A 70,208-nucleotide genomic window follows, 5' to 3' on the forward strand; every position below is an offset into this window, starting at 1 on the left:
TGATGGCTGCATTAGTTTTCATTTTCCTGGCTAAGAATAATTTTAGCTACTCCAGAAAATTCCTATGTGTGCATTCACAGTGTCGCTCAAGGTCAGTCTGCCTTTGCCTGCTGTAAATGAGTACCATATTTTCCGGCGTATAAGGCGACTGGGTGTATAAGACGACCCCCTAATTTTCCAGTTAAAACATAGGTTTTGGGCTATACTCGTCGTATAAGACTACCCCCCTTCTGAGGCAACACCATTTAACCCCTAGCCTACAGGGCACTTATACCCACTTCCCCCCCAGGCCAATTTTCAGCTTTCAGCACTGTCACACTTGGAATGACAATTGCGTGGTCATGCAACACTGTACCCATATGAAATAGGTGGCACTGATGGGCACTGATGAGGAGGCACTGGTAGGTGGCACTGATGGGCATTGACAGGCATCACTGATGGGCGCTGAAAGGCAGCACTGATACATGGCACTGATAGGCGGCACTGACTGGCACTGTTAGGTGGCACTGACTGGCACTATTAGGCGGCACTGACTGGCACTGATAGGTGGCACTAATTGGCAGCACTGATGGGCATTGACTGGCATCACTGATGGGCACTGAAAGGAAGCACTGATACATGGCACTGATAGGTGGCACTGACTGGCACTAATAGGTGGCACTGATTGGCAGCACTGATGGGTGACACTGAAAGGCAGCTCAGATGGGCACTGATATGTGGCATTGATGTGCACTGGTAGGCACTGATATGTGGCATTGATGTGGCACTGATGGACACTGACAGCTGGCACTGCTGGGGCTACACTGATCATCAGGGCACACTGATCATCAGTGCCCTGATGATCAGTGTACATGTCCCCTCCGCGGAAAGCCGATTACCGGCTCTCCTCTCCTCACGAGCTGTCAGTGTGACAGCTCGAGAGGAGAGAAATGCCGATAACCGGCATTTCCCTGTTTACATGTGATCAGCTGTGATTGGACACAGCTGATCACATGACCGAGCCAACATCTTCGGCTCTTTCAGTGATCGGTGATAGCTGTGTCCGAGGGACACAGCTCATCGCCGCGCATGTGTGGAGAATGAGAGGACGTCATATGAGCCAATCACGGCAAGTGATGTATTCTATTAATGAATACAGAGCCTGCTCGGATTGGCTGTGTCAGAGAGGCGGGCTGATGATGTCACAACTTCAGCCAATCCGAGAAGGCTCTGTATTCATTAATAGAATAAATCGCTCGCCATGATTGGCTCAGCGCGGTACACTGTATGTAACTGAAGCTACCATACAGTATTACCGCACATCCAGCATTCTATACCCGGCGTATAAGACGACCCCCAATTGTTGGGGTATGTTTTTAAGTAAAAAAAGTCATCTTATACCCCGGAAAATACGGTACTCATCATCATCATCATTGAGAGTCTATTCAAAGCCAAAATGGATGATTGCATGCCAGTAAAGTCTCTGCATGTAGTTTACAAGAAGCTATGTTGATTTCAGAGGGACTGCGAGTTCCTTGCCTGTAAGGGGCTGTTACTATTGATCCGCCAAGGCTGACAGCTTTCAAGGAAAAGAACAGTCCAAGATCTCTTTCTGTAAATAGGAAGGAAGTTGTCCCCGTGCTTTGATTCAGTTAAATTGGGCATCCTATAATGGACTGTTCACTGACTGTGGATGAAAGTATGGAAAATGTGTGTTGCCTGGCTATGCAGAGCTTAGGGGTACCAAGAAATACAGCAGCCCTCACAAGGGTAGTGCTATATAAAACATAAAAATAAAAAGATGGGGTAGAAAACATCAAAGAAACACACAGCTGGTGTCCTCTGCAGGGATTGATTCAGAAATTAAGTTTAAAGTCTTAAAATGGTGTTAAAGCCCAAAACAAAAATGTAATATATTGCAGCTTACCAATTCTTAGACATGGTGGCTGCATTAGTTTTCTATTTTTAGGTATTTTTTACCTTTGTATTTACCTGGTGATCAAGCCAGTAAGACACCAACTGTCGTGTCTCCACTCTGGACAGGTGGGTAATGGCGCCAACTCTTCAAAAGCTAACTCCAGCTAACACCTTTTAAGTAGTCACAATAACATTTTCTTTTTCCTTTAGAGATAAAGGTTTTACATAACTGAGTAAACACTGATTATTGTGGGCATCCCTGTCAGTGTTAAATTGTTTGTTTCAATCCTCTAACTGCCACTTTTGCTCAACAGCATGGTCTGTTAGAGGAGGTTAAAAAACCAGACTTACTGGCCGGATCACTAGGTGAAAATAAAGGAAAAAAAAAAACTAATGAAGTTACCACATCTAAGAATTGGTAAGTTGCAATATATTACATTTTTGTTGTTGGGTTTAATACTGCTTTAAATTTGTAAATTTTAAAATTGTTGGAAGATGAGATACATATCTGTCTACTGCAATATTATGATTTATTTTTATTATTAGTAGTAGTAGTAGTATTACATACATGATTTTTTATAATAATAAAAATGAAATAATAATAGTAATAATAATAATTATAATTTTTATGATACTTGTGAGTAGGGATAAGCCGGCAGTTCAGTCTGAATCTATTTTCAGACCAAACTTTGGCTGTTCAGGCATTTGGATAAATGCCCTAACTACTGCCCACCATGGATATATTTGGTCAAAATTGTCACCACCTCCCCTGACCCTTCCCTTACTGTATATAGCTGATGACAGCTTGGGGAGCTTCCTTTGGCTATGTGTACCACCAGAATTGGTTGTGTGTGCTAGGTAGTCAGGTTTTCTTTTCCAGCGAGTCTGAGAGTGATGGTCTGGTATGGATTTCCTGGGGAACCTTGTGCATTTTGTTTTACATGAGGTACCCCCTTAAAACTCATACCAGGCTCAAGGGGTCTGATTTGCATTTTGGGGGAAATAATGTGCAATTTTTTTAATTCTTGCTAGAGGATGTACTACAGTAACAGTGATATTTACAAAGAGAAAAAAAATGATTTCGTTTAAAAAGTAATTCCACTTTTGTCTCTTGGTGATCAATAGATATTGCAAGGATTTTAAGAAATGTTATAGCAATTGTATATCCTTTTATTTTTACTATTGCTACTTTGTGCAGAGTTACTGTACTCTTTAAATTGCTGGCAATGAAATTCATTGCCAGCTTCTTAAAAGAAATAAAACAGCACATAGACCAACTGCCCCCCAAAATTCATAGTAAACCCTTGGAAGGGTCTGTGTGCTTTTTTTTGCATTTTAGGGCTTCCCACCTAATCTGGGAAGCTGTGGGCATGGTCTTGAAGGACGTTAGAAATAGTATGCATTACAACCACCTGGTGGCAGGGGTGGACTGACCATTAGTGTTTAGTTCAACCTCCTCAAGGAGAAGAGCTTGGAAGTATTAGGTAATCATATGGAAAAGTATACTGGAATATGGTCTTGCCATAGTTGAGAAACTATGTAGGCTTTTGGATCCATTTCTTCATGGGTCCAGAGAAGTCAGTGAATAGAAGAATGATTATGTATAGATCATTTTTGAGTCTATATTCATCTATTCCACACAAACTGGGTGTTCAGGCAGCAATGTTTTATTTGTATTTATACAATATTCACTCAAAAATACATATTGTATAGTAGAAATTTTGGATTATTTATTAACATGCAACTACTGTATTTTCATTTATTAGTGTTTGCTACCTACAGAGATGCAGGGCTGTGATGAGATATACATTTTCTCCCTCTAATTCCAATCTTTATTTGGTTTGGTAGAAGCAGATATGTGACAATACAGTATATTTGAGTAAGAGATAGAAGTAATCTATGACAGATTTGATACTTGGAGATACACAAATTGTGCTTACACATTAGCCAAAGTCAAAAGAGAAGAATGATGGAATATATATATATATATATATATTTATAAAACAGAAAAAAATACTGTAAGTATAGAAGAAACTTTTCTGTACAGAGCATTTTGAATTTTAGAAGATTGTAAAGATTGTAGAAAGATATATCCCAGTTCTCTGTAGTGACGCGCTGCATGTTGACATTTTAAAAGAGGGCTTTAAAGTGGTGTCTAAATGAACACCCCCACTTTGGGAAGATATCTATTCCCTAGATATTTTTGGCTGGAAAAAAACCTGGTTGCATTTTAATGGGAATTATACATGAGGACCCATAGGATATCCTTGTTGCCATTACATTGTAAATTAAAGTAATGAAGTTAGGTCAATAAGTAATTCTAAAAGGTTCCCTGTTAGCTCATTCATGAGTTGCAAATACAGCTATGTAATTTATGTTATTACATGCAATCAGTGTCAAGTGCAGTACTTCATAGAATGGCATGTAGATTAAGAGATTGTTTTGGCAATTTCCTCTATATGGTATAATGAAAACAACCCTGCAAACTTTGAGAGACAATTCAATCAATGAATGCCATAATGGTGATACTTTTATGTTAAAAGTGAAGGGAATAGAAAAAATCATTTAAAAGAAGTACAGGTATGTTTTTGCATTTGTGCAAGAGGGAGGTGTACAGGATAATAATAATAATACTATATTAATAATAGACTTGATTTAGTTAATATACGTGATATATGCAATTATTTACACTATGTATTTATAAATTAATTGAAAATATTTTGAATGCCTACTAATAGCTTTGTGTAAGCATTGGTCTATAATATGCTATATTATATTGTGTTTATCAGTATAACAATTATTTTTTATGAACTGGCTTTCACCAAGAGATTGTATATAAGTAAAAAATATTTTAAAATAATGCTTCTAAAAAATAAACATTTTGTTAGGTCAGCCTTTGTTGATATACCAACATATGAGATTGTGGTTCTTTTATGTATAGTAGCTGAAATGAGAAGATCCTAATAAAAAAGGAGGGTCAGAGGGAATTGTTTAGTGTGTGAAGACTGGAAAGGATCACTCTATGATTAAGTTGCTATGAATGGAAAACACATAAGAGATATGTCCCTCTATGCATGTGATGTCAAGCTTTTAAATTAATAAAGTTTTCTGGTGTGCCAGCATCCATTGTTGCTTTGAATACAGAAAACACCTGTTGATCTTGTCAGAAACACAGTACTTGTCACTTTATGTAAGGAGAAATTTAAAAAAAAAACAGTCTTATCTTCCTTCTGTAAACTACTATTCCCCCCCACTCTCAATGTAATGGAGATGAACAGAGGAAGACATGTGTAAAGTCCAGCCTGAGTGACAGCCATGGGTTCCTCCACAATACAGTGGAGTAGTAAGCATAGTGACCTTTGGACAGGAAGTGTGTTATTCTCAGGATTGCCAGGTAAAAATAAAGGAAAATAGGCTGAAAAAAAAGAAAACAAATGCAGTTACCTAATCTAAGGACTGATGAGCTGCAAAGATATTATTTGTTTTTGGGTTTAGGTATGATTTAACACTATCCCCGTAGTGTTTTGTTTGCTTGTGCAGAAGTACACAGAAAATATATTCAGCTTTGCTCTTTCTGCATATTTCCTAAAGGTTTTTCAGTCTTTCATGGACAGCTTGGTTTCTTCAGAAGATTAGCATCATCCTCTACAAGCAATTAGCTGGGTGTCCTAAGCAGGCCTCACATGATAAGGAAGGATACAACCTCTGCTCATAGTGTAAGGTTTTGAAAGTTTGCTTGGAAGAGAAAAGTTACAAAGTAAAAGTAAAGATTAGAAAGAAGAGAAATTAGCACATGCAGAGATACAAATACTGGGCAAGTTTCAAGCTATGGACCTGACAACTTGATCAAATGGGAGACTTTAAAGTGCCAATCTTGGTTGTCATTATGGACCCCCCAAACATAAACAATTTCTATAATACCTCATTTGCTTAGGAATTTGCAAAAGAAGCACAAAACCAATTGCAAAAGACATTCATCAATGTTACTTTCAAACACCTTATTAGCTTGGCTGCAACCCAAACTTTCAAATACCTCACTGTAGAACACTGAGACGGTGCATTCCACATTGCACAACAAAACATTCCAAGAATCTTGTGAATAGCAATTTGTTCTAACAACATATTATTATTATTATACAGTATTTATATAGCGCCAAAAGGTATGCTCAGCGCTGTACAGTAGCAAGGGGGACAGAGCATGAGACAAGACAGTAACAATAAAATACACGAGGGGTTCGAGGGCCCTGCTCTTTCGAGCTTACAATCTAGGAGATATTTCTGCATAGTCATTCTAGCAAGCAAACCTGTCATTATATAAAGAACCACCTATCATTAGGATATAAGAACTTAATGTTGTAATTTGTTCCAGTGTTTCTCAACCTTTTTCCAGTCAAGTCACCCTTTAAAATTAAACGCAATCTTGAGGCACCCCATTCTAACATGTAAAAAACGAATCTAATAGTTTTACACAGAGCAAGCTCAACACACGTAGGGCACCCAACATTAGAGGTGATTTATGTTGGGTGTCTGACAGGTATTCCAGCTTTTTTTCTTCCTCATCTTCTTTCCCCGTGGCAGCTAACATGACCCGAGTGCTGAAAGAAAGGGGTAGGGGCTGGGGGGGGTCAAAAAAGATGCTTTACAGGTGCCTTATGTCCTACTTATCAACCAATTATGTCAGCTGTGGCCAGGATGCTGATAGCTGGCCTGCACAGCGTCCAAAGTTGTAATGTTGCACAATGAAACCCATAGCTGAAACCAAGCCTGATCCGCCCACTGGTTGGGCCACTTTTCAGCACTTTATCAAGGCACCCCTGAAAAACCCAGAAAGCACCCTGGTTAAAAAATGCTGAGTTAATCATTAAAAAAGCATATAGTAATTTTTTTTCTTTATCTCATATGATCATTCAGATCATTTAATGCCACTAAAATTATATAACTGAACATGAAACTTAAATCACAAACCCTTCATTGGATAAATTTGGTGAGCTCTTGACTGATTATGACTCTGGCAAGCTGAACAGCTGTTATGGAATTTTGTTGATTACTTCTAAATCATCGACCAAATATCTACATGTGTGTCCGCGAACTGATCAACTGATCATAATAATAATAAAAGAAAAAAAAAAAAATATACTATTTTGCCAACAGTATTGGGATGCCTGCCTTTACACACACATGAAGTTTAATGGCATTCCAGTCTTAGTCCGTAGGGTTCATTATTGAGATGGCCCACCCTTTGCAGCTATAACAGCTTCAACTCTTCTGGGAAGGTTGTCCACAAGGTTTAGGAGTGTGTCTATGGGAATGTTTGACCATTCTTCCAGAAGCGCATTTGTGAGGTCAGGCATTGATGTCCAATGAGAAGGCCTGGCTCACAGTCTCGGTTCTAATTCATCCCAAAGGTGTTCTATTGGGTTGAGATCAGAACTCTGTGCAGGCCAGTCAAGTTCCTCCACCCCAAACTCACATATCCATGTCTTTATGGACCTTGCTTTGTGCACTGGTACGCAGCCATGTTGGAACAGGAAGGGGCCATCCCCAAACTGTTCCCACAAAGTTGGGAGCATGAAATTGTCCAACGTGTTTTGGTATGCTGATGCCTTAAGAGTTCCCTTCACTGGAACTAAGGGGCCAAGCTCATCCCCTGAAAAACAACCCCACAAATATCCCCTCTCCACCAAACTTTACACTTGGCAAAATGCAGTCAGGCAAGTACCGTTCTCCTGGCAACTGCCAAACCCAGACATGTCCATCAGATTGCCAAATAGAGAAGTGTGATTCGTCACTCCAGAGAACACGTCTCCACTGGTCTAGAGTCCAGTGGTGGTGTGCTTTACACCACTGCATCCAACGCTTTGCTTTGCACTTGGTGATGTAAGGCTTGGATGCAGCTGCTTGGCCATGGAAACCCATTCCCTGAAGCTCTGTATGCACTGTTGTCATGCTAATCTAAAGGCCGCATAGAGCTTGGAGGTCTTCAGCTATTGACTCTGCAGACAGTTGGCGACTTCTGCGCACTGTGTGCTTCAGCATGCGCTGACCCCGCTCTGTCATTTTATGTGGCTTACCACTTCATGGCTGAGTTACTGTTGTTCTCATTTGCTTCCAATTTGTTACAATACTACTAATAGTTGACCGTTGAATATTTAATAGCAAAACATGACTTAGTACTTGGGAGAGAAACCCTTGTTGGCAATAAAAGGGATAAGATGCTTCTTGTAGTTACCAGGTTTGAACACATCTCAGGAGGCATTTTGGTCCACTCTCCTTTACATATTTTCTCTAAATCCTTAAGGTTTCTTGGTTGTTGCTTGGCAACTTGGTGTTTTAGCTCTCTCCATAAACTTTTATAGTATTAAGGTCTGGAGACTGGCTAGGCCACTTCAAGACCTTAAGGTGCATCTTCTTGAGCCATTCCTTTGTTGCCTTGGCTGTATGTTTTAGGTCCCCCCATCCACGACCCATTTTCAGTGTTCTGGATGAGGGGAGGAGGTTCTCATCCAAGATTTTACAATACATGGCCCCGTCCATTGGCCCCTCAATGCTGCAAAGTTGGCCTATACCTTTAGCAGAAAAATAGCACCAAAGCATAATGTTTCCACGTCCATGCTTGACTGTGGGGATGGTGTTCTTGGGGCCATAGTCAGCATTTGTCTTCCTCCAAACACAGCGAGTCGAGTTAATGCCAAACAGCTCAATTTTGGTCTCATCTGACCATAGCACTTTCTCCCAATATTTCTCTGAATCATTTACATGTTCATTGGCAAACTTCAGATGGGCCTGCACATGTGCCTTCTTGAGGAGGGGGACCTTGTGGGCGCTGCAGGATTTCAATCCATGGCAATGTATTGTGTTACCAATGGTTTGTTTGGTGACTGTGGTCCCAACTGCCACACATCAGCTGCAGACCATGGCCAGTGGACGGTTATTTTGTACTTTTTCCATTTGCAAAATAATCACTCCAACAGTTGTCTCCTTCTTGCCAAGCGTCTTGCTGATGGTCTTGTAGCCCATTCCAGCCTTCCAGCAGGTCTGCAATCTTGTCCTTGACTTCCTTTGACAGCTCTTTTATCATTTGTTCATGATGGTGAGGTTTGAGTGGAACACACCATCCCAACCGTGAAACATGTTGGTGGCATCATCATGTTATGGGGATGCTTTTCTGCAGCACGGACAGGGAAGCTAGTCAGAGTTGATGGGAAGATGGATGAAGCCAAATACAGGCCAATCTTAGAAGAAAACCTGTTAGAGTCTGCAAAAGACTTGAGACTGGGGCTGAGGTTCACCTTCCAGCCGGACAACGACCCTAAACATACAGCCAGAGCTACAGTGGAATGGTTTAGATCAAAACATATTCAGGTGTTAGAATGGCCCAGTCAAAGTCCAGACCTAAATTTAATTGAGAATCTGTGGCAAGACTTGAAAATTTCTGTTCACAGATGCTCTCCATCCAATCTGACAGAGCTTGAGCTATTTTGCAAATAAGAATGGGCAAAAATGTCACTCTCTAGATGTGCAAAGCTGGTAAAGACATCCCCAATAAGACTTGCAGCTGTAATTGCAGTGAAAGGTGGTTCTACAAAGTAGTGACTCAGGGGGCCTGAATATAAATGCACACCACACTTTTCAGATATTTATTTATAAAAAAATGTTGAAAACCATTTATCATTTTCCTTCCACTTTACAATTAATGGCCACTTTGTGTTGGTCTATCACATACAATCCCAATAAAATACATTTACATTTTTGGTTCTAACATGACAAATTGTGAAAAATTTCAAGGGGTATGAACTGCAGACACTTTTATGGGACTATGAAGTTGTTGATTTTATTTACTTATTATAATGTTATGGCAATTTAGGTTATTGCAATATATACACAATTTTTATTGTTAAATGGTGTATGGTGCTGTATATGTTGCAGAGTATATTGTTTTTGCACATTATCATTGTAGGGAGGCGCAACATCTCATTTATGGTATACAAGTTCTAGACAAGTACATGAATTTGGTGCATGCTGCACTACTTTTAGAACACGAGAGACACTTTTAAAAAATCTGTCTGTGCTAGTCTTTATTAATTCCAAGGGAATGTATTTTTCCTCAGACCATATACCGGCACAATTGAAAAAATTTGATGCAGAGTCCTTGAAGCCTTTTTGCTAGTCCTCTATTTCAAAGGGAGCGAGCAGGCAGGCTACTTGTAAAAAAAAGAACAGTTCAGAGATATGTAATACTGAAAGCGCACGACCCTAACCTGTCTTCCCCCTAAACAAATATCAGATGTCCCTCACTCATACCCACCAACTCACTGACAAAAAAAACCTGCTGAAAAAGCCTTTTGTAGTGTGTGGGCTGCAACTTTACTGTGAACCAACATTGGCAGAGGTCAGGAGCATGATCTTGGCCAAGGACAGCTCAAGCAATGTACTGTGGTTCGGATTTTGTCTGAACATCCAAACAGCGAATGCTTGCTCATACCTAATGACTATTAGATACAGCTGTATGTTCATTTTAACAGTCTGGCATCCGCAAAAAAAAAAAACCCTCAAAAGAAACACTAATAATATTTTGTATGCTATTACATATATTATGCAAGATCTTGTTGCATTTTTTTTGCCCCAGGGTTCTGACATTACTATATGATCTAGCTATGTCCCATTATGCATCCACTAGCTGCCAAACAAATCTCCAAATTTGTTATGACACTTATTCGCTGACTGAAAACTGAACGAGAAGGTGAAGTGTAGTACAGAGAAAGGGAGGGTGAGGATAACCCAGAATAGAAATGAGCAAAGTATAGAAAGATATTGATGAGGAAAGCGTAATTCAGTGATGATGCTGTAAGTGGAGAAAAGAGGAATTATGGTGGGGATGGGGGGTGTCAGAGGCAAATGGAGGCACTGGAGCAGGAACACAGTGGGGGAGGCCCTGGTGTAGAGGAACAGTACAAGGGGGAATCAGAGGCAGAAAAAAGCAGGACAGGATGGCTGAATGCTGTATGATGGATTGTCAGGTACCGACTGGCGGTGATTCTAGAGATCCACAGGCCGGGATTCCCCAGGGCGCAGAGTGTAAGCCTCAGTCTGCTTATTCACCAGAGCCCCTGATGGTGGGGATGGACTTGGAGCAGGCTGAGACCCGGTCGTGGCCCCCGAGTACACCCAGCTGTGGTGGAGGTAAATGCCAGTGGCACGTAGTGGATAAGAGCCTGCTGTCATCCGTGCAGGATGGATGGACGGACGGATGACACCATGGAGAGATAGCAAAGTCAGGCAGGCCAGGTCGGTAACAGTGGAGGCGAAAGGGTACAGAGCAGTAGGCAGAGAGTAATCGGGTCACGGGCCAGGTTCAGCAGCAGGAGGTCAGATAATCAGGAACAGGCAGAAGAGAAGTCAAGATGAGCCAGGGGTCAGGGCAGGAGACGGTCAACAGCAATCAGGGTCAGGCTAGGTTGGCAACAAGGCAATCTCAGGAACAGAACGAGCAGGAACAACAGGAACAAGACCTTACAGCAATTTGAGCATTACAAGGGGTCGATTTAAATAGTGCGCCCTGTCATTGGTGCCAGGCGCACGTCTGGATGCCCAACTGATTCCTCCTTTGTGGCTGGTTGTGGAAGAACTCTTGAATCAACCTAGGAGCATGGACATTTTGAGCTAGCTCCCACAAATTTGCTTGGGGCCAAAGCCTTTCCATTTAATGAGGTACTGCATCTGACATCTTCTCTTCCTGCAGTCTAAGATCGCCTCGACCTCAAATTCTTCTTCTCAGTCAATGTCTAGGGCCTCTGGGGGTCTTGAACTCCGGTCCGGGAAGAGATCCGGTACTGAAGGTTTTAACAGGGATACATGGAATACAGGATGTATCTTAAAAGATTCGTGAAGCGATAATTCATAAGCCACTTCATTAATCTGACTGTCAAGAGAACCAGAGAGCACACAGAGACAGATTGCACAGAACCCAACGTGCTTTTATTGGGGAGGTTTTTAGGGCACAGACAACAGTTCCTTTAGTCCATAGGTCCACACCAGACACAGCAACACAGTACAGTTCTCCGGAAGGCAATATGGAACCACAGGGGTATTGTAATCCACAGGGTTAATCCACACAGGAGGCTCCAGGCAGGGATGGGTTAAGTCCAGGCAGGTTCACGGAGAACAAAGGGTTAAGTCCAGGCAGGTTCACGGAGTACAAGGGGTTAGGTCCAGGCAGGGGATAGATCCAGGCAGATGCACGGGGACAGCAGAAGATTCCTCCACAGTGCAGGGATTCCAGGCAGCACAGACAGTCCGGGAGATGAGGAGGAGGACGGGGGATTTTCGGATGAGAGAAGCTGGCCCTCAGCGCAGCCTTCCCTCACACACACAGGCAGGAGAACACACAGAGGTTTTCCTGCTCACCCTTAAGTATAGAACTGGTAACCGGATACTTCCTATCGGGTTACCATGGCAACGGGGTCCTGTCTCCCAGGTCTCCAGACCTGTCCAGGGAGCCCAGGAATTTGTGCATGAGGGGGAAGGGAGGAGATGGCCTGTTGTTGGATTCCTTCAGCAGGAGGTCAGACTGCAAGCCAGGGGGGTGAGGGGCTGCTGAGGGCTGCCTGTGTCAGGGACAAAGAGGACTAGAAGTCCCAGCATGAATGGGACAGAAGGGTGAGGGGCTGCTGAGGGGTGGGAGGTGGCAGCCGGCAAACCTGGAGGATGGGGAAGGAAGGACCAGCTCCGTGACAACCCCTCCCCCCTCCATTCTACAAGTGCTGCCAGGGGAACCTCAACAGGTCCCGTAGAGGCACTTGTGGACTGCATTTACTGGGGATCTTGCTGATGAGACAGCCCATCTGCATTGTGGTGCTGGCTTCCCTGTTGGTATTGGATGGTGAAATTGTAGGGTTGTAATGCCAGGCTCCATCGTAAGAGGCGGCCATTATCCCCGGAGACCCGATTCAGCCAGGTGAGGGGGTTATGGTCCGTAAGGATGGTGAACTCCCGGCCATACAAATAGGGTTGAAGTTTCTTCAACGCCTACACTATGGCCAGGCACTCCTTCTCTATGGTGGCATAGGCCACCTCCCGGTCTAATAGTTTCCTGCTAAGGAAGGCCACAGGGTGCATTTACCTGGCTGAGGATGGCCCCCAGCTCATAAGTGGATGCATCTGTCTGTACGAGTAACATTCGCTGGTAGTTGGGCGCTGCTAGGTCGGGGTCATGGGAAAGGGCCTCCTTCAGCCAATCAAATGCGGTCTGGCAGGCCGGGGTCCAGGTTACTATCTGGGGCATGGTCTTCTTGGTGAGATCTGTGAAGGGCTTCACAATCGTGCTGAAATGAGGAACAAATTGCGGTAATAGTTAGCAGTACCCAGAAACGCCATAACCTGTTTCTTGGTCTGGGGTGTGGGCCATTCCTTAATGGCTTCTATTTTAGCCGGTTCTGGGCGCAGTTTACCCCATCCCACCCGGTGTTCTAAATATTGCACCTCTGCCATCCCCATCTGGCACTTGTCTGGTCGAATCGTGAGGTTGGCCCCTGCAATTCGGTCCAGGACAAAGCCCACATGCTGGAGGTGGTCTTCCCATGTTTCACTACAGATGGCAATGTCATCCAGGTAGGCGCAGGCAAAGTCATGACAGCCCCGCAACAGCTGGTCCACCGTGCGCTGGAAGGTGGCAGGAGCATTCTTCATGCCAAAAGGCATGTTGAGAAACTCGAACAGGCCAAAGGGGGTGATAAAGGCGGAGCACTCCCGATCCTCTGAAGATAAGGGGATTTGCCAGTAGCCCTTGCTCAAGTACAGAGTAGTGACATAGTGAGCTCCAGCCAGTCGGCCCAGCAGGTCATCGATATGGGGCATCGGGTAGGCGTCACTAACCGTGTGGTCATTGAGGCGTCGGTAGTCAACACAAAAGCGGATGCTGCCATCTTTCTTGGCGACAAGAACAACAGGAGAGGCCCAGGGGCTCTGGGAGGGCTGAATAATTCCCAGATCCAGCATTTCGTTCAGTTCCTGTCTCATAGTGTTCTTAACAGCTTCAGGGACATGATATGAGGCTTGTTGGAGGGGCTGGGTTCCACATGGTGAGTGGTGATAGTAGTTTTTCCAGGCCGTGCCGAAAAAGCGGAACTGCGCTGGCCCAGGACAGCATTCATGGCCCTCTGTTGCCCGGGGTTCAGCTGCAGACTCAGGGGCACCTGGTGCACATCAGTTGGATGGCGTGCTGCTTCCAGGAGGTCCGGTACGGCCTCTTCCTCCTCCTCAGAGGGTATTGGGCAGACGGCCATAACAAGGGGGTTTCGGTCATGGTACTCCTTGATCATATTGACATGTACCATTTTCTGCCGTCTCCCCCGATCATCAAGTCCAAGAATATAGTTAGTGTCATTCACTTTCCTAATGACACGGAAGGGTCCCTCCCATGTGGTTTGCAATTTGTTCTGGGGATTTGGGACAATCATGAGGACCTGTTGGTTTTCAGTAAACTCCCGGGTGCGTGCCTTGAGGTCATACCATGTCTTTTGCCGAACCTGGGCTGCTTGGAGATGGTCAGCTGCTAGGCCGGCTAGTTGTCCCATCTTTTCACGCAGTTCCAAGACATAGGGCACCACAGGGACCCCGGTATCTGGTAGTTGACCCTCCCAGTATTCCTTCAGTAGGATCAGGGGGCCGCGGATTTTCCGCCTATACAGCAGTTCAAAGGGGGAAAATCTGGTAGATTCCTGCGGCACCTCCCGGTAGGCAAAGAGGAGGTGGGGCAGGTATCTTTCCCAGTCTGGCTCTAGGTCTACAAAGGCCTGTAACATGGCCTTCAGGGTCCCGTTGAAGCGTTCACTCAGTCCATTGGTCTGGAGGTGATAAGGGCTTGTCCCGCACTCCACAGGTCTGCCAGAGGGACTGAACAAGGCCTGACATGAACTGAGTCCCCTGATCTGACAGGATTTCAGCAGGGAAGCCCACTCGGGTGAAAACGGTAACCATGGCTTCTGCAACTTTGGGAGCTGTGATGCTGGACAGGGCGACTGCTTCGGGATAACGAGTAGCATAGTCCACGATGGTCAGGATGTACCGCTTTCCAGATTTGCTGGGGCGAGCTAAGGGGCCCAGAATGTCAATAGCTACTCGTTGGAATGGCTCCTCAATAATGGGTAGGGGCTGTAGGGGGGCTCGCAGGCCACCTGTTCTTCCATGTCGCTGACAGGTATCGCAGGTACGGCAGTAGTGAGCTACCGATTGGGACATCCCAGGCCAATAGAAGGCCTGGGCCAACCTCCTTTCGGTCCGTAGCTTTCCCTGATGCCCAGCCATGGGAATATCGTGAGCAAGGTGTAGCAGTTGGGTCCAGAATTGTTGGGGAACTATCAGCTGTTTAGCCACGGTCTGGGGCCCCCCTTCGGCGTCGGTCTCCACCACTCGGTATAGCAACTGTGACAGGATGAACGGCGAGGTGATAGAGGGACGCTATGTGTCACCTCGCATATGCTCATACCTGACTGTTTAGGTGGAGTCCACTCCGGGTTTTCGGGGCCACAGTTAAGCAGGTGGGTCCGGACCAGAGTTTGGGCTCCACTAATGACCACCAACAGGTGGTATAAATAAGGCAGGGCTGGAGCAAGGAGTTGCTCGTGGCCTGGGACTCAGAGAGCTATTCTGAGAGAGCTGTGTGTGTGTATTATACCTACAAGAAAAGGTTTGCTTTTGTTTTATTGTGGTGACAGGGAGAAGCCCTTCACCTCTGAGAGAGGAAACGCCTTTTTTGTAGTTAGTGCCTGGATGGCAAGGGTTTATGTTCATGTTTTTGTTTATTTTCTGCAAACCTTTTAAATAAAGCTGACAACCAGTCAGATTTTGATGAAAGCCTGCTGTGCGGTCTACCTTTGTCCCAGGGAAGGAGATCCCCCCCCTGAGCTAACCCCCACATATGGTGGAGGATGCGGGCACTTCCTGAGCAAGTGGGAAGATGGAGGAAATAATAAGAGCCTTGCTGCAGGCCAATGCAGCACAACGGGAGACAAATCGCCAGTTTGCGGAGGCCCAAGAAGCAGACCGAGAGCTCCTTAAGCAGGTGGCCCAACACCTATTAGAATTAAAGAAGGAATCTGCAGATCCGCTGCCAGTGGAGCAGAAAATGGCACGGGCCAGCTATGTTTTGCAGAAGATGACACCTGCGGATGATGTGGAGGCCTACCTCACCACTTTTGAAAGAGTTGCTGTTCGGGAAGGATGGAAAAAGGAGCAATGGGCAGGACTGCTTGCACCATTTTTGACAGGTGAATCCCAAAAAGCCTATTATGACCTGGAACCAGGGGATGCCCAGGACTATGAAAAACTGAAGGCTGAGGTCCTTGCACGCCTGGGTGTCACCATTGCAGTCCGGGCTCAGCGGGTGCATCAGTGGCATTACAGGGCTGACAAACCACCCAGATCTCAGATGTTTGATTTGATACATCTCTCCAAAAAGTGGCTCCAGCCGGAGGTATTGTCAGGCCCTCAGATTGTGGAGCGTGTGGTCATGGACCAATATTTACATGTGCTCCCTGCCACTTTGAGGAAGTGGGTTGGCCGTGGAGACCCTAAATCTGCAAACGAGCTGGTGGACCTGGTGGAGAGATATGCAGCCGCTGAGGACTTTTTCCATTCACCTGGGCCGTACCCCAATGTCACTAGGGGTGGAAAACTATCCGGAAGATCCGGTAAGACTGTTCCATGGGCCAAAGGCTCAGGAAAAAATGATAAGACTATTGTGTCAGATAATGAGACTGTAGGCTTAGGACCTAGAGACTGGCCAAATAGGTCAGGAAGGTCCCCAAAGCCGTTTAGAGGTCTAAGTACTGAACATATAATATGTTATCGTTGCCATGCGTTAGGTCATATTGCTGCAAGCTGTCCTTTAAATGATGAACCTATGCAATGTGAAAATGCTTATTTAGGAAAACGCATGTCTCTTTTTGCACAGGTGGTATGTACTGCAGCATGTCAAAAACGCATGGAAAAGCAAATGTGTTTGATTGCCATTGATGAAAAGCCAGTAACTGCTCTGCTAGACTCGGGTAGTGTTGTGACCTTAGTTAAAGGTGATTTGGTAAACCCTGCCAGCTTACACCCTAGCACGATTGGGGTTATTTGTATTCATGGTGATACACATAATTACCAGACTGCTCTGGTGGAGATTGGTACTCCCTGGGGCCCTGTGACCCATTCAATGGGGGTGGTGCCCTCTCTGCTTCATGAAGCCATAGTGGGGAGAGATTTTCCCCATTTCTGGAAGTTATGGGATAAGGAGGGGAGTCAGGAGGACCGAGCTCCCCCTGCTGGGGAAACGCCGAAAACTCCTGAACTCACTCCTGACCCCTTTGACTGCCGAGTGGAAGTGGAAACTGTGGGTGTGTCCGAGGAAGGCGTAGATCTTTTCCCTTTTTCTGTAATGGCTGGGGAGCAGGAGGAGTTGGATCCAACCCCAGACATTGAGGATATAGAACAAGAGATGATCGCTGGCTCTAGTGAGAGTGGACAGAATGTGGTGCCTGACCTAGAGGTCAGAAAAGAGGATTTTTGTACGGAACAACTGAAAGATTCCACACTTAATAGAGCCCGTGAAAACATTAAAATGATTGATGGGGAACCAGTTGAAAATGATGTAGCGGTGTCTTTTCCCTACATGGCTCTTAACAATAACTTGCTCTATCAAGTGGTAAAGCAAGGGGAGGAGGTGGTAGAACAGTTAGTGGTCCCCAAACCCTTTCGCCGGATGGTACTAGATTTAGCCCATGGGCATATAATGGGTGGACACCTGGGTGTAGAGAAAACATAGGAGAGAATAACCCAGAGATTCTTTTGGCCAGGCTTACATGGAGACGTCAAAGCACATTGTGAGTCATGCCCGGAATGTCAATATTCTGCGCCCTCACCCCGTTTTCGCAGTCCGCTAGTACCTCTACCCATAATTGAAGTACCGTTTGAAAGAGTGGGCATGGACCTAGTGGGTCCAGTAGTAAAGTCTGCCCAGGGCCATCAGCACATACTGGTTATACTTGACTATGCCACCCGGTATCCTGAAGCCATCCCCTTGCGTAATACCTCCGCTAAAAATATCGCCAAAGAGCTTGTCCGGGTGTTTAGTCGTGTAGGTATTCCAAAGGAGGTGTTAACGGATCAGGGCACGCCATTTATGTCTAGAGTTATGAAAGAGTTATGCAAATTGTTCAAAATCTCCCATCTCCGTACCTCGGTCTACCACCCCCAAACCGATGGGCTTGTGGAGAGGTTTAACAAGACCCTTAAGAATATGTTAAAAAAGGTGGTGGACAAAGATGGGAGAAATTGGGATTTTTTGCTACCATATCTCATGTTTGCTATACGGGAAGTACCTCAGGCATCTACAGGATATTCACCTTTTGAACTACTGTATGGTAGACATCCCAGGGGATTGCTAGATGTTGCAAAAGAAACCTGGGAGACAGAGTCCACGCCCTATAGAAGTGTCATCGAGCATATCTCACAGATGCAGGATAGAATCGCAGCTGTCATGCCACTTGTTCGGGAACACATGGAGCAAGCCCAGGAGGTCCAGAGAAGGGTTTATAACCGGGGTGCCAGGATCCGTACCTTCAACCCTGGGGATAGAGTGCTGGTGCTAGTCCCCACCGTGGAAAGTAAATTCCTCGCAAAGTGGCAAGGTCCCTTTGAAATTAGGGAGAAAGTGGGGGAAGTAAATTATAAAGTTTACCAGCCAGGAAAAAGGAAACCCGAACAAATCTATCATGTTAATCTCTTAAAACCTTGGAAAGACAGGGAAAGTTTGTTGGCAGTACCAAGCCCCCAAAAGGACGTGGTTCCCGTGGCCCCTCAGGTACCTATAACGGAAACCTTGTCAGTAGCCCAACAAAATGACGTTCAGGAGTTTGTGAGGAAAAATGGAGATTTCTGCTCCCACCTACCTGGACTGACGACTGTCATCCAGCATGACATAGTTACCCGGGGTCCGCATAAATGTCAAGCCCTATAGAATACCCGAGGCCAGGCGGGAAGCGGTGGCAAAGGAAATAAAGGACATGTTAGAGTTGGGAGTGATTGAGGAATCTCACAGTGAGTGGTCGAGTCCCATAGTGTTGGTCCCAAAACCAGATGGAACAATTCGTTTCTGTAATGATTTCAGGAAACTGAACAGTGTGTCCAAGTTTGATGCGTACCCGATGCCTCGGGTGGATGAGCTCATTGACAGGTTGGGAACGGCTCGGTACATAACCACCTTAGATCTGACCAAAGGCTATTGGCAGATTCCGTTAACGGAAGCTGCAAAAGAAAAGACAGCATTCTCCACCCCCGAGGGGTCCTTTCAGTATAAGCGGATGCCGTTTGGTTTGCATGGGGCTCCTGCATCATTCCAAAGGATGATGGACAAGACGTTGAGACCACATCGCCAATATGCAGCTGCCTACTTGGACAATGTCGTCATCCACAGTCCCGACTGGGATTCTCATGTGTCCCTCTTGCAAGCGGTCGTAGATTCGCTGCGGGAAGCAGGTCTTACCGCCAACCCCAGAAAGTGTGCCATTGGCTTAGAGGAGGCCAAATATCTTGGCTACATCATTGGTCGAGGTCTCATTAGGCCTCAGATCAATAAAATTGAGGCAATTCAAAAGTGGCCCCAACCTGTAAATAAAAAACAAGTCCGGGCATTTCTTGGAATCACGGGGTACTACAGGCGGTTTATCCCCAATTTTGCCACCATTGCAGCCCCATTGACAGATCTGACGAAAGGTAGGGGGTCAGTCATGATTAAGTGGAATCCTGAGGCGGAGACCGCATTTCAAAGGCTGAAACAAGCTCTCTGTGCGCAACCTGTGCTTGTGACCCCAGAGTTCACAACAGAGTTTGTGGTACAGACTGATGCCTCTGATGTGGGACTAGGTGCTGTCCTGTCCCAGATCAGAGATGGGGAGGAGCACCCTGTGGTCTTCCTAAGTAGAAAGCTCAACAAACATGAGAGAAACTATGCCATTGTGGAGAAGGAATGTTTGGCCATCAAATGGGCCTTGGAGGCCCTGAAATATTACCTGTTAGGAAGACCGTTCAAGTTGGTTACTGATCATGCCCCGCTCAAATGGATGTGTGATAATAAGGAGAAAAACAGTCGAGTGACAAGGTGGTTTCTCGCGCTACAAGTGTTCAAATTCACAGTGGAACACAGAGCGGGGAAACTGCAAAATAATGTAGATGCCCTCTCCCAGGTCCATTGTCTGGTTGGGACAGTTGCTCAGCCGCAGGGGCTTGAGCAGAGGGGGGGGATATGTGACAGGATGAACGGCGAGGTGATAGAGGGACGCTATGTGTCACCTCGCATATGCTCATACCTGACTGTTTAGGTGGAGTCTACTCCGGGTTTTCGGGGCCACAGTTAAGCAGGTGGGTCCGGACCAGAGTTTGGGCTCCACTAATGACCACCAACAGGTGGTATAAATAAGGCAGGGCTGGAGCAAGGAGTTGCTCGTGGCCTGGGACTCAGAGAGCTATTCTGAGAGAGCTGTGTGTGTGTATTATACCTACAAGAAAAGGTTTGCTTTTGTTTTATTGTGGTGACAGGGAGAAGCCCTTCACCTCTGAGAGAGGAAACGCCTTTTGTGTAGTTAGTGCCTGGATGGCAAGGGTTTATGTTCATGTTTTTGTTTATTTTCTGCAAACCTTTTAAATAAAGCTGACAACCAGTCAGATTTTGATGAAAGCCTGCTGTGCAGTCTACCTTTGTCCCAGGGAAGGAGATCCCCCACCTGAGCTAACCCCCACACAACCCATTTTCCTGCACTATCCTTTCGCTGGTTCCCGGACCAGTCAGCCCTGCTCGGGCCCAGAAACTTGTCAGAGTAGGGTCGGTGGCTAAGTTCCCTCAAAACTTGTCCCAGTCCCATGTCACCCCAGCATTGTCAGCAGTCAGAGTTGAGTCACTCACCACGGGCAGCGGAGGTCCGTCCACATGATGGGGTGACTCCTTCCTCTCAGCGGTTTCCCGGCAGGCCTGACTTCGTGTGACGGCTCCCACAAAGTGGCATTGAAGATCGCCCACATCATTCCCAAGAAGCACATCTGCAGGCAGTCCTCCCATTACACCCACGTTGCAGCATTTAGGCCCCAAGCCATAGCCCAGATTGACGGTAGCAAGAGGGATGAAGCGTTTGGTGCCCCCTGCTAGCTGAATCACTATCCCAGGGCCAGGCTGTACAGCATCAGGGTGCACCACTCGGGGGTCCACAATGGTGAGGAAGGCCCCTGAGTCTCGGAAGCCCACCGCCTTTTGTCCATCCACAGTGACCTCTTGCAAGTGCTTTCCTTGGAGGCTCTGGGTAGGGGCCGCCACCGGCTGTAGGCCAAAGACTCCTGGGGGGGTGTCCTTGTCTGCAGGAGCAAGATCCCAGTCTGAAGGGGGTAGTGGCAAGTCCTCGGGAGCTTGGTACAGATCCACAGAATTCACTGGCCGGGGCAAGCTAGGCCCAAGAGTCTGTTTTTTGGCGGGGCAGCTGGCCTGGTAATGACCAATCTGTCCACAGCCAAAGCACCGCCTATCTAAGGCCGGTCTGGGGCCCCGTTTGTGAGGTGGCTGAACGAGGTGGTAGTAAGGGCCGAAGCGCTGGCACTATTTGTAGGGCCATCCGGCGATGGGGAGGCGTGTAGGGCACCGGTGTAGGATGGGGCATCCTTGACGCTTGGGGTGCCTCAGCCGCAGGCTTCTGCCATTGCGGGTTAATGAGGAGAGCCTCATCCGCTAAGGCTGCAGCTTCTTCCAGGGTGGCAGGTTTCCGCTCACGCACCCACTGTTGGAGCTCCGGGGGCACTTGAAAAGGAATTGTTCCTTCAGGATGGCCTGGATGATCTGCTCAGGGGAGGTTGCCTTCTCCCCTTCCAGCCACCGGCGGCAGGCTACCGACAACTTGTGTGCAAACATTTTGAAGGAGGCCTCTGAGAGGCGGGGGGTAGTCCGGAACTGGGCCCGATATGACTCCGATGAGACCACGTAGTAGTCCAGTACGGCCCTTTTTATCTACTCATAGTTCCGTCTCTTGAGGGGGTCCATCATTCGGTAGGCTTCAGCAGCCCCTCCGTCAAGCAGCCATACCACATGGCGAGTCCAGTCTGTGGGTGGGACCTCCAGTAGTTCGCACTGGTATTCAAAGTCCTGGAAGAACCCATCCACATCTCCAGTGTGCTCTTGGTAGGGCTTAAAGTCCTTCCTGGATATTCTCTGGGCCTCCCGTGCCACAGGGACAGCCACAGGAGCAGCTGCTTGGTGCTTTGCAGCTTCCCACTCTGTTTGTCTCTTTTGAGCCTTTTTTATGGCTGCCAGCTTTCTCTCTCTCTAGGGTGGCATCCTCCCCCAGAATGGCCATCTTTTCCTCATACCAGATGACCCAAGGGATCTTGCCACTTGTGCTTTGAAGCTCTGGTCCATCTCCTCTCAGGACCGCCTCTCAGGACCGCTTGGCTCCTGTCTGTGCCCACATCTTCCTGTTGCTGTTGGCTGGTTTCCTCCAGCATCCGGACCAGCTGATCTTTGGTAAGTCCCTTGTAGTTGAGGCCCAAAGTTCTAGCCTTTTCTTGTAAGCTGGTTACTGTCCAGTGTTGATATTCTGGGGCCACTGCTTCCATTGTATGCAGACTCTCATCTGCCATCTCGAGTGCTCTCGTCCCGCCGCTGCCAACCAGTTGTCAAGAGAACCAGAGAGCACACAGAGACAGATTGCACAGAACCCAACGTGCTTTTATTGGGGAGGTTTTTGGGGCACAGACAACAGTTCCTTTAGTCCATAGGTCCACACCAGACACAGCAACACAGTACAGTTTTCCGGAAGGCAATATGGAACCACAGGGGTATTGTAATCCACAGGGTTAATCCACACAGGAGGCTCCAGGCAGGGATGGGTTAAGTCCAGGCAGGTTCACGGAGAACAAGGGGTTAAGTCCAGGCAGGGGATAGATTCAGGCAGATGCACGGGGACAGCAGAAGATTCCTCCACAGTGCAGGGATTCCAGGCAGCACAGACAGTCTGGGAGATGAGGAGGAGGACGGGGGATTTTTGGATGAGAGAAGCTGGCCCTCAGCGCAGCCTTCCCTCACACACACAGCCAGGAGAACACACAGAGGTTTTCCTGCTCACCCTTAAGTATAGAGCTGGTAACCGGATACTTCCTATCGGGTTACCATGGCAACGGGGTCCTGTCTCCCAGGTCTCCAGACCTGTCCAGGGAGCCCAGGAATTTGTGCATGAGGGGGGAGGGAGGAGATGGCCTGTTTGTGGATTCCTTCAGCAGGAGGTCAGACTGCAAGCCAGGGGGGTGAGGGGCTGCTGAGGGCTGCCTGTGTCAGGGACAAAGAGGACTAGAAGTCCCAGCATGGATGGGACAGAAGGGTGAGGGGCTGCTGAGGGGTGGGAGGTGGCAGCTGGCAAACCTGGAGGATGGGGAAGGAAGGACCAGCTCCGTGACACTGACGTTTCACTCGGAATGGGCCCACGAATTTGGGTGCCAATTTCCTCGATGAGCACGCCAACTTCAGATTGGTTGTTGCCAACCAGACTTGATCTCCTGGGTGCAAGATCAACTCCCCTCTTCTTCCTCTATCAAAGGCTTTCTTATTATCCTCCTGAGCTTTTGCCACTGCCTCCTGTAATACCTTGTTATTGGATGCAAAGAAGTTCAGAGTATCTTGAGCAGCTGGAACCGAAATTTCTGGAATTAGAATAGGCAGGAAAGTAGGGTGGAACCCATAGTTGGCAAAAATCGGGGATTGCTTGGTGGCGGAGTCACTCGCATTGTTGTAAGCAAACTCTGCCAAAGGCAGGAGTGCCAGCCAGTCATTCTGGAGAAACGAGGTGTAGCACCTGAGGTATTGCTCCAGGGTTTGATTGGTTTGTTCGATCTGCCCATTCGTTTGCGGGTGATACGCGGAGGAAAAGGATAGCTTGATTTCCAGAATCTCACATAGAGCCTTCCAAAACTTAGAGGTAAATTGAACTCCTCGATCCGAGATGATATCTTTAGGCACTCCATGGAGCCTTACCACCTCCTTAATAAAAATCTGCGCAGTCTCTGGAGCGGAAGGTGTATTCTTCAGCGGAAGGAAATGGGCCATCTTGGACAGGAGATCTACCACCACGAAAATCGCAGTATGATCTTGTGAGGGTGGTAGTTCCACTATAAAATCTATGGATATCATACTCCATGGTCTATCGGGCACTGGTAAAGGACGCAGTAGGCCCCAAGCCTTGGTCCTGGAGGACTTATTCCTATTGCAGATGGTACAGGTCTTCACGTAAGCTTCGCAGTCCTTGGCCATACTCAGCCACCAAAACGTGCGCTGTACCAGTTCTAATGTTTTGAACACTCCAAAGTGGCTCACCAACGGATGATCGTGGCAGTAGCCCAGGATCAGAGTTTGAGCTTCCTCAAGTACCACGATCTGCTCCCCTTTCCATAAGAGTCAATCTCTGTTTTGTATTGAGACTCCAGGTGGATTGGGAATTCCCACAGATGCAGTTTGTCATTTGGACAGAAGTTCAGATTGCAAAAGTAGAAAGTTCCCTGCCGGCAGGATGGTGTCTGGTTTAGGAGCTTCTTTAGGGTCCTCGAACATGTGAGAAAGCGCATCGGGTTTCGTGTTCTTAGACCCCGGTCTGTGCGTTATATGGAGGACAAACCTTCGAAAAGAACATTGCCCATCTGGCCTGACGTGGTCAAAGGCACTTAGCTGGTGTGAGCTTCCTGGAGAAGAAGGCTACAGGGTGCATAAGCTCCTTAAGACCCTTCCTTTGAGACAGGACTGCTCCTACTGCGTTTTCAAATGCATCAACCTCCAGTATATAAGGCAAGGAAGAGTCGGGGTGACTCAAGATGGGTGCTGCTATAAACAATCTCTTCAGGGTCTCAAAGGCAGCCTGTGCTTCAGGAGTCCACTGGAAGCGAACCCCCAGCTTCGTAAGTTAAGTGATAGGAGACACAAGACCCGAAAAGTTCTTGATAAATTTTCGATAAAAATTGGTGAAGCCAATGAACCGCTGAATGCCCTTCTTATCAGCAGGCACTGGCCATTCCAAGATTGCAGAAATCTTCTGGGGATCCATGGCAATTCCTGTGGTGGAAATGAAATAATTAATCCCAGGAACGGGATGCTGTGCTGCTCAAAGCTGCATTTTCTGCCTTGACGTAGAGCCCGTGTTGGCGAAGTCGCTCCAGCACGCTCCTGACATGACCTCGATGCGCCTCCAAGGATGGGGAAAAAATCAAGATGTCATCTAAGTAGATAACGACAAAGACATCCAGATAGTCCTTGAATATATCATTTATAAAGTAGTGAAAAGTGGTGGGTGCGTTGCACAACCCAAAGGGCATGACTAGGTACTTGAAGTGGCCAAAACGGGTGTGGAACGCTGTCTTCCATTCATCCCCTTCTCGGATGCGGACCAAATTATAGGTACCCCTCAGGTCCAACTTGGTGAAGATAGACGCCGTCTTCAGTCTCTGGAACAGCTCAGGGACTAAGGGAAGGGGATAACGGTTCTTTAGGGTTATCTTGTTCAGTTCCGTATAGTCTACACAGGGCCTCAGGAACTTGTCCTTCTTCTCCACGAAGAAGATCCCGGCTCCAGCTGGTGATGTGGAAGAACGGATTAATCAATTTTGGAGTTTCTGATCTATATAGTCCTTGAGTGCCCCCAGCTCTCGCTCGGATAAGGGGAAAATTTGCCCGAAGGGGATTTCAGACCCTGGGAGAAGGTCGATCGGGCAGTCATATGCTTGGTGCGGAGGAATAATATCTGCTCCCCGTTGGCTGAATACATCAAGGTAACTGTGGTAAGCCGAAGGAATTGCTCGAGCTCGATCTGCATCAGTGCCCACACATAATAGTGCCTGTGTGACCAATGATGTCTTGGGACAACAATGTTCTTGACAGTAGGATGAGCGGAACTGGATTGACCCTGTCTTTCAGTTAATTTGGGGGTCATGCGCTTGTAACCAGGGGAGCCCCAAAATAACTGGGAATAACGGGGACGCAATGGCATTCAAGTGAAGGAGTTCCCGATGGTGGCCGGCCACCGTAGTGCAGATTGGTGGGGTCTCTCGATCTACCAGCCCAGATTTGATCCAGGACCCATCGGCCAGAAAGATGTTCAAACCGCGCTCCTTGGTTTGTAGGGGGATCTGCTGATGGGTAGCAAAGCTTAAGTCTATAAAACAGCTGCAGGCTCCTGAATCAATAATGGACGTCACCGACACGGTTCTTCCGGGGAGCTGGAAAGAGATAGGCATGGCTAGGTGAGTTGAGTTGTTAAGACAAGCTGGAGATATAGCAGAAGCAACAGAGGCAAACTTACTCAACTTTGCCGGAAAGGAGCGCACAAAATGACCAGCTTCTCCACAGTAGAGGCAGAGGTTGTTAAACCGGCGTCTTTGGCGTTCTTCAACTGTTAAAGAAGGCCGTATCAGTCCGAGTTGCATACGCTCGGGCCCGTCTGTAGGTTCAGGGTTCCGACTACTAACAAAGGAATTAGACTGGAGCGGTACCCGAGGTAGCACCCATGTCGGTCTCTGTCCTTGACTGGACCTTTCTAGCCTCCGTTCCTGCAGCCTGCGGTCAATCTGGATGGCCAAAGTTATAAGATCTTCCAGGGAGTCAGGTATGCCCACTCTAGCTAATTCATCCTTGAGTGGGTCAGATAGGCCCAAGCGGAATTGATGACGCAGGGCTGCGTTGTTCCATTGGGTGTCGCCACTCCAGCGTCTAAATTCGGAAGCGTAATCTTCTGCCGCTTGGCGCCCTTGTTGGAGGGAGTGCAGAGCCGCCTCAGCAGAAACGGCTCGTTGCGGTTCGTCATACAACTGCGCCATTGCCTTGAAGAATGCGGAAACCGAGTTCAGATGTGGATGGCGAGCTTCCAGCAGTCGGTGGGCCCAGCCCTGAGGTTCAACCTGCAGTAACGATATTTAGATCTCAGTGGTTCATGCTGGGACTTGTAGTTCTTCACTAGTTGGGGGGGACGTCCTCACCTCTGGGGGGTTCATGCTGGGACTTGTAGTTCTTCACTTATGGGGGTCACATCCCCCAAAAGTGAAGGACTTCAAGTCCCAGCATAAACCCCCGAGATCTAAGGATGTGATCTCCCCCCTCTCCTTTGCATCCCTCCAAGGGCACTCTGTTGTCCAGCACCAGCTCAGCTGCCATCATCTCTGTCCCTGCATCGGCAGCTCCCTCATGCCAGCCCAACTGGTTTTATCCCTGGCCTCACCTCACAGACTAAAATCCAGTTCCCTTTCTGAGCACTGAGCAGGGGGCAGCCGTTACAGGAGCTGGAGGAGATGGGTGAAACTGAGCACTAGTAGCTGGGGCCTCTCTCTGTATTAGTGAAGTCACTGGTTGTTAGTCCAAGCAACCACACAGTGGGCAGTAGTGGCCAGCAATGGAACTTGGTCTCGGCTGGGACAGTGGGAGTGGGACACAGACATTAGTACTGTGAGTGGAGCAGAGGCATAAAAGCAGCCTGGGCAGGACAATGGGACTAGCACTTTGAGTTAAGCGGCTGATTTTTTGGGGGGCATCGGAGCGGGGCAGGACTAATGTCTGCATCCTTCTAAATGTTGCCCCCCTGCCGCCAGTACCAGCTGCTCCCCCACGCTACACCACTGGGAGTGTTATATGTACAAATTAAAAACTGATGCCAAACCCCAGCTAGTTCTCTGGACATCTATTCTCACAGATATAACTGGCCCTTTGAGGGCAACCATAATGCTGACGTGGCCCACAATAATATTGAGCTTGACACCCCTGGTATGGGGGAGGGATACTGAAGGCCCTATAATATGCTCAGTAAGCAGGTAAATAACTGATTGTGTATCCCCATTCTCAGAAGATGTTTCTGTTTAAATACAGGGATGCTTTTTAATATAAACATGTTAAACAAAGCACCTCTAGCTAAATTAACAATCCACTGAGTTATGTCATTTTATTTTGCCACCATTCAATACATTTTGCAAAAAAAAACACATTTTATGACACACTTCAATACACAAACGATACAGTACATATTTTACGATTCTGGTGGTTAGATGGAGAGATAGACAGATAGATAGATAGACAGACAGAAATATAAGGGTCTTTTATTGATTTTTGAAGTTAACTGTTATATTTCAGTGCAAATACAAGAACAGAAATAATAGGGCAAAATATATATTTTTTTTCTAATTAATCCCCGTGCAACAATTATAATAATAGACTGTGTGATCCCACAAGACTAATGATGGAAAGGACATCTTTATAAATACAAAGTCACATACACGTATCTAGATACCAGTATACGTCTCCAGAAATGTTATTCTTTTTGCATTGTGTCTGCTTAACAACAACGTAAGTAAACAATACATGAAATGGGATGGGGATGAAATAGAAGTTAGCAATTTTAATATGTTTACATACCAGGAAAATATTTCTAAGCTGGTTATAAGAATGAGTTCTGTGCACTCTGTATAAAATAAATAAATACTATGTTAAAAAATACATAAATAAATATATATATTAATTATACCCTATATATATATATATATACTGTATATATATATATATTTATATATATATATATATATATACACACAGACATACATACAGTGCCTTGAAAAAGTATTCATACCCCTTGCAATTTTACACATTTTGCCATGTTACAACCAAAAACTTAAATGTATTTTATTGGGATTTTATGTGATAGACCAACACAAAGTGGCACGTAATTGTGAAGTGGAAGGAAAATGATAAATGGTTTTTAAAATATTTTACAAATAAATATCTGAAAAGTGTGGTGTGCATTTGTATTCAGGCTCCGGAGTCAATACTTTGTCAATATCTTTCACTGCAATTACACCTGCAAGTCTTTTTGGGGATGTCTCTACCAGCTTTGCACATCTAGAGAGTGAAATTTTTGCCCATTCTTCTTTGCAAAATAGCTCAAGCTCTGTCAGTTTGAATGGAGAGCGTCTGTGAACAGCAATTTACAAGTCTTGCCACAGAAACTCAATTGGATTTAGGTCTGGACTTTAACTGGGTCATTCTAACACATGAATATGTTTTGCTCTAAACCATTCCATTGTAGCTCTGACTGCATGCTTAGGGTCGTTGTCCTGCTGGAAGGTGAACCTCCACCCCAGTCTCAAGTCTTTTGCAGATTCTAACAGGTTTTCTTGTAATATTGACCTGTATTTGGCTCCATCCATCTTCCCATCAATTCTGACCAGCTTCCCCATTCCTGCTGAAGAAAAGCAGCCCCACAGCATGATGCTGACACAACCATGGTGTGTTCAGGGTGATATGCAGTGTTAGTTTTCTGCCACACATAGCATTTTGCTTTTAGGCCAAAAGGTTCAACTTTGGTCTTATCTGCCTAGAGCACCTTCTTCGACAGATTTGCTGCGTCCCCCACATGGTTTTTAGCAAACTGCAATTGGGACTTCCTATGGCTTTCTTTCAACAATGGCTTTCTTCTTGCCACTCTTCTATAAAGGCCAGATTTGTGGAGTGCACAACTAACAGTTGTTCTGTGGACAAATTATTCCACCTGAGCTGTGGATCTCTGCAGCTCCTCCAGAGTTACCGTGGGCCTCTTGGCTACTTCTCTGAGTAATGCTCTCTTTGTCCAACCTGTCAGTTTAGGTGGACGGCCATGTCTTGGTAGGTTTGCTGTTGTTCCATACTCTTTCCATTTTCGGATGATGAATTGAAGAGTGATCCATGAGATGTTCAAAGCTTGGGATATTTTTTATAACCTAACCCTTCTTTAAACTTCTCCTCAACTTTATCCCTGACCTGTCTGGTGTGTTCCTTAGCCTTCATGATGCTGTTCGTTCACTAATATTCTCTAACAAACCTCTGAGGGCTTCACAGGACAGCTGTATTTATACTGAGATTAAATTACACACAGGTGGACTCTACTTACTAATTAGGTGACTTCTGAAGGCAATTGGTTGAACCAGACTTTAGTTAGGGGTATCAGAATAAAGGGAGCTAAATACATCTATTTTCTTCTGACTACGGAGGTGTGTCTGTATATATCAGCCCTCATGACCACAAATTCCCATTTCACATATTTGGATATTTTATAAAGCATACATTTAAATAATGTATAAAGTATTTTATCAACATATCAAAAGACAGCCATAGATCTGAAATAGTGACCACGTGTGTAATCACATTCTAAACACTAAGGGATCCTATTTTGGCCAGATTCACAATCTTTTCTCCTACTTGTTCACGTTTATGCTAAAAAACAAACTACTTATGTCTTTTTTTGGATCAACAATAATGACCAGCCAAGAGAATATTGTCAACCTTTACCCAAAGTATGGCAACTGATGTCTGCCCTGCCCTGAAACTTAGGTGCTTACTGATGTAGAAACCAGATCAGACAGGTTGGGTTAAAACTATCTTTAAAATCTAAAGTTTAGCACCCTGAATATTTGAGCTGCAAGACTTAAAATGTTTCATATTTTGATATTTCCTTTCTTAGAATCCTGTGTATTCCACTATATATGGGCCTAAGAACAGATGTCTGGTTAGCTGCGAAAGATAGCAGAAGCAATCAGAAGTGCTCCTTTTGACATGAGGGCATACAAGCTTAGAAAAGTAAGAAATCCTGTACATGTTATTAATAATGGTACCCTTTCTTTCTCATCTAGTGTATTTATATTTGCGTATTAACCTCTTGGCACCGGCCGCATGCAAATGTTCAGCCTCCCCGCATCTGTGCCTTGACGCCGAGAGGCCGCACATTTGTGTGCAATTAAGATAAACATATGTGCTGAGAGCGCGCGCCCTGAGCACTTCCAGCACACATGTCCGGTACTCACGGAAAGGTTCCCTGTTTTGATCGGGACCTTTCCCGATCATGTGACCGCCGTGAGAGGCAGTTGGTGGCGTAAATTTGAGTTTCTAGGAGTTTATTTCAATCATTTAATTATGTTCACAAAAAAATCTTGATTTTTATGTTCAATTTCCGTTACACATGATTGGGCTTTATTGTCCCATAGCTTCAAGTCCAATTTATGTATGTGATCACCAAAACCTAAAAAGCTATTTAATTAATTTTCAAAGCAAACAGATTCATCTATTCACGTCTCCATACTTTATTTTGCTAAGAAATCACTTTGAAAAAAACCCTAGTATTAATAGACATGGCCATCTTAAATAAGCGCAGATGAATTGGATCGCATTTACTTCCTGGAATTCATCTGCCCTTAGTGCAGGCATGAAAGCAGGAGGGTGTGCTTAGCTGAGAAAGCTCTGCCTCGCAGCATAAGTGTTAAAAACAGTTACTATTGATTGAGGGACATTTTATAACACAATTACTGCACTCTGGATGCGTTTCTGCATATGCATTTTTGATGTAATTTTTATGCATTACAGTGTGTCTTTTTCCCCTCTTTTTTCTTTATCTCAATTCAGAACATTGTATATTCTGCTGCATTTTTTTTATATGTTTTGCCACATTCCAGATGTATTTCAATACCTAAAAAAATGCAAAGAACACTGCAAGCGTTTTTGATGCAAATTAAAAAGGCACTGAGATTAAAGTGGAAATTTACCCATAACAACTTGATAAAAAATAATGTTCTTTAGCAAGGAAAATACATCCCACAATAATAATTATGCTACCAAAATGAGTGTGCGTTGTAAAGTGCTTCAAACATTGCTCCTGTTCCTCTTACTGGAGGTTGCCATTTTGCTGAACCCCTGAACAGCAGTTAATTACACTGCTCAAAATAATTAAAGGAACACTTTGAAAACACATCAGATCTCATTGGGGAAAAATATCATGCTGGATATCTATACTGCCATGGACTTGGTAATGTGTTAGGAATGTAAGAATACCCCATCGTTTTATGGAAATGAAATTATCAACTTACAGAGGACTGAATTCAAAAACACCCCCAAAAATCAAAGTTAAAAAATTATGCAGCAGGCTAGTCCATTTTGCTTTTCCTCCAAGATCTGGACCAGGGCATCACTGAGCTCCTGAACAGTCTGTGGTGTAACCTATCGGCATCGGTTGGACCAAAACATGATTTCCCAGAGGTGTTCTATTGGATTTAGGTCAGGCCAGCATGGGGGCCATTCTGCCTGCATACTCTTGCCACATGAGGCCGGGCATTGTTGTGCACCAAGAGGAACCCAGGACCCACTGCACCACCGTAGGATCTGACAATGGGTCCAAGGATTTCATCCCGATACCTAATGACAGTAAGGGTGCCATTGTCTAGCCTGTAGAGGTCTGTGTGTCCCTCCACGGATTGTCTAGCCTGTAGAGGTCTGTGTGTCCCTCCACGGACATGCCTCCCCAGACCATCACTGACCCACCACCAAAACGGTCATGCTGAATGTTGTCACAGGCAGCATAACATTCTCCATGGCTTCTCCAGACCCTTTCACATCTGTCACATGTGCTCAGGGTGAACTTGCTCTCATCTGTGAAAATCAGAGGGCGCCAGTGGCGGACCTGCCAATTCTGGTGTTCAATACAAATGCCAATCGAGCTCTATGGTACTGGGTAGTGAGCACAGGGCCCACTAGAGGATGTTGGGCCTTCAGGCCACCCTCATGAAGTCTGTTTCTGATTGTTTGGTCAGAGACATTCACACCAGTGGTGGAGGTCATTTTGTATGGCTCTGGCAGTGCTTATCCTGTTCCTCCTTGCACAAAGGAGCAGATACCAGTCCTACTGATGGGCTAAGGACCTTCTACGGCCCTGTCCAGCTCTCATGGTGTAACTGCCTGTCTCCTGGAATATCCTCCATGCTCTTGAGACTGTGCTGGGAGACACAACAAACCTTCTGGCAATGGCATGTATTGATGTGCCATCCTGGAGGAGTTGGACTGCTTGTGCAACCTCTGTAGTGTCCAGGTATCACCTCATGCTACCACTAGTGACACTGACCCTAGCCAAATGCAAAACTAGTGAAAAACAGTCAGAAAACATGAGTAGGGAAGAAAATGTCAGTGGTCTCCACCTGTGAAACCATTCCTGTTTTGGGGCTGTCTCACTGTTGCCCATCTAGTGCACCTGCTGTTAATTTCATTAACACCAAAGCAGCTGAAACTGATTAACAACCCCCTCTGCTACTTAACTGACCAGATCAATATCCCAGGAGTTTAATTGACTTGATGCTATACTCTGATTAAAAAGTGTTCCTTTAATTTTTTTGAGCTGTGTATATTGTCTTTTGAGCATATTGTATTTATATGTTAATTAGACTGCAAAAATTAAAACTAAATGATTTCTTGCCATAGTTTTGCATGAATAATGTTACATATAAAGCATCACCTCTATAACGGTTTTCATTTTTATACAGATGGTACTCCTGGAAACATGGAAGCCAAGAAATAGTACTCTTGTGACAGAGTTTATCCTGTCTGGTCTCTCCTCTGATCCACGCCACCAACTGCCTCTCTTTATACTCTGCCTGTTAGTTTACCTTTTAACTCTTTTTGGGAACTTTATGATCATTCTGTTAATTAAAACAACTCCAGCACTGCAAACACCAATGTACTTTTTCCTTATGAATTTATCTTTTGTGGATATAATTTACTCATCAACTATTACCCCTAATGTTATGGCCAATATTGTCTCCGTAAACAAGACAATCTCTATCCCTGGATGTGCCACCCAGATGTTTTTCTTCATTGACCTGGCAAGCTCTGAAGCCATGCTACTGGCAGTGATGGCCTTTGATCGGTATGTAGCTATATGCAAACCTCTGCATTATACAACATTTATGAACCAAGCAGCCTGTTTGCAGCTTATCATCTCAGTATACACTGCAGGATTTCTCAATTCACTAACACATACATCTTGTGCATTTACATTATCATTCTGCCATTCTAATGTTATTAACCATTTCTTCTGTGATGTCAATCCTATTCTAAAACTTTCATGCAAAGATACTTTTCTCAATGAATTGTTATTATTTGTCATTGCTGGGTCCATTGAAGTGGGTTCCTTCTTATGTATAATGACATCATATAGTTATATTTTGTTTGCAGTATGCAGAAGTGTCTCTTCTCGAAGTAGGATCAAGTCGCTCTCTACCTGTGCGTCTCACTTTAGCTGTGTGGCTTTATTCTACTGCCCAGTGTTCTACATGTACTTACGTCCAACATCTTCCTATGTGATGGACCAGGACTGGGTGTTATCTGTGTTCTATACAGTAATCATACCAATGTTGAATCCCATCATCTACAGCATGAGGAACCAAGATGTAAAAAATGCTTGGGAAAAAATGAGTATCAATTCTGTCTTGATGTATATAGGTAATCTTATAAAATAAAATATCAGAATATAATTAAACACATTGAGCTACTATACATAGTACTAAAACTGGAGAGAGCAAAATCTGGTGCAGCTATACATGGTAGCCAATCGGCTCCTAACTTTAGCTTGTTCAGTTACCCACTTCAATACTGGGCACTTTGACTCCCTTCTAGCCTAGGCCAACTTTCAGCTTTCAGCGCTGTCTCACTTTGACAATAGCGCAGTTATGCAACACTTAACCTTAAATTTTTATAAATTTTTTTTCACAAAAATAGAGATTACTTTTGGTGGTATTTAATCACCATTGGGTTTTTTATTTGTAGTTAAAGAAATATATCGAACATTAAAAAAAAAAACATGTATTCTTAATTTCTGTTATAAAATTTTGCAAATAAATAATCATATGAAAATCGAACAATCCTGATATACTGACGCCCTTTTTCATTTCTTGAGAGAAACATCGTTAGCAATTTTTTTTTCAATAATTTTTTTCTTTTTATTACTTTTCTTTTTTTTTTTAACACAGTGACCAGAGCAATACGGTGTTATAGTAACATTGTACTACTCTGGGAAAGTGATCAGGATTTTTTTTTGCATATTATGATTGCTTATACCAATGAATTATAAGCAACCATTTTTACTGAATTAAATTGACTCATTCAGTGTTTACTACTGTGGTTAGCTGTGGTCGGCACAAATAGGCTGTGATTGGCTCCATCTATACCGTATGACCACTATGACCAATCACAGAGATCAACACAATAGTACACAATGGATGGCATGAATGAAAGCCATCCATTGTGTACAATTGCAATCACAGCAATCACATTGTACTGGCAGCAGCCGTTACACTGATCAGTCATCGACATTGAGTGACAGATGGTGCCACACTGCGGCCTGTGGGGAGCACGAGACTCGCATTCCGGAAGGATGTCATATGACGTCCACCCAGAACAATAAATCTGGTGCAGCTCTGCATTGTCAAAGCATAACTAGTTCCCACCTGGTCTGAAGACAAATGACAGCTGAGCCGAAATTAGTTAAGCTTTAACAAAAAAACTGGAAACTAATTGGTTTCTATGCAGAGATGCACCGGATTTTGCACTCTTCAGTTTTATTAAATCAACCCCATTGCATTCCAACATGCTCCATAGTGCATCTATAGGCCCTCTATCCTTCCAAATTAACCCTTGGAGAACTATTTTGTGGTATATGTCTTCAAACTGGTCCTTGTGTTCAATGCTGTGCTTATGTCGCTACTCTAATAACTGCACCTTGCCCCTTGTATCTCAGGATATTGTGTTTGAATATTACACATTTCTGCTCATGACTTTAATTTGCTTTTACATGCATATATGTATTCTGATTTAATGCAATATGACTACATCCAAAGCTAAGATTACTCTTGTGTGGCTTCGTCTATTTTTCAATAAAATCTTTTGGTTACAAAACGTGGTGTTTCTTTGTTTTGTTAATCATAAAAGCTGAGCATAGACAAATTAAACTTTGCCTGGTACAACAAGGACTGGCCAAATTTGATCTGTGTGTGGCCCTCCGAGTTCCCTGTTTGACAGGATTTGTTGGTAAACGTTTGTCGATCAGTGGCTACAGCCAAACAGATGCAGCTGCTGGTCAATGTATTCTGACAGCAGTTAGAGCCACTGTCAGAATACAATGTCCAGAGTGAGGGGCTCCTCCATCTACCTTTCTTGTGTGGATGGAGGAATCTGTTAGTTTTTTTTGTGCAGCCCGCTGGCTATTTTCAAAGCTAGTGCGGTTTTTTGAGCTGCGGCATGGCAGCCTATTTTGTTCCTGTACCTTTCCAGAAATCACATCCCACACTGTGAACCGCACTACAATTCTGTTCCTAGTGCTGGTGTGATTTCCAGTGCGGGCAGCATGCCGTTAAGATCAATGGCACCCGTCCGCAGGTCCCGTGTTTTGTGTGTTGATGTTTGCAGCTGCGGGATGAAGAGTGGGTCCCACAGCAGCTCCCAACTGCACTAGTGTGAATTGAGCCTTAAGAAGTAAATGGAAACACACACACACACACACAGTGGGGGGAAACCTAAAGAGCTACAGCAGGTACCCATGGAAACATCAAAGAAAACAAACAGAGACATAGTGCCCCTGGTTGAAGTGGAATCTTGACCCCTATACTATAAGTTCACAGCCCTAACTATTTACATTTACAGAGTTCCCCTTGTAGCATGATTGTATGGACATTATTATTACTATACAGGATTTATATAGCGCCAACAGTTTGCTCAGCGCTTTACAATATAAAGGCAGACAATACAACAACGATACAGTTCAATATAAGAGGGTTCGGAGGTCCCTGCTCCTTGGAGTTTACAATCTAAGAGGGAGGGGCCGGTGGTACAAAAGGTAATAACTGTGGGGGATGGACTGGTAGGAGAAATAGAAGATTCGGTTGGGCTGAAGGCAGGATAGGCTTCCCTGAAGAAATATGTTTTTAGAGATTGCCTAAACATGGGCAGAGTAGGCTATAGTCAGATACTTTGGGGTAGAGAGTTCCAGAGGATGAAGAAGGTTCTTGAGAAGTCCTGGAGATGAGCATGGGAGGAGACAAGGGAGCTAGAGAGCAGGAGGTTGTGGGAGGAGCGGAGAGGATGGTTTAGGTGATATTTGGAGATAAGATTGGTGATGTAATTTGAGGCAGAGTTATAAATGGCTTTATACGTTATTGTTAATGTTTTCAATTTTATCCGTTGGGCAATAGGAAGCCAGTTGTGGGCTTGGCAGAGAGGGGTGGCAGATGTGGAACAGTTGGTAAGGTGGATGAGTCTGGCAGCAGCATTCATGATGGACTGAAGAGGGGATAGCCTGCGATTAGGTAGGCCAATGAGGAGGAAGTTACAATAGTCGAGGCGAGATATAACAAGGGAGTGAATAAGTTGCTTAGTGGTTTCCGAGGATAGGAACGGGCAAATCTTGGAGATGTTGTGGAGGTGAAGTCTACAAGATTTGGACAGTGATTGGATTTGGGGCTGAAAGGACAGATGGGAGTCCAGGATTACACTTATGCACACATGGACATAATTAATAAGTCAAAAATAACGATAAATAGAAAGGATATCTCTTGTGTGCACAAATTCAATTATGTATCTTTTTTTGTTATTTCTACAAGCAAACACTTGAAATACGTAATACTCCCCCCTGTCTCTCCCCTCTCCCACCTATTATCCCTTAAACAAAAAACCCTCCTTCAGTATTGTTCCCATTCTAGCATCTGCCCTTATGTTCCTAGTGCTGCAGTCTCTGCCCACATCCACTGCTCCACTCGCAGGAACCTCATCATGCTGAGCCTAGGAAGACCATGCCACTGGACAGCCAAAATAAACTGTTCTCGTCACCAAGGAAGAGCTGTGAGCACCCAAAGAAGGAACTTCTTACTTTATTGTATGAAGAAGAGGAGATCTGGAACCTGCAAAGTAAAAAAAGGCTTTTAGGTATTTTTATATTTTTTTTATTTAGAGAGAGGTATGTTGGCAAGTGCAGCTAGCTAGTCTGCCGCTTGGTGGCTCTGTTCCAGAATAGTGTCTGGTTGCAGAAAACAGTGTCATTGTGTGCTAGGCCCCTTTTAGAGTCCTCCTGTAGTCATGTCATGGGTGAGTGAGCCAGTGCTCATATATAAGCCAGGTTGGAAGGAGCCCTAGTGCAGTCAGGGTATGGGAGCCATTCACCACACACCAGTACATTTATACAACTGTAGTCAGCACATGGAGGCCCTGGACAGGCCTGGAAGCCAGAGAGAAGTAGACCTGCACCCAGAAGAGCCATCTCTAGACTTCCTGACCCTTATGGAGGTGTGGGCTAGGGCAGGATGCAAACAGCCTTTTCGGCCAGGCTAAGAGATCGATGAGTAAAGCTATTCCCCTGGAGGGTCCAGGAGAGATGCACTTATGGAGGAGGGGACTACAGAGATCTCATTCCAGTGAGTACTAAAGTCGAGACCCAAGTCAAGAGAGCAACTGCCAGAGGGAAGATGGTTGCTTAAAGCCCTGCATGTGCTTTCACATGTAAAGGCTATGGACTGTCCCTTAAATACAGTATGCTTGACAATGTACTGTCAAGTAACTTCAGAATGTATTTCAATGTGATGTGACTATTTTGTGCCATTTCTAAGTACCACCAGTAAAGTGCAGCAACCTTATTTACAAGGGGCGTTCAAGTCAAAACGGGACTTTTGAGTTTATAACATAAAAGAACAAATTTCAAGGAGCAAAAACTGCATTTATTTTTCAACATACTCCCTTGCTACATTTATACCCTTATCCCTGCATTTAACTAATGCCTGGAAAGCTTTGGCATAGAAAGATTTGTCAGTACACCTGAACCATCCTAGGATATTCAGAAAGATTTGTCTCTTGTGCACAGTTAAAATACGAGGGACATTCAAGTCAAATTAGGATTTTTTAGTTTTTATAATAAAAGAACAAATTTCAAGAAGTAGAAACTGAATTTTTTACATACTCCTTTGCTACATTTACTATACACTCATCGCAGTGTTTAACTAATACCTGGAAAGCTTTGGCATAGAAAGATTTGTCAGTATGTCTGAACCATCCTAGGGCAGCCTGCTTCACATTGTCATCATTATGTTCACTGTTCCTACAGAAAAGATTTGTTTCTTGTGCAGTGTCATGACAGGTTGTGCATCGATCATCCAGGATCAGGCGTTCCACGCCTTGAATGTTCACGGGAATGACTTCTGTGGACTGGGAACCACAATGCCAGGATCTTCACTGATGGACGAGTGGCCATCTTTGAAAGGTTTACAGCATTCAAATGTCTTACTGTAGCTGAGTGTCTCATCACCGTACTGTTCTTGAAGTGTTCTGTAGATATTTGTGGGTTTTATGTCTTCGTTCACAAGAAACATCACCACATGCTGTTCCATGCACACACTAACACTGTTGTCTGCCATTTTGATTAATGGTCTCTGAACTGGCCCGAGACATGTGCGCCGCCTATCAGTAATTGAACACACTTGCTACACTTGGACACATACGAACTGACAAATCTTTCAATGTCGAAGCTTTCTGGTCATTAGTTAAACACTGGGATAAGTGTATAAATGTAGCAAGGGAGTGTGTCGAAAAATAAATGCAGTTTCCACTCCTTGAAATTTGTTCTTTTATTATAGAAACAATTGAGTACTGTCCGTGACACTTTTTTTATTCGCACTAACATACAATTTTGAGGACAGGCTTTCGGGGAGTGTCCCCTTCTTCAAGGTCCAAGCAGTACTGTTACAAAGTTGTAGCAGATATAAACTCAAAAGTCTGACTCGTATTTTAACTGTGCATTTTTCAAATTGTATACTATATTTCAAACCTGTTAACTTAGTTGGCATGGTTTCATACATTATACTGACAATACTATAGTCAGTCTATGGTGCATATACAGATGATTGGCACACCTATGCCCACTATCCTTATTGGACAAGCACTGAAGAAAACAGTCTGCGTCTATATAATTCTGTTACCTAAAATTAATAATTACATAATTAGGAATGCTGAAAAAAGGAAAAAATATTAAAAAGTAAAATAAAAACATCTTGCATCCCAAAAACCCTAATCATGCAGCTGGTCCGGGTATTTAGTTACTAATGTTTGTAAAGTGCTGATTTTAATACGTTTAAAACATTTTATCTTATTCACCCTGCAGTTTCCTGTTTGGCTGTAGTACAGATGTCACAGGAGGTTGCTTGGCACCTTCTCCATTCAGAAAAAGCTCTTTTCACTAGAATAGTAGGCATGGGATTAAGAAACAAATGGACTGGGCACTGCCCTGGGGAACATGTACCATTTTTTTAAATTCAGTTTGACTATCAATGTTAGTAATCATTTAAAGTGGCTATAAACCTCTGAAATGAAAAAATGAGTGTATCCCTCTATGCTGTGTAATAGCTTCAAACCAAAGAACCTAACATGATTTGTGTCAGCTTTGGGCAAAACACAATCCTGGGGGGATGCCCCCCCAACACACAGAAGCTGATTGACAGCCTCAGCTGTGCATGTGGGGTCTGTTCATTCCCTGCACTGAGGTCTCAGATTGCACTCAGCTCTCTGTTCAATGCTGTCCAATGTACAGTGTCAGATCCCTGTCCCATGCCTGCTGGAGCTGAGAAAAGTCTTTGATCTGTGTGTTTTAGAAGGCTGTAGAGAAGAGAGGGATGCAGATAAACAGATACAACTTATGTAGGAGGATTAGTCTCATCTTTGTCTATCACCTGAGGTTTGTCACTTCTGTGAGTATATGTAAGGGATTAAAACAAGGGGTTCACCGCTGACAGCTGAATGGACAAAAAATAATTGTCTGCAATTAGAATCAAGAAAAAAACAAGGTGAGGTCCCCCCTTAAATTAATACCAAGCCCTTCAGGTATGATATGGATTTTGGGGGGAACCCCCACGCCAAAAAAAAAAAGTGGCTCCATACCAGACCCTTATCCGAGTAAGCAGCCCGGCAGGTCTGGAAAGGGGGGGATGAGCCAGTGCCCCACCTCCTGAACCATACCAGGCCAAATGCCCTCAACATGGGGCATGCTTTGGGGCAGGGGGCTCTTCCACACAACCCTGGCCAGTGGTTGTTGGGGTCTGCGGGTTGGAGACTTATCAGAATATGGAAGCCCCCTTTAACAAGGGGGCCCCACAGATCCCAGTCTCCCCATATGAATGAGTATGGGGTACATGGTACTCCTACTCATTCACCAAAAAAAGTGTAGTGTAAAAATAGATGTAGATCTATTGTCAGTCATGATGCCCACTGCCACCCCCAAACCCCAAAAAAAAAGGCTCCACTACCATCGAAGGCTCCCGCCATCTGACAGCTCTTAACCATTTGCCCTCCTGAGGATTTACCCCCCTTAATGACCAGGCCTTTTTTTTCTGTTTGGCACTGCACTAATTCAACTGATAATTGCATGGTCATGCAATGCTGTACCCAAACAAAATTTACGTCCTTTTTTTCACACAAATAGAGCTTTCTTTTGGTGGTATTTTATCACGTGTGCTTTTTATTTTTTGCGCTATAAACAAAAAAAGCACGAAAATTTTGAAAAAAACGATATTTTCTATTTTCAGCTATAAAAAATATATTGTAAACTCAAAGTTAGTCATAAATTTAAGCCAAAATGTATTCTGCTACATGTTTTTGGTAAAAAAAATCCCAATAAGTGTATATTGATTGATTGCTTTGTGCGAAAGTTATAGTGTCTACAAACTATGGTATAGATACTGTAATTTATGCCATTTTTTGCTATACAGCCATTTTGGCCGCTAAATTTATAGGTACCTAGTGCAACTCACGGGAAAAAGAGCGCCTGGCTGTCAGGGACTGCTTGAACCGCTACAAAAAATTTACCGACAAGTGCTAACAGAGATAAGGCCTGATTCTGTGAACACTGCGGTTTTGTGTGTAATGTATCAAGTGACAGTTATCTACTGAAACTGCACTTGCTGGGGGAGAAGGGGGGGGGTGCGTAGGGGCTAAACGCAGGTGCTGGCAGGTGTCGGGGCTGATCCCGCTAACGCTGCATTTTTGGGGATACCATAGTAATGTGAACGCTGGTATAATGCTGATCTGATCAAAGATATTGATCCAATCAGACACTATACTAGCAATGGAGGTTTAGCGTGCAAGTGAGCGTGTTCCTGGCAATCAAGGGGTCAAATGTGATTACTGTGTACTAGCAGTAATCTGACGCTATCTGGGAGGGGCGCTAACTGACGCTAACACTATTGGAAGTCACTCTTCACTGTAATCAATGACAGGGCAGTGAAGGGGTTAACGGGGGGGGGGGGTGATCAAGGGGCTTACTGGTGTACAAGCGGACAAACTGGCGCTATCTGGGAAGGGCGCTAACACTACTGGAAGTCGCCAGCGACAATGATACAGTGATCAGTAAAAATCTGTTCACTGTGATCAATGACACTGGTAACAGGGCAGCGAAGGGGTTAACTGGGGGGGCGATCAGGGGGTTAAATGTGACCTAGGTGTGTTCTAACTGTAAATGTGTAATGTTTTACTCACTTTTACTGTGTCTTCTTCTCTCTCTGGAACGGAATGTGCCCAGGCAGAGAAGAATGACATCATATCCTGTCCTGTGTAACTGTCAACATAGGACAGGATAGGACAGGATAGGACAGGGACTGATCATCCGATTTTAGCTGGACATCACTGATTGAAACCGAATGATTGATCCCTTGGGGATCAAATGGTGACAGCCGCGGGTCAGCGGGGGGGCGCGCGCGAAAACCTCGGGAGAGCTGAGCGCGTATAAAAACGTGCTTTTGCGCATCCGTGCTGCCCTGCCACCGTTTTAATGCAGTGGCTGGGCGGCAAGGGGATAAATATAACTAAGGGGCGAGGCCACCCAGCGACAGATGTCATTGAACCAGCCTGCCCTGGTCTATGACATCACAAGGAAGCGGGGGCACCCAGTGAAGTCACTGGGTGGCCCTGCCCCTTAGTTATTTAAGAACTGTCAAGTGGCAGGAGTCTTTGTCGGGAGTGGAGCCTTTTTTTTTCAGCTCTACGGTGGTGGCAGGCATCATGATTGAAGATGGGTCTACACCGATGACTTTTCAAAAATAATTTTAATAAAGGAATTTTCAAAACCTGCCTCCTGTGTTGTGTGCCATGTACCCCATACTCATTCACATAGGGAAGGGTGGGATCTGGGGGCCCCCTCCAGATTTCGATAAGCCCCCCCTTCCGCAGACTCCCACAACCACTGGCAAGGGTTGTGGGAAAGAAGCCCTTGTTCCCATCATGATGGGGACAAGGTGGTTTAGGGACAGCAGAGCCCTCTTGCCCCAAAGCAGGTCCCGCATGTTTAGGACATGTGGCTTGGTATGATTCGGGGGGGGGGGCGTCCGCTCTCCCCCCCTTTCCTGACCTGCCAGGCTGCATGCTCAGATAAGGATCTGGTATGGATTGTAGGGGGACCCCCCCTTTTTTTTATTTTGGCATGGGAGTTTCCCTTAAAATCCATACCAGCCCCGGAGGGCTTGATATGGATTGGAGGGGACCTTGCGCCATTTTTAAAAAAAAAAAAATGTAATTGCTGGCAATTCTTTTCTTTTTACATTCAGCTGTCAGCAGGGAACCCTGCTGACAGCTGATGACTCGTTGGTTGTTAAGGACATGGCGGCTGCCCGTCCTTAACAACCATGACCGTTACTGGTTGTTAAGGATGCCAGCGGCCGCCCCCTCCTTGGCAATCAGTACATACCGCATGCCTTGACCACTACTTAATTACTGCATGCATTCAATTATTTATTTCCTTATTTGAATTGACTTTAACGCCTTTTTATGCAGTATTTACAAAGCGTTTTTGCTATTTGTCGTAAATACTGCATACTAGCAATAGTGAATTGACATTTTCAGTATCACATGCGATATGTGGTCACTAACTATTAGTGAATTGTCCCCAGTATGTTTGAATTGCTGGCAAATGATAGTTTTAGCCAGCTAGAGTGGCTGGGGATTCCCTTTATCTATACCAGACCCTTATTCTAGATGAGGGTCTAGTATGGATAACAGAGGACTCCACAAAAAAAGTATAGGTTTGTCTAAAAATATATACCAGACCATAATCATTGATGATTGTCTGGATGTCATAAGGGCTGCACACACCCAAAAAAAAAAACAAGCAAAAAAATGGTGTAAGGTTCCTCCAAATTCCATACCATTGACCAAATATGGTGCTGTCTATATTTAGTCAATTACATCATCCAGGAGACTCCACCCCTCTATTAATACTCAGGTGTCACATCCAGAGCTGGCATTCATGGGTGACTGGGTCACTGGGAGAGAATTATGTAGGCAGTTTGTTTTTTTTTTTGTTTTCTTGGGTCAGCGAGCATAATTTTTTATGATTGATATGAATCATTGGATGAGGTGATGGGTACTCATATTGCAGAGTAGTTTATGTGTTATTCTGCACAAATGCAGTTAATCCTTTCCAAAAGTAGGCACTAAATTAAGGCTGCAGGAATCGGAAGGTCTCATTTATAACCATGATATTTAGTAGCCCGAGATACAAATCTCTGGTCACTTGAAAATCTAAAACTAAATTACCAGCAACAAATCGAAAGGACTTTGCCCCTTGGGCAGTAATCTGACTGATTTGCTGTTGTAAAGCAAAAATAAATTAGAAGATCTTGGCAAGTTCATTTAAACTCTTTCCCTTGTCAAATGTATATTCATTTTTCTGAAGACAAAACTTAACCCTCTAATTTTGAATGTGAATGGTCTGGAATCTCATTAGAACTATAGGTTTAATCTGTCTCTTAGATTTACTCTATTACAGAAACATTACATATTTGAATGTTACATACATTGTAATATACATATTTAGCAATAAATCTTGCTATTTCCAAGAAATTTTATCTAAGACACCATTAAAGGCATTTTTCACATGAGCATTTCTAAGACTATAAATGATTGGATTTAACATTGGAATGACAACTGTATACACAAAAGAAATGATTTTGTCCTTCTGGATTGAGTAACTAGAAATCGGCCTTGCATACTCAAAGATGGCTGTGCCAAAAAATAAAGCAACTACTAGTAAGTGAGAGGAACAAGTGGAGAAAGTTTTTTGCCTTCCTTCTGGAGACTGCATCCTTAGGATTGTAGATATTATTTTAGTATAGGAAAACATGATTACTGTTGCAGATAAGCCTCCTAAGATACTAGATAAGAGAAACATAAAAAGCTCACTGATAAAAGTGTTATTGCAGGAGAGTTTTAGAAGTGGTGGGATGTCACAAAAGAAATGGTTAACTTTGCTTGAACCACAGAAAGTCATACTGAAAGTGCAGCTAGTGTGTATTATTGAGGTTAGTATTCCTCCTGAGTAAGCAGTCCCAACCAATTTAAGCTGGAGTGGCTTGCTCATGATAACTGTATATAATAAAGGATTGCAAATTGCCACATAACGATCATAGGACATCACAGTCACAAGAAAACACTCTGAACCTACAAACAATGCGAAAAAGAATAGTTGTGTTGCACACCCTTTAAAAGATATAACTTTCTGGTCGGAATACAAGTTGGTCATCAGCTTTGGAGTGATAACAGAAGAATAACACAAGTCTGAAAATGACAAATTGCCAAGGAAGAAGTACATAGGACTATGAAGTTTGGAGGAGCAACATATTAAAATGACCATACCCAAATTCCCAATTATAGTCACGAAATACATTAATAAAATGATCATGAAAAAAAGAAAATTCAGCTTGGGATGATCAGTAAGTCCTAACAACAGGAATTCTGAGACTGATGTTTGATTATCTCCACCTTTTTCCATATTGCCCATTTATATAATAAGCACCTGCAAGAAGGATTAACATGGTCCAGTTCTTTTAGTTTAATAGAAAAATGTTAAAATACTATTGTATGAGGAATATGTGGAGTACATTTATACAATTATGAGCTTTGATTAATGGTAAAGTAGAATATAGTAAAGTATAGTAACGTGTGCAACAAAAGACCTGCTTTCAGCGGATTGATGTAATCAGCTTACTAGAAACAATTGGTAGGTCACTATCGGTGATTTCACATTGCTCTGTGATTTAATTAAATAAAGGTTTCCATGTGAACATTCAAATACCATATAGTAATTTCTTTTTTAATCATAATACTCCTAACTTTAGCTGTGTGTATTGGGAAAAAATAATTCAGTACACCTCTCCAATACGTGCCATTTCTTCAAGTTTTGTCTCTTAAAATGCAAAATGAAAAGTACAGAAAAATACATGTTAATCCTTCAAGAAATCCAGTTTGCTTCTAACATCTAGGTTGTCCCTAAACAGCTCTAACAATTCTGTCTGGGGGCAACACTGTTCCCCCATAGATACAATACAATGTCTGACAGGATAACCAAAGCTGAAAATATGTCACCAGGCATCAAGCCAATGTTTCGGAGCTGCACACGTCCCACACTGCCTGATGAAGGGGCCCTGCACGGTTCCAAAACTATGTCTTTGTAAATATGCTGTGACTGTTGAATAAACCTTTGGACCCATTTGGAGGATCCTTGGTGTGCTGGCAACATATTTTCAGCTTTGAATGTCCATGGTTTCCAGCCGATCATCGCTGCAGCACCCACTGGCACCAAACAGCCAATTCCAAGAAAGTGTGAGTTGGGAAAATTACAATTATGAAAGGATATTCAGATAAAAATAAAAACTGAATATAAACAAATGCAGCCACCATATCTAAGAACTGGTAAGCTTCATTGTATTAAATTTGTTCATGGGTTTAGACAATAATTAGATAATATTTAATTGTTGTTTTTTTAGAGTACAAACAGGATTGCTGTTAATGTTTGGGAAAACACTAAATTCACCCTGGACATCATAGATTCAGTTTGGTATGGGGTTCCCCTTACTATTCCAACTGGAATCTTATCCAGGAATGCAGTCTAGGTGACCAGGTAAGGGAGGGCAGGAGTCTCCCCTTCCAGTACAATACCAGGGTGAAGCCCCCCCCCCCTCCTTGCAAAGCACTCTTGTCCCAATCTGTACCAAGGGTCTCTTCCCCACCTCTGTGTGCACCAAAGAGGGGATAGAGGTAATGGGTAATAGGTTGGTGCTTCTGGTGGTAATAGGATGGTACTTATGATGGCACTTATGGTGTCTCCCCCAAGGGGAATGAATGAATTTTGGGGTAAATTAGTAGTCCTTGCCCATTGCCACAAACAAAACATTAAAAGTAAAAAAAGAATTAAAAAAATGTATCAAATAGAACACAAACACTTACCTTTCAGCTTTTAAAGTAAAATTTATTAATGCACCCATATGTAAATCCAGCATCAGTTATGATATTCAGCAAAGTAATTCACATCAATCATGGGATGCAGCAAGGTAATTCACATCAATCACAATGACCTGTCACTTGCTGTGTATGTGCCACAGTCCTGCCAATAAAGGAAAGATTCCCAGCAGCAGCAATTTAAATTTACAGCTGGGAATCCCAGGTGACATCACTGACCATGTTTGGACAATTACATCACCTAGTATTCCCGGAGGTAAGTGACCAAGTTTGGACAATGACATCACCTAGTATTTCCAGCGGTATTTGACCATGTTTGGACAATGACATCACCTACTATTCCCAGCGGTATTTGACCAAGTTTGGACAATGACATCACCTAGTATTTCCAGTGGTATTTGACCAAGTTTGGACAATGACATCACCTAGTATTTCCAGTGGTATTTGACCAAGTTTGGACAATGACATCACCTAGTATTTCCAGTGGTATTTGACCATGTTTGGACAATGACATCACCTAGTATTCCCAGCGGTATTTGACCAAGTTTGGACAATGACATCACCTACTATTCCCAGCGGTATTTGACCATGTTTGGACAATGACATCACCTAGTATTTCCAGTGGTATTTGACCAAGTTTGGACAATGACATCACTTGGTATTTCCAGTGGTATTTGACCAAGTTTGGACAATGACATCACCTAGTATTTCCAGTGGTATTTGACCATGTTTGGACAATGACATCACCTACTATTCCCAGCGGTATTTGACCAAGTTTTGACAATGACATCACCTACTATTCCCAGCGGTATTTGACCAAGTTTGGACAATGACATCACCTAGTATTCCCAGCGGTATTTGACCAAGTTAGACAATGACATCATCTAGTATTCCTGGTGGTTAAATTACAGCTCAGAATCTGTAATTTAGTGGCAGAAGTGGGATGTGTACAGCCCACCTGAATTCTGGTCACTATTGATTTCAATTACATTTGGATATGGGGTTCTTAGCAATTTTCAGCCTGTTTGAATGAATTGATGACGAATCATGCACAGATGTGTTTGAGCAACACTACTTATAAAAGATAAGATCTAAGATCTTTGGTTGTTCCACGCAGTCAGGTACCCCCAACCTTTCTAGACATTTTCAATATGTAATAAAGAATGGTTACATTTAAAAAAAATCAGTTTGTGCTATGGCTAACATTACAAAATAAGCCTATTTACTGCGTAATTACAGTAATAACTTTAATCCCATTTATTTCATTTGTCTGCTCCCAAAGACTCTCTTGTTATAGTAGAACTTTTTAAAATGCCATTAAACCTAAGTTCTCAAAACATGCTATATAAAACTGTGCATTCTCACAAACCAATAAAGCATTTATTTTGTGTAGAGTGAAATATATCTGGTTGATCCTGCCTTCAGGTGTCCCTCCCATCATGTCTCCTCTACAGCCTGAGATTGTGTAGACCAGCTATTACCATCTATTGAGCATGCTCTAGTTTAGGTTCCCTTCTAAACTCCTCATTTCCTTCTTTTTATTATCTGTGCAGCACACATGATTATAGAGTGACACATGTGAGTAAATGCACAATGGTAAATGACACTCCCAGCCCTCCTCCTCCATGTCCTTTTATTGCTAAACACTATAGGGGAGGGATATATAATGCTGGTTTATTACATTCACTAAGAAACTCACAAAAATATGTTTTAATATAAATCAATATTAAATATACAGTATGAAATGTAATTGTTCATACCAGTAAAGTAAAAAAGCACCTTGGATGCAGATGCCATCTGAACAAAATGATAGCTGGTGTCAATCATCTTTGACTCCACCTACACTATATTAATGCACAAAAAATACACAATTGATGTTCAACAAAAATGTATAGGGAGCTGTAAAACAGTTATTTATTTCATTTGAATTGGGTTCTGAAACTTTTTTTTTTTGTCATATGATCGGCACAGCACCAATTAGGGCTGTGCAGACACAGACTCATACTGTAGAGCATACCCATATGGAAGAAAAATATATTTGAAATATATCTTTAAAATATTCTTGTCAAATATATTGCCATGCTACAATTTTCAGTTTTGGCCATATTCAATATATTTCAAAATATATTTTTATATATATATATATATATATATATATATATATATATATACTGCATGTTGAAATGCATTTTTATTACAAAATATATTAAAACTATTTTTAAAAATACATTTCAAATATACTGTATGTCTTTAAAATTACAAATCTACATTTTTGGAATGCATTTACAAATATATGTAAAAATATATGTTAAAATTACTTTTTTATATGTTAAAAAAAATCTGAAGAATATATTTAAAAAATATATATTTTTAAAAATAGCATCACTTTAAGTAAAACATATTCCATTCCATCAAGCAGGTAATGAGTTTTAGAATAATGTGCTACCTACAAAAAATATCCACCAATTAATGACTTACTAAGCTATTCATTTCTTTTTTTACTGTTCAACAGAGCATGATAGCAGTCAATTTAATTAACCGATAAGGGAAAAGTGGCCTAAATAACTACCCTCTGTATAGTTTTAGCCGATTTTAAAGCATGAAGACTGACAGTATACAGTTTTATATTATAATTACTTTCTTTATTTCAGGTAATTATACAGTGCTCTCAATTTATGCAGTGCTTTTATATATATATTATACATTCACATCAGTCCCTAACTCTCAAGAGATGTACAATCTAACATCCGTAACTAACATTCATACACATACTAGGGCCAATTTAGACAGGATCCAATTAACTTACCCTTGGATAGTGGAAGGAAACCAGAGAAAACCCACACATGCACAGGGAGAACATGCAAACTCCAGGCAGGTGGTGCTGTGGCTGGGATTTGAACCAATGACCCTAGTACTGCCAGGTGGAAGTGCTAACCATTTAGCCACTGTGCTGACTCTGCATACTTATTCATCAGCTGACCTTCTAAATTATAAAGTATTGTTCCAGACATTAGAGGCATTGACTCAACATAGTATAGGGATTAGTATCATATCATTATGAATTTTTATCATAAATGTATTACCTTTAAAGAACTGTCAAATTTCATTCAATGTCAGTTTTGTTCCTATTAAAGATTAACTCAACTTTTGTTGAGAAAAGAAACAAGCCCCTCTGGATGATTAGTGTATATTACATGGATTATAACAAAAATTGTAGCAGATTCCTTCCTGTCATTGTTCTTACCTATTGCTCTATAGAAATAACTGTTGTTCCACCATGTCCTTTGCAGACTGATTCTAAATGGATGGGACTGATTTATTCTAATCATCTGATGCACTCTCCGCGCTCTAATGAGAAAAGCTGTAGGGTTCGCATCCCTTTAGAAGTATTTACCCTTAGGAAATATCTCACCAAAATGGAAATCCCAATTGCGGGAGATGCCTAAAATTTTACTTGTATCTTAGTGCAAATTTCTGGGAAAATCTGTGAGTTAATCACACAAGCTTCTGATGGGATTTCTGGGGGTGTTCTGTACACCAATGATGTATCCAGGTTGCTAAATTGCATTTAATTTTACAGAAAATGACAGTAGTTGCAGATTGAAAAGGAAAAGTAATTTTTAATAACATTAAATTACAATGTGCTTGTGTATTGTATATGCTATAATACTTTTTATTTGCTATATTTTTTTAGGACAATATACATTTAATGACAGTATACATTTGTTTTGGTAGATAATGCCTAATTATATGCAATAAAGAAACATTATGATGATAATTGGTATGTAAAAAACAGTGACATGTACAGTCTTGGCCACTCTGGTCAAAGGACATTTTTTGCTGAATTTCTTAATGAGGAACAATGCTTATATTTTTGGCATATGTGAAGGCATGAGCCATGTGAGTGTTGTGTTTTAGAAGGCTTTGCTCTGCTATACACTGATTAGGCTATATTTGCACTACACACCAGTGGTATGGATGTACATCTGGCCAGAACAGGGCCGTCTTAATGCATAGGTCCGCCTGGGCACTGCCCGGGGTGCACGGGGGCCCTATGATAATCTTGCATTAGGCTCTGCCACTATAGGTTGACAGGAGATGTGACAGCAGAGTCACTCACTACTCCTGTAAGCAGGGAGAAAGAGAAGCACAGAAGCGCCACCTAGTCCGTGCGGCTAGGCAGGGGAAGGCAGCTGCTTTTTTGTTGTAATATTCTAGTACAGCCTCGACAGCTGTCTTTAAACACTGGATTGTAGAGCTGGAGTGGGCAGTAATGGGCAAAGCTTTGTACTAGGAAAGCTGCTACCTGAGTGCCGACCTGTCCTGCTTCCCTTCCATGCAGTACTGGGTACACAGGTATCTTACTCAGGTGCTGCATGTGCCAAACGCTGGTCATCCAGGTACAATAAGCTGTGTTTTTTTGTATGAATGTATGTGTGTGTTGTATGTACGTATGTATTATGTATATGTGTGCGTTTGCATATGTATATTTATGTGCATGTGTGGTTGTATGTATGTATGTATGTCTGTATGTTGAATATGAAAAAACCTCCTGCGCTGCCACTAAAACCCCAACAAAATGCTAAACTACACCCCCCTGCCTGGAAAAGCTGCTAGCACCCAGCTATATGACCAAATAGTAAAGAAACAAAGAGGAAGATGGTGCTGGGCTAATCAAAAAACAAAATAAATCAGCAAAGAAAGGTGGGAAAAATGTAATGCCCACAAATATAGTAACAAATGTGAAAAAACAGCACAAACAACACAAACAGCACAAGTGCACTATCATGTGTGAAAAGAACAGCACAAACAAACACGTCCTCAACTAAACATGATGAACCTGAAAATGTGCTATAGTGATGCTGTGAGTGAACTGTACATATAAGAAAATGGTTTTCACTTTTTGCATTTTCTTATATGTCCAAAAAATCAAGTGACAGTCACCTACTGACTTTGCACTTGCTGGGGGAGAGGGGGGGGGGGTAAACGTAGTGGCTAAATGCAGGTGCTTGCAGGTGTCGGGGCTGATCCCAGTAACGCTGCGTTTTTTGGGGACACTATACTAATGTGAACGCTGGTATAGTGCTGATCTGTTCAAAGATATTGATCTGTTCAGACACTATACTAGCAATGGAGGTTTATTGTGTATGAGCGGGTTCCTGGCAATCAATGGGTTAAATGTAATTACTGGTGTACTGAAGGGTAATCTGAAGTGGTCTGGGAGGGGCGTGAAAACCACAGGAGCGCAAATCACACACATATATATATGTGATTTTGTGCACCCGTGCCGCCCTTTAGTAGTATTTCTGCTATAGGGCGGTCAGAAAGCGGTTCCAAAAGTCATGCAGTGCTGCATCCAAATTAAATTTACGTCCTTTTTTCCCCACGAATTGAGCTTTCTTTTGGTGGTATTTGATTGCCTGTACGTTTTATTTTTTGCGCTATAAAAAAAATGTCCGATAATTTTGAGAAAAAAAAACTATATTTTGGACTAAAAATATTAATACCTCCTGCGCTTCAGATGAAGAAAAACCTACACTAAGCTGCCAACACCCTCCTTTAAACCAAAAAGTACGTATATAGACAAGAAAAATTGGTGTGGCGCTAAGGCAAATAACATTAATCCCACATATCATATAAAATATATAATATATAATATATATACATAAACAGATGATTATATATAGTCATGCATAATACCTCTAACATAACCCCCAACTGGGGCACGTGAATAGATGCTAGTGATGGTGACACAAAACACCATGCAAAGGAATGTAAAATTCCTACAAGTGACAGAGGTGCATAAATTACAGTCCACTACACACAAAGACTGTGATCCTTGAACAAGCGTGAAAGTGCCACTGGTGTCACTGGTGTCACAATCCAGAAATGGTAAGAGTGCCTCCTCACCTCCCCGCACTGACCACAAGGGCCAATATGCCTTTGCACCTTATAGGTGTAATCCTCGAGTGCCAGCCGGTAAGGTCCACACTGGATGCTACCTCAGACGCTGTAATCCCAAATGCCAACTCCAGCTGCTATATAGTGGTGGTATTAGACCACCAGATGATGCTCAGAGACATAAGAAGAGACTTGCCATAGCGTGATACCGCAATATTTATTGATAAGATTGTAAACAAATAGAATGCCCACTCACATGTCCATAATAAGAATACAGCCTTAAAATGATCCTCCTGTATCCTCGTGCTATGGGTGTACCCGGAGTCCCAATATGGCGCGTGCGTCGGAAGTGACATCACCGCGTACCGGAAGTGTCGTCAGGGCGTACCAACGCGTTGCGTCACGAATACCACGTGACTTCATCAGGGTGACCGCCCATAGTGAGAACACTACTTTTTATAGGCCGCTGGGGTGTCAATCAGCCAACTAGCCCACCCACCGCGGCCATTTTCCCGGAGTCCAGATAATAGGTACTAAAATAAATCCGCAACATTATTATTATTATTATTATTATTATTATTCAGTATTTATAAAGCGCCAATAGTTCGCTCAGCGCTGTACATTACAAAGGGGGACAGAACGTGTGACAGAACAATACCAATACAATGCAAAACATGAGGGGATCGAGGGCCCTGCTCTTTCAAGCTTACAATCTAGCAGCCATATTGTGGACCAGGTAAAAGGGTATACGGAGCAACAAACCTCCTGTATATACCCCATGCATAATAACACCCATTTTGCACTTTAGCAGGATAAATAGGATAGCTAAGCTACCCCAAATCAACTTTAATAAAATACTAAGCAATAACTAACATGGAACAATATATTAACCACTCAGTTAAAAAACTTAGTTAAATAACTTAGTTAAAAAACCTGCTTGTGCATATAACCATACACGCACATGCAGGAAACAACATATGAAATACATTACGCACAAAGGAATAAAATTTGCATAAAAATGAATAAAATTTGCATAAAAATTATCATCTTGTTCTAATTATTTTATCATTTTTATGCAAATTTTATTCCTTTGTGCGTAATGTATTTCATATGTTGTTTCCTGCATGTGCGTGTATGGTTATATGCACAAGCAGGTTTTTTAACTAAGTTATTTAACTAAGTTTTTTAACTGAGTGGTTAATATATTGTTCCATGTTAGTTATTGCTTAGTATTTTATTAAAGTTGATTTGGGGTAGCTTAGCTATCCTATTTATCCTGCTAAAGTGCAAAATGGGTGTTATTATGCATGGGGTATATACAGGAGGATTGTTGCTCCGTATACCCTTTTACCTGGTCCACAATATGGCTGCTAGATTATGTTGCGGATTTATTTTAGTACCTATTATCTGGACTCCGGGAAAATGGCCGCGGTGGGTGGGCTAGTTGGCTGATTGACACCCCAGCGGCCTATAAAAAGTAGTGTTCTCACTATGGGCGGTCACCCTGATGAAGTCACGTGGTATTCGTGACGCAACGCGTTGGTACGCCCTGACGACACTTCCGGTACGCGGTGACGTCACTTCCGACGCACGCGCCATATTGGGACTCCGGGTACACCCATAGCACGAGGCTGTATTCTTATTATGGACATGTGAGTGGGCATTCTATTTGTTTACAATCTTATCAATAAATATTGCGGTATCACGCTATGGCAAGTCTCTTCTTATGTCTCTGAGCATCATCTGGTGGTCTAATACCACCACTATATAGCAGCTGGAGTTGGCATTTGGGATTACAGCGTCTGAGGTAGCATCCAGTGTGGACCTTACCGGCTGGCACTCGAGGATTACACCTATAAGGTGCAAAGGCGTATTGGCTTTTGTGGTCAGTGCGGGGAGGTGAGGAGGCACTCTTACCATTTCTGGATTGTGACACCAGTGACACCAGTGGCACTTTCACGCTTGTTCAAGGATCACAGTCTTTGTGTGTAGTGGACTGTAATTTATGCACCTCTGTCACTTGTAGGAATTTTACATTCCTTTGCATGGTGTTTTGTGTCACCATCACTAGCATCTATTCACGTGCCCCAGTTGGGGGTTATGTTAGAGGTATTATGCATGACTATATATAATCATCTGTTTATGTATATATATTATATATTATATATTTTATATGATATGTGGGATTAGTGTTATTTGCCTTAGCGCCACACCAATTTTTCTTGTCTATATTTTGGACTATTTGCTACAAAACATGTCCAGTAAAAAAATGTAAACATCTAATTTTGTCATAAATTTAGGTCAAAATGTATTCTGTGACATGTTGTTGCTAAAAAAATAAATTCCAATACGGTATATATACTGGAATTTTTTCTTTTTAATACTAATAATGGCGGCGAACAGCAACTTATGGCAGCAATCAGTGACTTATGGCGGGACTGCGGTGGACTTTCTGACACTGGGGGGAACTGACCTGGGGTCACTGACATCCCCAGTGACACTAATACAGTGATCAGTGCAAAAAAAAACACTAACACTGTACTAATGGCACTGGGGAGGAAGGGGTTAACATTAGAAGTCAATCAAAGGCTTAATGGTGTAATGGGAGTATTTCACTAGGGGGCGGGGGGGTGTGTGCTTCACTGTAAGCACACTGATCCGGAAGGCTGAGCTCAGCCATCCGAACCAGTGTGCTCAAATTGACTGGGAGTAGAGCTGCATTGAAAACAATGCAGCCGTCCTCCCTGTCAGCGTTTGCCGGTAATCGTCGGGCTCCGGCGGGTAATCATCGGCCGGGACCCAGTGATTGACACCTGTGCCTCGCGCGCCCCCTACCCAAAATGCAAAATCACGTATATATACGTGTTTTTGCGCAGCGTTGCCGCCCTGCCGCAGTGTATCTACTGTGGCTGGTCGGCAAGCCATTATTAATAATAATATTATTACTGTTGTTTCAATATTATTATTCATCATTATATACACATAAAAAAGGAAAGCAAAATTAAATGCTTTACATGTCGACTTCAGCTTAAAAGAAGTTTACATAGTTATATGGGAAAAGTATACTAGTACCTACTTTAAGAGAACTGTGTTTATCAGAACAAAATAAAATATCACTGCTACTACACAGACATTGTCTAGTCTTGTATCATTCAAGCACATAAACATATTACCTTAGCCTTCAGCAATTGTTTCATACCTTCAAATTTCATTTATGTTTCCTTTAAACCAGGAATTAAATTAAATGTAATTAAATTAAATTAAATGTTAATTTGAAGCAATTATTCATTTTTGTATCTTTGTATTTTGGTTTTCTTATGTTTTCATGTTTCAAAAAAGGAGACAAATGCATCTATTTCTGTGTAAAAGAATAGAACCATATGCACGTATTCTGCTTTAGTTTGATCAGTAAAAACTAAAGCAGAACACATTTTTAATAATTTAAAATGTTCTTTTTGTATGTGGTGTTCTATTATGTTTGTAAGTTATACATCAAGGGATAGCTCCAGGCAAAGCACAAAATTCAGCCTAGTTTGGAAGAAAAAATGATTCATGCAACGAGGCTGATTTGCTAAAGTATTTGAGAATATATACACAATAAATTGTGTGAAGATTTGCTTCAATTATTCAATATGTGTAAAGAAACCCCTGTTTATTTATTTAATCTGCAAACGACTGGATAATTGAAGTGAATATTCATACAGTCTATTGCGTGAACATTCTTCATTCTTTCATCCTTTAGTAAATCAGTTTCCATGTTTTGTTCTTTAGCAACTGTATGTAACTTGATGCTGTATGATGTTTCTAGTGCAATTTTTATCCATATTTTTGCTATTAGTATTATTATTATTAGGATTTTATAATACGTGATACCAGGCATTACCAGACACAACCAGGTAGCTGCACTGCTTAAGAAAAATGCTTCATGAAACATATTAACCAACCTGCACCTTCTATTTCTTGCATCAGTGTTGCAGGGCAACAACGTATTATATAAAAAATATTTCTCCTTGGGAAATGATTCTGTGGGAATTACCAGACAGGCTGTGTTTATGTGGGTAAATTAAAAAGTGTAATGACCTACACAATGATGCCCTAGAGAGCCAAGTATTCACCAATTATTCATGCAACAAGAGACCATGCCTGCTAAATACATGACTTGTTTAACTTACCATTTTCATTGCATAAAATCACAATAATCTACAATATTATATATATTATTATATATATTATAATATACATTATTATTATTATAAAATCTACAAATTTATATAACCTTTAAGGAAAATGTGAAATTTAAGGTTCTAAAGGCAGAAGGTTATTTTTCACAATAATAAAAATAGATTCAAAATATTCAATCATGACATAAATGCCCCAATAAAATGCCTAAAAAAGGTAATTCATGACAATGATAATAAATAATAATTAAATTTTGACATAAATAAAATATCTATAATGCAATCCAACAACGAAAAGGTGTAGATAAAAAATGTAACATGTAACGAGGAAGGGAATCGCTCATGGTATAGGGCCTATGCTCTACCAAGCTGAGATCCTTTTCTTTGTCATATCATTCATCAGCACCTTGGGTATTCATCAGGTTGAATAACCCAATACTATCTTTACTGCATTCCTGTAACATTCTCATAGCAGAATCTTTGGAAAGATCTCCTGTTGAGGGAACAGTCAGCAAGGGCTCCATCAAGCAATGTGACATTAACCTCCACATATTCCAACAAATTGGGACCAACTCAATTTCTTATTTCTTTTTCTTATTAATAACTTTACACACTCTGATTTCAGATTCAATCTCTCTGGAACAGGAGGCATCTGACTTTCCAACTTTTGTATGATAATCTTAGATCTGCGGGTAGTCTCTTGTGAAACATTTCCTTTGGCACAGTTTCTAAATAGACTTTTACAAGATGTCATGCTCTCTTCGAATAGACAGGCTCAAGGGGCTGGCTCTGGAGTGAGTGAGTCCTCCCTTCCTGTTCTTTAAGAAATCCCTTAGACAAATGCCAGTCAGTTGGTCTGGGAAGGAAACCTGGACACCCTTGATTGCAGGAGACTCAATCTTCATTGGAGTCTTTGGTTCCCACATAGTATGCACAAGTTTTTGGCAGTTTGGCTCTCCCTTTGCAGAACATCACTTTCCACCCTTGATAGCCATTTGCATTCCATACAAACACAAATGGCAGTCAGACTTCTTCCACCAGCAGTACCTGCAACTTTGGGAGTGGTTCCTATACTGGTATTTTTCATTGTTCCAGGCTTGCCCAGAGAGATTTGGAGCAACAACCTGATAGGAATGTTACTACGGAGATCTACAAATCAGGATATTCTGTTCCCAAGGACCGTTTTTCCACCTGGCTTCATAGTTGCTGCCTTTAACAGCATGGTGGTTGAAACTCAGCTGCTGAGAGGAAGAACCCCATGGAGACTGAGAATCCTTTGATGCTAAGTTGGGAGGTCTGCTTTTTGTAAAATCTGTCACTGGACATTTGCTGCATGCTTATCTTGGTGTAAGCTTTAGGACTTCCTCCCTAGACATTTCTCTGTGTGCTCTTCTACAGCTTGTTCTCAGCCAGCATTCATTTCTCAGCACTATTAGTAACCTCCCATGTTACTTCTCCTTGTGACCCTGTGGGTTGTAAAATAGTTGTCTGGTAGCCATCACTTTGTTGAGGCGAGTGTCTGGACTGGCAGCCTTATTCAGCAAGAACCCTTCACTGTTTTGCATAAGAAAAAATGGTGTTGGAACTGAGTTCCTCCTCTTGCCTAGCATAGTTTCTGTCTCCCCAATCAGGACATATGTACCTGATCCCTCAATCGAACCCTGGCCCACCCAAAGCTAAGTTCTTTCTATTGAATGGATGTGGTTCAGGGTCTATTTCTCAGCCTCACTTCTTTCAGACAGAGTATTTACTCTTCTTTTCCAAGATGGACCCTGTACTGATGTTCCATTTTCTTGTTTCACCATCTTGTCAAGACTTGGCAGGCTATCTTCCAACCTCATGGTCTAGGGTTCAGGTTTAATCCTGACAAGACACACTAAATCTGTGAGTGTTTTAGGCTTCAGATAACCTGGACTTCTATCCTCACTTTCTGCCAGGTGGACATTTGGCCTCATCTGAAGTCAGCTTTGTTTGTAAGACCCCCTTAAACAGGCTCTTTGAATTGCAGGCAGTTCACAGCTTTGCTGTTGTTGTGTCTTAGACTTGTTGATATTTGTTTGTGGTTTGCCTAACCTATAGTGAGCCTGCTTTTGGACATCCCCAGATTAAATACTCCCTCAATGCATCCAGATCAAGGACAGCAACTTGCATACAACAGACACATTTATGTAGCTAGAACAGCTATGCCTAGCTTCAAAGAAGCCAACAAGGGTTGAAGGCACCAGCTTTTAAATTGCCTTGTGGCTTCTAAAGTTAATTCAAAAGCTTATCATATGACTTTCTTTGGGTGAAGTGGAGGCAGACCGAAGAACTGGGTAAGGATGTCATGTTCATGTTTGAGTAGACAGATAGAAACTACCCCATGAAAGATGAAGAACTTGGTCTAAACAAATTTATCCTATGCAAATCCCATTAAGGGCTCCATGCCATACCAGTCCAAACACTCGCCTCACTAAGCAAAGTGAACTTCATTCTATCCCACAGAGTCACATGGGCAGCATCATTGAGAGCCCTAAGAGTGCTGGGAACCTGGTCCCAGCTGCAGGAGAGGACTTGTCCAATGAATAAACTCCTGGGAAGGAAGTCCTGAGGCTTATAGCATGCTCAGCAATAGATTTAACAAGAAGTGGACATCACAGCTTAATATCAAGGGATTCTTAGACTCCATGATGCCCCGTCTCTCCGAACTTGAGCTTCAATCGTCAATCTGTTAAAGGCAACTTGGAAATGGATGGCAAAAAACATTTGTTGGGAACAGATGATCTTACTCCAGTAGATCCTTCTGAGCAACTATCTAGTGTCCCTTTAGGTTGATGTACCACATCAGCCTGGGTCAACCTGGAACAATGAAGAAAATCGGAATGCCTTCCATCCGAAACATTCGAGACAAACAAGAGGAGGAATAGGTCAGAAAGTACTGATCTGATGGGGTCCATTGTATCCACCAGAGGACCACTGCAACAAAACTGCCTAACCTTTAGTTTGACTCATCTCCAGGGGTAGGAATCACTCTCACAAATTTAGGAGCTGCTGTCTGGTGCAATCTGTTTGATACTGTACTATACTGTATATACCTGGAATGCTCATGCCTGACAAGGCTGGAGTATGACATTTTGCCAAGGATACCAATCTATCTTTTTTGCTACTGCAAAACTCTGACAATTGATGTGCACCACCTTCATGGCATTGTCTGCTTGAATCTGGTTTGCATAAACATCCAAGAAAGAGGTCTAATACTTCAAGGACAGTCAAACCACCCAGGTCTGCTGGATCTTACTTTGGGAGATGAAACACCAAAGGCAAAGACACAAAAGACAACCAAGCCCCTTGCACTTAAAGGTGTCTAGGTCTCCTCTACAGCCTCACTGAATGGTATCCGCCATGAGGATTTCTTAAAGAGCAAGAAGACAGGACTACCTCACTCCAGAGCTATATCCCTAAGCCTCAGCAACAGGCAAATCACCTGTCCAAAGACTGAATCAACCTTTCCCCTAAAGAACAAAGGTCTGTAAAGGCCAGGGGTGAAACTAGCCCAAAGGAATTTCCTCTGATGAGGCTACTCTCAGTTCTAGGCCTTTCATACAAGAGTGGAGAGCCAGATGTTTCCTGACTCAAAGAACTTGAATCTGAGACCAGAGTGTGTAAAGTTACCAATGAGGAAAAGCACTCTTTCCTGAGCTGTGAGCAGGAACATTCAGTGTTCCCACTGCAAGTTGGTTCCAGAGACAAAATCTGATGGTTCTAGATCCATAAAAATTACTGTAATATCTGTAAGATCATGTAAAGTTTCTTCATAGAGCCCCCAATTGTTCCCTCAGCAGGAGGTCAACTAAAGATCCCACCATGAAAATATTTCAGAAAGACAATGCGGTTAGTACTGGGCTTCCTAGTACACAAGGTGCTTGTGAGAGGACAAAGTGCAGGATTCTAGATAGGTAGTGTATGGGTCCTATAGCGAGGCTCAGAAATTGCTGAAGGGATACATTAGTTAGCTTTGATGTTTCTCTCACAGTATATTCCTGTAGGAAAGCCTGGGCTCTTTAGCCAAGAGAGAGGCCTGTTAGTGCCTGAATGCACCATTTTACTACCTATCTGATGTTGCTTACCTATAGGAACAGTGTGGATCTTTATTATGCAGTGAGCTCATAGTGCAGAGCAACTGCAATACTGACATTTAGTGAAGTACTGTTATAATGCAGCACAGAGACATGAGTAAGGGCATATCTATCTGCTTGGAAAAGGAAATGGTGCTTGATGCAGAGTTTTCAGCTATGAGCGTGGCTAGCCTGTGGATGCCCTATCTGTAAGCCACTAGCACTTAAAACATTTTTTCTCTTCTGCCTGCCTCCAACTCCTGGCAATTTCCTCACTTTCCAAGATGGCTTCCAGGCAGTTTTACCCAACTCCAAGATGGCTACCGAGGCAGTGCTTGCCAAAACCCAAGGTGGCCCCCATTTGAGATCTATCCACTTTACCTGCTTAGCATTATGCATCATTCCCTTGAATGTAGACACTTATTTTTTCCTTCTACAATGGCCACTAGAATGAACACAATGGAGTGGTGGCCCATCTGAGAGGAGATGTAACACAACTTATGAATTCATTGACAGATATATTTAAAAAAAATGAGAAAACATACTTGTCTTGGAATTGCTGTGTCACATTTCCATGGATCTACACACTTCTTGGGAAATAGACTCCAGACAAGGAAAGCACTTCTGAGGAAAAAGATCCACAGAAAGGGTTCCCTGGATTATCAGAGTGTACTCTCTATATCAGTAAGATGATTAGAATTCAGTCAAGTACTGCGATAACTCCAGTGCACATGTACTAGAATTACACCAGCATTGGCCACTAACTGGCTGAGAAGATTCCAGTCCAGAAGAAGAATGGGGAGCACAGACCTATTAAACTGAGAGAAACATTTCCTCAAATGTGTAAGAATGCAGTGAATTTTGCACATTATGGCAAGTGCTACCTTGGTGGCTGTACAGTATACTTTCCCTTTAAGACTAATTTTGCTCTGCCATACCACTTTGAATTTGTAGCTAAATTTTGTAATATAGCTTCCTTAACAAAGTGATTTAAAAATACCTGCCACTAATCACTCGCTGTACAGTGATGGTATAATCGCAGCAGTAGAAAATTAACAAACTATGTTCCATGATTAGAAGGTTAAATTCCCTCCTTATCAAGTTAATACAAGAGTTTAGAAAGGAGACATCTAAGCTGGTTAAAGGATAAGTTCACCTTTCCACAAAAAATAATAAATGTAAATTTTTTTGCAGGTAAAAAAAATGTGCATTTATTATTTTTTGTGCTAGGAGCCTGTAAAGCATTGCACCAGCAATCAGCAGATTGCTGATGCCATGTAGGTCTCCTGCAGACTGTTAGTGTACCTGCTTGCTCATACATCCCGTATGGGCAAACTGATACTTGCTGGCAGGTAGACTCAACTAACTACTGCAGCGCTCACTGCACTGTGGTAGTTCATTGAGAACTACAAGCCGATGGCTAGTAAGGCTGTCAGGACTTGTAGTCCATCCATTCACAGAACACTGTGAATAAATAATGCGGCCGTGTGGGCATAACCCTGCACAGCCACGTTGTTTTTGAAAACTGACTGCTAGTACGAGGAACTTCTCCCTGTACGTGAACTTCTCCCTGTATGTCTGTCACAGGGAGGAAGGGACAGCGGGCAGTAGCTGTAGAATCAGGAACATGGTACATGTTCCACCCTAAAAATCGGTGGAACGTGTAACATGTTCCAAAAGGTGAACTTATCCTTTAAAGATGGGAGAGTAATAAAAAAGACCTGCTGAATGAAAAAAAAAATCATCTCTGACTAAAGCATGTAAGTTCACATTTTTACAAGCGATCACATTTTCTTGTTTTAATTTTCACACCACTGCAACTAAGGTGCAAATACCACATTCGTGTCTGCAAAGGACTTAAAGTGGTAGTAAACTCTTTATTTTAACTTATAACTACAGGTAAGCTTATAATAAAGTTTACCCGTAGGTAAAATGAACATATCTCCTAATTGTGCACCATTTAGGAAATATTTGCTCTTTTTTAGAGCCTGTACATGCGCTCTGAAGAAACGGTACCTGTGCCATTCCGTCAGAGTACTGTGCCATGGACACGCATGGTACTTCCGCACGCATGCACGGGAGTGATGTCATTGCGGCTCAATCAGTCAGATGTCCAGAGCTTGCAAACCTGGAAGGAAGACCAGATGAAGATGGAAGCCTCTGCAGCGGTGATAGCACAGCGCTGGAGGACTTAGTTTTAAGGGAAGTCCTTCATAATGTGCTGGTATGCGATGCATACTAGCACATTATGACATTACCTTGCAGGGGATTTTTTATTTATTTATTTATTTTATATGTGGTTTACTACCGGTTTAAGGCAATATTAAAACCAAAAACTGTATTTTACTTCTGCCTGAGGCCCAGAGTGTGCCCATCATGTCATTCCTGAACTGGGGCTGCTTGAATCTTCCCCTTGCACCTTCATTTTGTGGCTGCTGAATGTTTGGGTCCAGGATGAGGTTCTTCAGGCTGCACAGTTGAAGGGGAATCTCTCCTATCAAAATAGTAAGCTTCTTGTCTTCCTTGACTACACCTTGAAGTAGCAGGCACTAACCTTTCCCTACTCCCCTAGAACGTCTCCCTGCCACTAGTAATAGGTATGCTGTCCCTACACTAGAACTTTGCCAAAGTGTGTCAAAACCCAGGGGCAGGGACTTAAAAAGACATGCGTGACCCAAGGTTGCTGCCAGTGTTGCCTGGATCCTGGGTAACCAATCAGAACTCTACCCTGGGGACCAAGGGAACTTTCCTCTAGTTGCATTGTCATTCTAAATGAGCACCACCTTCAGGGGAGAATAGACAGTATCTGCCTACTGTACATAATGCAGCCACCACATCTAATGATTGGTAAACTGGAATATTTTACATTTTTGGTTTTAGGTTTAATACCACTTTTAAGAACCAAAAAACAAAAAATGCATTCTAAAAACCTGTATATGATTAATACCGCTAATCATAGTTTAAAGCAGCCTTTTTCAACTAGGGTTCCTTCAGGTTTCCTTAGGGATGTCTTGTCAAAATGACTAAAAAAATGACCAAAAACTGTATACAAGCTAGATAGCAGATCAAGCCTGCCCTTTAGTTACAAAAAGCCACAGGTTTTTATTATGCATATTACAACCTTCTAGCCACTGTCATTGGTTGATAAGGAGGATGTCGGGCCCCTGCACCGCATCCTTGTTTGCTCTCCCCTGCCCCCCTCATCATCACTGGGGTCATGTTAGCTGAATGATGGAGAGAAACATAGGTAGAATAGAAACACTGGAATACTAGTCAGTACCAGTGTGCAAAGGTATGTTTGCTTTGTAAGAATAAATTACCTCTAACGTTGGGTGTTTTACGTGTGTAGATGTTGTTGCGTTATGTAAAACTATTAGTTAAATTTTTTACATGTGTAACACACTGCACTGTTACTGTTTGCAGGATGATGATTAATCGCAAGATGGTGGTGTTCTGCAGTTTACTATTACAGACTTGAGTATAGCAAGGTATTGTTGAAGGCAGGACTGTTGTGCATGGACAGGCTGAAAAAAGACTACATTTCCCAGAGGAGCTGGTGAAGGGGAGAGAAACTACTGTACATAACTAAAAGCCACTTCCTGGAGGGAGGAGAGGGACTGTGCGAGAGAGAGGATGTGTGCTGGACACTGGTGCGGGTCCCAGAGAGCCCAGGCTGGATCGGGTTGTTTCGGAGAGTCGGAAGGAAGGACTGCAGATCGCTGACAAGCAGGAGAGCTGGCCCTGCAGGCAGACAGATTGTGGAATTGTGCCTGGCATTGTTCTGTTCTCAAAGGGACTAAGAGGACAAGGGGGCCCCCCAACTAAGAGACTGTTCTTCACTCTTCTAAGACTCCAGACTTGGTGAGGAAGTGTCTTCAGTTACAAGATATCTGTCTGTTTCTCATTTATATCTGTGCAGTACTCTTTGCATAACAGTTTACCACTTGAAACACAGACTTTTTAGCCCAATTCAGTACTGCGGCCTACATCTTTAGACCCCCCCCCCCCCATTGCTCTGAACTCAGGACTACTCTTGCAGCACATGTTTTTGTGGACAGTGACACTGTTAATACATAATTTACAATATATTATAGCCATAAAGGATCTTGCTTCATCAAGCCAATTCCCTACCTATTAGAATACAAAATTTATTGGAGTCTACTCCCACCCTTCTTCATCTATACTGATCCTTGCCTTCATCTACTTTCTCTAAGAGACCCTTTTTATAGTTTTGCTACCATCGGTCAGGGGAAATGTATCTTACTACTGTGCTTTTCCTTCTTAAATAACTCTTGCTGTCAACCAAAAAGGACCTCAACCTAAATGTGCACTAACTAGGACCCCGACAAGCATGCAGAAGAGTTGATTTCTTTTATAATCTGGGGTGATATTAAAGGGGACATTGGCATCTGTGTATTCATCTTCTGATCTAAACCCTGTTTCCAGATACTGAGAACAAAAAAGGAAGTTAGCCCAAATTCTTGATAGCCTATTTCAGCTCATTTTTGGGAAAGATATCTGAGTGCAGAGATTGGTGTTTAAACTCTGGTCCTGCAGGACGGTTTGGGTTTGTTCTAAAGTGGCACCATGTTTGGTCTTTTTGTTGAGCCTTGCAGAGTGTCTCACTGCTGTACATGCTGACTGTTATCACTTTTGTGAATGTACAATTTCTATTACTTTGATCTCAATACAATCAAAATATTGGTTCGCGTTAAACTGTGTGATTACTTTGTGTTCCGAGGCCAGGGGATCCTCCTGGTCAAGGTTTTATGGTGGTGTCAACAGGGGTTGTGCTTACATAACAGACTTGGAACAAACAGGGAACCCAAAAATATTCATCAACTCATGAGGGGGTATTGCTACACGTTAGAATTTGGGTGCCTCAAGTTTGTGAATATTTTTAAAGGGTGCCATGACTGAAAGAAGGTTGAGAAACATTGGTTTATAGTATATTAATTCATTTTTTTCTATTTCACATGCCTCTATTTATGTTTTCACCACATTTATTCTACATGCAGGCCAAGCTGCTCAGCAAAACTGGCAGTTAGAGCTATAGGGACAAACCATAGAACACTGAAAGTGGTGACTACAACAGTCCTTTTATTTATGTTGTTTATTTTCCAAAATAAAAAAAACTTTTGCTGTAACTGCCTAAAAGTTTTATCTAGAGTTAGAATTTAATTTGTCTATCTATCTATGACTACTTGTCTATCAGGTGACAATGCTGCAACATTTAATTGCAGAAAGAACAGTGTTGTCATGCTGTTTAAGGAAGTTAAAAACCACTGGCAGGATCAACAAGTACTAAAACTATGTTACAGGATGTCATATAAATGTTTTCTTTTAGTTTTAGATAGAGTGGGGAAAGATTAGAATCCTTGTCAGGTCTATATTGCTGTCTGTGTCCTTGCTAGATTCACCCTTTCTATTTGCTCTGGTGTCCATTACCACTGAGACAGAAAGTCCTGGAAAATCTAAAATTTTTTTTACATAACAGAATAGGATTATAGAGTAACTATTTTAATCTGACACCTCCACTTTCTTTGTAGAGATATCTTTTCACAAAAAACAAACCCTGAAAGGGGTGTTCTGTTCACCCTTTTCTATACTATCTAAAATATAAAAGAAATGCTTTGGTTATACGTGTACATTAAGCTGGAGTTCACAGATCACCTTAAACTGAATGGTTTTTTTAGTCTTGGGCAGGGGCGGACTGACCATTTGAAAACTCGGGCACTGCCTGAGGGCCCAGGGTCAGTAGGGGGCCCCATGAGATGTCCCTGGTACCTTTTTCATAGGCTTTTCTGAGTTTGGGCAAGGACACAGGGGCCCCATAATCCCCTATTGCCCGGGGGCCCCATGAGTTGTCAGTCCGCCCCTGGTCTTGGGTCAAGTGAACAAATGTTAAAACATTTATAGGGTTTTTTATTTTGTCTGTCCTTGCTGACAATGGTAGGAAATCCAAAATTTTAGAGTTGTTACAGGAAAAGGTGGCAGGTGAAAAAATGCTGGCTCATTTTGGAGAGATTTTCTTTTTCTTCCTGTTGTGTCTTTGGGACAATAAAGGGAAGTCTCCCAAATAGGACTAAAAATTACACTTTTAAGCCTTAGAGGTCCTGACTGCCAACTGCCTGCCTCACACATACTGCAAACTCAAAATATGGGAGATATAAGGCCTGGTTTGAAGTGAGGCAAAGTGCAGTGAAGTTTTCAATTTACACCCCCCCTCCTTTGTTTTCTTCACTGATCTCTTCAGATGGAGGCTTTCCATTCTCTCCTCTCACTCAGAGTCCTCTCTTGGGCTCCATCCATTTTCTCTTTTTTCAACTAGCGGAGGTCATTGTCCCTGTCCACTGCCCACGTTTACCCTTTGTGATGCTGACTTTAGGGCTTGTTTCACTGTTCAACAGGTAAAAAGTTTTGGGCATAAAATTAGCTAATCTTACATAATTTTGGGGTGCTGAAAACGAAAATGACCCTAAAAAATGTTGATTGGCTCTAGTTTCCATGATATATTCACCCATCTAATGACGTAAGCCATTCAAAATTATGATGCAACTTCAGCTGCATATTGCGCAATTGATACTGGTGACCAATAGAAAATTGCATGTATACTGAGATGATGCAATATTAGCCTTTAATTGCATCACTTCACTGCATAAAAGCTGCAGTATCTGTAGCTGATTGTAGTTTGACAGCGTCTTTACATTTCGTTTTATGCTTATATAGGCTACTCAGTAATGCCTCGAACTTGTGTGAATAAAGCAGATCATTTCTGCTATATCTGCGGTGAAATAACTTTTATCTCACAAAAAAGGAGGATAACAGGAATGATTAAGAAAGCCTACAACTTGTATTTTGGCTGCAAGATAGGAGACCAGGACAAGAGCTGGGCACCACATATATGCTGCAATTCTTGTGGGACGGCACTGGAGCAATGGTTGAATGGAAAAAAGGCATCTATGCCTTTCGCTGTGCCAATGATTTGGAGAGAGCCAACAGCTCATGTTAGTAATTGTTACTTTTGTATGGTGCCTCCAATTGTAAAAGGGCTAAATAAGAAGAAAAAGTTATCTGTGCACTATCCAAATATTCCATCGGCAATACGTCCAGTTCCTCATGGAGAGGGGCTACCAATTCCTAAAGCACCAGAATCCTTCGTGGTTGAGTCAAGTGAGGAAGAACCTGAAGCGTGTAGTCACGTGCAGTTGTAAGAGATAGCCCTTTCCTCGAATACAAGAGAAAAGCCAAGAGAAGCAAAACCGACACAAACTGAAGACAAAACTAGTGAGAATCCTAAGTATTAAAATGATTCAACTTAGCTTATGGCTATAATTTTTCTAGGTAATCCTATGCAATATATTATGCCATTTAGGCTTTGTTATGTAGTCAATATCACTTGCTTTATATTTGTGGAAAGACATCTATCTATATAATTATTGTGCATTATGTAGTCATTACGCCTATAGTAGAAAACTTTCCATTTACAGAAAAACTAGAGCCAATTGACAAATTTCATTGTTATATTTGAACTCAGAATGTGAAATTCATTAAGAAATGGATCCTTTTGTTTCCAAAACTGGCAAAAAATAAAAATTTGTTGAACAGTGTTGTGATTTTGTACAGTTGGCTATGGTATTGTATGTACCGTTATCTTAACTTGATGTTCTCATAAATTCATCTCGGATTTTTCTTTTTTTTCCTTTTGCTCATGTTATGTTCTCAAGTAGCCGATTCGCTCAATTCTGTTGTAACATTTAAAAATTATTTAAAAATTTTGTATTCACGTGCACATGATTAAATGATCAATCATTTCAGTTCATTGTACTTTAAATCCCTTTACATTTTAGTAAATCAGGTCCTTTGTGTGAGGTCAGACACTTGACAATCCACTAACTGGCAGGCTTTAGGTGACCTAACCCTCTAAAATTGCTTGCCAGTCAGCTCATACTTCACCAAGAGCACAGTCCTTTACAAAACTCCCTCAAATGATGGATAGGGGGTATGTAAGTGCTCTGGATATCCATCTGTTTCACTGAAATGTAGGAGCTGCTTCTCCTCCTCCTGAATTCAGAGTGTTATTATTGTTTGGAAGAACTTTTAAAAATATATTTGACATTTTTCAAATCTTTCATAAATTTTTATGACTCCCATTACATCTTTTAGTTCCAAACAATGAATTCTGTCTTGCAAAGACACTAGAGCACAGTGAAAAAGACATTTATTTCAATAGCTGCATCTGCCTGGGCATTTAATAATTGATTCAGACATTAACAGCATTTGATGAAAAATTAGGTTCATGCAATGAATGCATAACTAAACTTAGCCTTAAATATACAAATGATTAAGTCTTCTGTGGCAATTATAAATTAAACTGAACGGGACTGCATATCCCTCCACACCACAAAGCCACCTGACTAAAATTTTATTTTTATTTCCTAATTAAAAAGTATGTCTCAGCAAACAAATGTAAATACATGTAAATACCTATAAGGTGAGGAAAAGAACCATTGTATCACTTTTACATCCCTAGAGAGCAATCCATATCAATGTGGACATGTCTTATACCTTGGATATGTAGTATCTTTCTGTCATAGGATGGTGTATTGTTCTATCTGACTCCAATAATACACTATCTCACTGAAAATATCAAAAAGATGAGATCCATCTGTCTATGATATGTAATGCGGGTACACCAAAACATGTGTATATCTAACACCACTAATGGACAGGCCCCACATTCCACATATCCACAAAAATACCTCTCTAGTAATGGTCACATATATCTCCCAATATATTTAGGTATTTCTCTACCCCAAAAGAAAAGGGGGAATCAAGGTAGGACAAAAGAAATTGCATGCAATCCAAAAAAAGGAAAAGAAGTGCTCCCAAATCAGATGTAACTTAAAATGGCGAGCAAAGAACAAGTGAAGTCACATGGCAAATGGAAATGGCCACCTTTGATGAAGCTCCAATTTCAAGGAGTGAAACATGTTAGGTTAC

The 70,208-nt window shown here is 42.7% G+C and overlaps 2 protein-coding genes across 3 annotated transcripts; one reads left to right on the top strand and one right to left on the bottom strand.

The window, feature by feature from the left end:
* The first annotated feature begins 26,774 nt into the window (after nucleotides 1–26,774).
* On the top strand, nucleotides 26,775–39,046 carry LOC149447545 (olfactory receptor 5AR1-like). Its single transcript, XM_089652358.1, has 3 exons — nucleotides 26,775–26,849; nucleotides 33,262–34,219; nucleotides 38,862–39,046. The coding sequence occupies exons 1-3, from the start codon at nucleotides 26,775–26,777 to the stop codon at nucleotides 39,044–39,046; spliced, it is 1,218 nt and encodes a 405-aa protein (XP_089508484.1).
* A 5,578-nt stretch (nucleotides 39,047–44,624) lies between these two features.
* LOC149447546 (olfactory receptor 5AP2-like) lies at nucleotides 44,625–47,316 on the bottom strand. Of its 2 annotated transcripts, XM_089652341.1 has the most exons (2): nucleotides 47,298–47,316; nucleotides 44,625–45,550 (listed from the first exon to the last, which is right to left on the bottom strand). In XM_089652341.1, exons 1-2 carry the CDS (start codon nucleotides 47,314–47,316, stop codon nucleotides 44,625–44,627), a joined length of 945 nt encoding a protein of 314 aa, XP_089508467.1. The 2 variants fall into 2 exon arrangements, with proteins under 2 accessions (XP_089508467.1, XP_089508468.1); XM_089652342.1 differs by lacking the exon at nucleotides 47,298–47,316 and having other exon boundaries at nucleotides 44,625–45,566.
* Nucleotides 47,317–70,208: the final 22,892 nt, after the last annotated feature.

This window comes from Staurois parvus, unplaced genomic scaffold (genome assembly GCF_062004578.1).
Source record: "Staurois parvus isolate SC_StPar_1 unplaced genomic scaffold, SC_StPar_1.0 ptg000682l, whole genome shotgun sequence".
Classification (NCBI taxonomy): domain Eukaryota; kingdom Metazoa; phylum Chordata; class Amphibia; order Anura; family Ranidae; genus Staurois; species Staurois parvus.

What these genes read in the sequence shown, in the direction of transcription:
- LOC149447545 (XM_089652358.1), top strand. Translation starts at nt 26,775, where the DNA reads ATGCGGAAACCGAGTTCAGATGTGGATGGCGAGCTTCCAGCAGTCGGT. An exon ending in GCCCTGAGGTTCAACCTGCA is followed by an intron (nt 26,850 to 33,261) that starts GTAACGATATTT and finishes ATTTTTATACAG; the next exon opens with ATGGTACTCCTGGAAACATG. An exon ending in TTCTGTCTTGATGTATATAG is followed by an intron (nt 34,220 to 38,861) that starts GTAATCTTATAA and finishes CTGTTCCTACAG; the next exon opens with AAAAGATTTGTTTCTTGTGC.